The sequence below is a fragment of the Lactuca saligna genome, chromosome 2 (genome assembly GCF_052625555.1).
Source record: "Lactuca saligna cultivar CGN05327 chromosome 2, ASM5262555v1, whole genome shotgun sequence".
NCBI classification, from domain to species: domain Eukaryota; kingdom Viridiplantae; phylum Streptophyta; class Magnoliopsida; order Asterales; family Asteraceae; genus Lactuca; species Lactuca saligna.
In genome coordinates, this window is record NC_136418.1 from 158,930,660 (window position 1) to 158,983,345 (window position 52,686).

Consider the following 52,686-nt stretch of genomic DNA (forward strand, 5'->3'; position numbering starts at 1 on the left):
AAAACCCTAAAATCGAAATCTTAGGGCCAAAGGAAAGGGTTTCGGAAACCCTACCAAAATTTCGAAATCTAGGGTTTAGATACCCTAATTTCGAAAATCAAGCCTCCATGGTTTATTAGCCATAAACCCTAATTGTCATATTCATATATATATATATATATATATATATATATATATATATATATATATATATATATATATATATATATATATGTATCAAATCTAAATGAAAACAAAAACCTAAGGCTCTGATACCACTCATGGGTTTTATACATAGCAAACAATTCTATCTGTGCATGCAACCCTAATTTGAGGATCTATGTTTTTCACTGTTAAACATACAAGCATTGAACACAAAAACTAGAAAACCCTAGGAGGCACATGTAATTTTCAAAATTAACATATAATTAGGGTTAGGATGCATACCTTGATTGTTATATTGTAATAACAATCAAATCCTTGAAGATCTTGAACTTTGGTAGCAAGCACCACAAGTATCTCGCCTCTAATGGTTCACAAATAAACCTAGCAACCAAGGATTACTATGGAGAGAGAAGGGAAGTGGAAAATTCGGCTCTAAGCCTCTCTTGGAGTGCCTTAGACGAAATCCAACCCTATAGGGGTTTATATTGGTGATAAGGAAGGTTTAGGATAAGGCAGGTGTATCTTAGATAACCCTAATCCCTTAATTTCCTCCCTAAGGATTCCAAGGCACCCTTAGAGCCCAAGGAAATCCTAGGACACTCTAGATTTTGTTCCCCACCTCTAAGGGAGGTTCTAGAATGTTTCAATGCTCAACTTTTGAACATTGTCACCTTTAGTCCGTGCAGTTTCAATTAATTCATTTAATCCTAAAATTAATTATAAATTAATTTCTGATTAAATATTAATTAAACAATATGATTTCTAATCAATATATTATATCCATAATACATTAATAAATAATTTATCTTGATTTCAAATTAATTTATTAACCAAGTAATAAATTAATAAATCATTCTTCTCTCTCCGACAATTATCCTATTCCATTGCCAGGTTTGAAGGCAACCCAAAAGGACATTGTTACTATCAATTCAAGTACATACCAATTATAGTTATGGGCTTAGACACCTAATCCAACAAAAATTTGCATTATTCAATGCTTTGTACTAATGAAAGTGCCGATCACCGATATGATGGGCAGAGGTCGTAGATACATAATTGGCCAGAAAAGCATGCAAATGATAAACTAGACATGAAATAGTAGATATAAAGAATGTTGAAAATGGAGATCGTACTCAAAATTTATGCCCTTCTACGAATGCAAATCATTTATATAACTTATCTTTCTGGAAACAAACATTGTATCAATTCGTTAGGATAGCTACACATTTCGTTAAGTGATTTCAAGCACGTTTTTGAACTCGGGCTATATGCTAATATTTGATTTCGTATTCGGAATATTTTTAGCACGAAATTATAACACTTTCGCTAAAACTGTCATAACGAGAAAACTATAAATATAACTGAACTAGAACTTTGAACACATTTTTAACCTAGTTTTGTCAATCCTTTAGAAATTTCTATCACATTTCTAGATTCGGTGCGTTCAGGACAATCGACATGCATGTTCGTAAAAATTATCCGATAACATTTTTGTGCAAGTCGTTCAAGGCAAAACATGTGTTACCACCCATTTGGTGACACATGTTAACATCTAGGTGGACCAAGACTTAAAAATCTTGCCTATAAAAAGAAGAATACCTCACCATTTTTTTCTTGAACTTCTCATCTTTCAGAAATCTTCTCTCTCCTCGGTTTCCCCGTTCCTCCCTCTTGGCTTCTTTTCAGGTGACCGGACCACCTTGCGCACCATCGACATTGTTGTGTTCCACTCCTCTCCACCACCATGCACCTCCCCTACCATCTCCAATAGCCAACATAGCTCCGACAAACTATTAAACAAAAACAATCAATGAGTAAGGTTGTTGCCAATGTCGCTTCCTAGCGACATGTGCTGCCGTAGACGGTGAAGCTCTAGCGGTTTCCGACGAATTTTCCAGTAACCCAGTCAGCCATGAAAAATACTTTTTTAGGTTCCTTACGATCAAATCTAGAAGGCTACGGTTTCGGTTCATTCAAAAAGCCATAAAACATAAACGACACCCGATCTCGTCAATGAAAAACTCTATACTCTTCAATGGTGAGCTCTATGGCCCCTTTTAAGCTTTTTATGTTTTCAGGGAATGATACATGCATAACTCATCTTAACGTTTATATAAAATTTATATTGTTAGTTAAAATTTATATATATATATATATATATATATATATATATATATATATATATATATATATATATATATATATATATATATGATGAGGCTCAATAGAAAATCATAATTAATCAAGGAACCAATGAACCAATCTTTTTTTTTTTTCAGCTTTTAGAACATATTTTTTATCAAAAAAAAAAAAGAGACTAAAAATACAGAAATTCAAAACTTTTTATCTTTTTTCCAATGATATCAAATTCGATTTTTTTACGTCAAATTTACAATGTGAATTTTTGAAAATTCACAACGTGAATCCGAAAAATATTTTTCACATTCACAATCTTAATATATGAATTTAGATATTTTTAGATTTTTTTTTTCGATGAAGAATTAGCTCTAGAAATTGAAAAAAAAAAAATTGGTTCCCTGAAGAATCAATAATTATGGTTTTCTATTGAACTTTTATATATATATATATATATATATATATATATATATATATATATATATATATATATATATATATATATATATATATATATATATATATATATATATATAAACTTAAATCATATATATTTTTATGTTTTAAATAACTAAAAATATATTATATGTTATATTTATAAAAATCAATGATTATTCTCTACTTTATAAACATAAAGTCAAGAAGGTAGTTAAAAGGCGATTTTATTTATAAGTGACATATTTATTGCTTTATGAACTTGTACCTTATTGTAAAATTATCGGTTTTACATTGGGTAAAACCTGGATTATGTCAAAATACAGCCGTTATACTGCCCAAAAACTTAGTAAATCATTTTGTGCTATAACTGTTAATATGTAAGGAGTGAGAATGATTTTGTATAGATCTATATGGGGTGACTTTTCCATCTGTGTTTCTAACTATAAATTAATTATGCCGAGTCAAAAGAGAATAATGCTCACTCTCTAAATCTCTTTCCAGGCATTCATGAAGCATTGGTGATATTTTCAGACACGCCACTTGGAGGGTCATACAAAGATTAAATGGTCATTTATCTCAGTTATAGGCTCATTATACCCTAGAGTATACTATAAAAGAACTCTTATAGATTAAATGCTCACTCTCTAACGAGAATACTTGTACAGAACTAAAATAATATTTATACATAGCCCGAACACTCATATTAGTTGAAATATGACTATATGTAATGCGAACACATGCACTTAGAACGATAGATAAGCGTCAGTATATTATTTAAGTGGAATAAATAATTAATAATATACGACACAAACTTTTATTTTTTATAAACTTAAATTTTACCAGTTATTCGACACAAATAATACCCTCACTTATACATTGTTACAAGTGTTATATCACTTAAGTCAGGTAGAACTACACACTACACACACACTTGTACAAGGTTACAAGCATGTATACACATAGGTAAGCTAAGTACATATACTCTCTATTTTTATACTTTCTAGTTATAAAAGTACACGTTTTATATAATCTGATAAGTAATCTTATTTATATAAAACACACTTTCGGTTATAAAAGTATGCAACGTCAAAACCTGTGGAACTCATTAACATTATTGTTGACGTATTTTAAAACGCATGTATACTCAAGAACTTAAGAGCTACAATGTACACACCGATTAGTATAGAAAACCTATTATGCATCATAGTTCCTTGCTTTTGTTGCAACCTAACTATTCAAACACTTATTTCAATTTAAGTTTACGTTTTGCTGAACTTGTATTGTTTTTAAGGTACTTTTGATATTACAACAATGTAATTAATATTCTCCTTTAATAATAAGAATATTTTCCATACTTACATTTGTTATCTTTGAAAAAACCGCAAGGTCCAAAATCGAAAGGATGCCCCTGAAAAACCACGAGCACTACATCCAACAAAGTCAAGCGAAAAATTTCCCCATATACTCTTTAACAGAAACAAATCAATGGTACCAATACGTGTTTCTTCCATACCAAGAAAAGAAACTCCCATTCTACTACAATGGTACACAAAGAATTTCTCATCTTCTCAATATCACCTTGATTTTTGCCTTATCTTTTACTCACGTAATTTGTTTTAATGCATACCTACCCAACCTTGCATGACCATGCTCATTATCAATGAATAAAGAAATACCCCATTTAGAAGCAACCTTCTTGAAAGTAGAAGGCGTCCATGGACATAACAGGAGTCCAACAACCTCCACTCTTATAACTCTATTATCAAGAATTAAATTCTTTTGCAATGGTCGAATTTCCTTAAACACAGATTTCATTGCCAAAATTTGTTTAAATTTCGTACATATAATCTGTTTTTTTAATTCCCAACCCCATCTCCTCCAAGATATGCTTACATTCAACCCATTAAAACCTTCCTTACAACACACATTATGTAACTTTTTAATTCCTTTTATATCACGTAGCTTTCCTACCACTATAGTTAAAGCATCATGAATCACCAACATTTTTAAAGAGGCACATTTCAGTTCCTATTGTAAAGGATTAGCCCTAGTTTGAGCCTCCTGATGATTTATTGATCGCTTGGCCGCCGAGACATAAGATTTTGTAGGCCCACCTTTTTCTTTGGACGTCTCTTGTTGCTTCTCCATACATTTCTCGCCAGTTACTGTGTCACCCTTATCACCTCTTCCTTCATCTTGAAGATTAAATTGTGCCCAATAAGCAAGAAGATGATGATTTAGGAAACCTAATGAAGGCAGACCATTTTCTAATTTTCGATAATTTTCTAGAAATATACACGTCTGCTACTGCCCCATGCCCTTCACACAAACTCCAAAGGTCATTCAAATTCATTGTTCCCAGAAAATTGGTGACATACGCGTTCACCATCATCTCATCAATCACTCTCTTGAATTTTGATTCCCTTACAGAGGCATATTATGTGGATTTTCAATGCGAATCTGATGCCTCCTAAGTTTCCCCTGTCGATCATCCATCGATTTCATATAACCCAACCGGAGGTAGCTGAAAAAGTGAAATCATCAGTCGGCAGGCTAGGGATTTTTGTCTTTTTTTCCACCAGGCCCGGCCCAATAGGTGCGCAAGTTAGTGACGACCCTGGGCCTCGCGACTTGTTGCCCCGTCACCCAAGGCCTCGCCACTTCTTGAGCCCCAAAATTATATTTGTAATATACTTTTTCTATATATATAAGTTGGGTTCAAATGTCTAGTAACTTCTCGTTGTTTGAGTTGGTTGGGAGGTGTGCTTTTGTTCTTAATTGGTCCAAGGTCGAATTCCCATATATGCTTTTTTTTTTTTTATTTAATTACGTTCAAAAGTTTTTAATGGTTTTGTTCTACAGAGATGCTATATATTAACTCTCCTTTCAAACAATAGGTTTACACATAGTTGTAAAATATCTTGTTTTTTTCTTTGTTTTTAACAAATCTAATTTAGAAATATATATATATATATCCTCCCTAATAAATAAGAATCCTATTGCCACTTGTCAAATTCTTATGCAATTGAACATATGGTATTTTCTTGATTTTTTGATTTACCTATTATTCCACTTGTCAATTTATTAAGATGCCACCTAATCAATACATAATGCTCATATTCTTGACAAACACACGTATATACAATTTTTGATTTTTGATTTGATTTCCTAAATATATGCAAATCATAATTATAATGGCATTTTCTTGATTTCCTAAATTGTAGTCCATATAATTATAGGAAAACTATGCCTATATTTTTGGAACCTGTAATCATGCACCACTAATAATGAATGAAATTTAAATTTCAAATTAATTCAATTTCTATTACCATATATCTGTATACATTATTCTGTGAAAAAAGAATTCAGAAAATCATATGATATATGCTAATATAAATTCCATATATATGTATATTTTACAGTATTTAATCTGTTTTGCATCTCAAAATCGAGATTACTTTGCCGCTTTTGATATAGTTTCTTCTGCAAATTCATCATCACCTACAACTACTGCTAACAAAGGTTATCTCTTATGCTTCATCTGCATACAATTCTGATTTGTCGTATAAAATCATTTGTGCATGACTTCTTTTGTCGTCCGATACAACAAAAATCCACAAACCTTCACAGGACTATTTATGTTTTTTTTTCTCTGTACATGTTATCATCTTCATTTTATTACAAATAATAGCATCTCACATTTTTTATAAAATTGCTGTCAAAATATGTTAAAATGGATCCAAAGTTGGTTGACAATTACCAATATGCAGTTAAAATGATATTTTTACTCCAATGAATTATTTGTTTATCATGATCTTCTCAAGGATTGGTGCAATCAAATTATAAAAGGGTTTTTCGGTCCTTTTATGAATTTTGATGTATTAATGATTTGGTGTAACAAAAATATACTCTTTTTTATTTCAATTTTAATATATATTCCAAGTTAGTGCGGATTATTTTGTTTTGGTGACATGCAGGGGAGAAAAGGAATCGGTTTGTTGTTTTGAAGTTTTTGTGTTATAATATGGAAAAAACGGTAATATGATTTTTTTTGAATAATATCAAACATGACATGTTTATTCTGGTCTGTTTGGGTAGGGACGGTGAAAAGGAGTTGATCCCATGTATTAAATATATATGCAGTAAAAATAGAAAAATGTATTTCGGTTTCTTTTTTGGAATTTAAATGGTATGAAAAATGGTAACAATGAAGGTTTGAAAGAGATAAATACAAAATCACACTGATGTCATCTAAAAAGAGATCAATACAGTTGCCAAGGCTGCAATATAGTTTCACAATGTTGCTACTCCTATGAATACTTTGTTTCTTCTTGCTTAAATCCTCAAAAAAAAAAAAAAAAAAAAAGATCAAGCAACAACAAGGCTCAAAATTGTCAAACCAGTAACATCAGGGACTTATTTATCTCTTTTCGATTACTGTTTATCCAATCTTTGTTCTAATTCCTCCTGTACACCAATGAATTATTTGCTTCATCGCTCTTGACCCATTTTGTATTTTGACATTTATGATTCAAATATAAAATCTTGGAGGAGTTGTGATGAGATATATACCCTCTATTCTTTTTTTAATAGTGAAACTGGTGAGGGAGGTAATGAATCTTTTGGAAATTTTATAATTATTAAACTGGAGTGAGGATATTTTTCATAAAATTACTGTCAAAATATGTAATTTGGGTTCAATTATATACTTACACAATAAAGTGTTACTTATAAGTATTAGTATTGTATTACTTTAATAATTGGTTGATGTTCAAAATTTTATATTAATTTTTTTTAACAAACCCGTGTAATACACGGGTCTAACACCTAGTATATATATAAAATACTAATAAGTTTCTATCTAACATTTTATTGTATCGACTCTTCCGTTCAAACAATATATCTGCCACCTAGTTTTAAAATATCAAATTCGTTTTTTTTATTTAACAAATCTAATTTAAAAAATATATAATACTAATACGTTTCTATTTAACATTTTGTTATTTTAACTCAAACAATGTTATATATAACATTAGTTTTATAAACAAGCAACTGCAATATCGTAGTTGTCAACGAACAATGTAAGATATTTTAATCTTAATTTCTAATATATTTTGTCAATTAAATATATAGTAAAGCATGACGTTTGGATACTATGGTTCGGTTCTATTTTCTGGGTTTTTATATAAACAAAGATCAATCTGAATCTAATTAATGAAATTTGGAGGGTCTTATTTTTGTTTTTGCCATAGTTTTAAATTGGCTTGAACCGATCCTATATACCACTTGAGCTAGAGCCGTAGAGCACCCTTAGGAGGAGTTTTTGAAGCAATCAATTTGTTGGGTTTATTATGGGCTAAAAAGAATGTAATTTAAACGGTTATCATATTATATTTATATACTAAGTCATGAACTAGCCTAATGTTTTCATCTTTACAACAAAGACTATTAAAAAAACACTTTTTTTTAAGTATTGCAGTGAGTTTTTATAATCGATATGTTTTTTAATTTCGTAAACTTGAAGTCAACTTGGTTATTTGGATTCAAAACCCAATCATGATTATTTCTTTGTAATTTTTTCCTAATTTCAAATTTGCTATAAAATTCAGCTGTTAAAAAACATAGCAGAATAATTTTCACTTCCTTTAAATAAATAAATAAATCATATCACTTCGTTGATTCCAGAATCTGTCACGAGACAATATCATCATAGGGATTTGGGACAAGGCCAATCGTTGAGGAAGGGGTAGGACTAAAAGTATGCTGTCAAGGTAGACATTCTCCAAAACTTCCTTTGTAAGCTTTGACGTACTTGCCTATACTCATGTCATGAAGTGTGTGTCATTGTAATAATAATAGTAATAAAAGTATTATAAACATGATAATAATATCTATTTTTTTTAGTAAAATAAACCGGTGCAATAATATCAACAACAATGCATTCACATTTTGTTAGTTAAGCATGTTTTGACAAAAAATATTTTAAGCATGTTTATCGAATTTGTTTTGACATTTTATCTATAACTTATACAAACCATTTTTTTTTTATTTATTATTATGTAACTTACATTTTTACAAATCATATGGAACAATTTCTATTATTCTAACATTTTATCATATTAGCATTTAAAACTTAGAAAAACAATGAACATGATAAGAACCAAGAAATGACCCAATATTATAAAAACAAGATTGCCAAGGAAGCTCTCTCTCTCTCTCTCTCTCTCTCTCTCTCTCTCTCTCCAGCTGAGCTCAGCCATGTCGGAAGAAAATAAAGAAACTTACGCCAAGCTAAAATCCATGGCACAACCTGGTGATCGAAAGGATGATGATGAAGCATCTGAGTCAAAGCACAACGAGTTGGTAGCACCAGAAGAAGACGGTGACTACGACTGTAAAACTCCAACCTCCGATGATCACAAGATCCAGCCACCGCGTTTCTCCTTGCCGCCACCACCACCACGCAAACTCTTGCAGAAGAGAATAAGGAGGTCGTCGGTTGACAGAACACTGACGGAATTCTTCGAACACACCAGGCGCCAAGAGGTAGATGCGTTTATCCAATCATTTACTCTTAGGGTTTCTTCGTCGACCTCTAGGAAAAGGCGAAGTCATAGTGTATGATATACAGGGAACATATATACTGAAACTAAATGTATGAATAATATAGATTTAAGAATAAAACACATTGATTCTGTCATGTTTTTATTATTTCGATAGAAGAAAATATCCCTATATATATCTAGAAGTTTTGAATCTTGTTTATTTACACATATTAATGAAATTTTTTTCTTTCCATATATGAATTCTAATCGCTATACATTTTAGAAGAAACTTTGCAACATCGAAAAACATGCATAGAATATTAAAATTCTAAGCCTAGCTTTAATATTGATCATAATAGTTAATAGTTATTCAATTTGTTATCCTGCACAAACATGAATATTGTTCACGCATATTTGCTTCTATTCTTTTTTTTTTTTTTTCCTTTTGATGGAGTAAAAATTAACAAGCTTAATTACATATATTTTTTTATGAAAGCCATGGAAGTTATTATATATATATGATTCTTTTTGTAATCAAAAGAATTTTTATTGATTTGGAACGGAATACTCTTGAGGTAGCAAGCTTTATCAATTTTTTTTCAATGACATGGAGTTTCGAGAATTCTTCTCGCATTCACATGTGCTACTCGAAATATGCATCAGCAAATGAACTAAGGTTTTAATTTACTTTACACTATTTTCTTATTTTTAATAAGCCAAAAGACAATGAGTGAACACAATCAATGTTGCATTAATGATAAACATCACCAGAGATACAGTTATAATTAAGACATTAAAAACTTTGAACATTACTCCTCCTCGTGACCACTATATATCCTAGACGTAACGGCCCCTACGGAAAGATTTCACAAGAATGCCGACAGCTACCAGATTGTGTGGATATTAGATGACTATTTATAGATTAAGTTTTAAATTCGCGCGAAACGAATTGTAAAAGTAATTTCTAATAGCTCTTAATTTGGTCATTGGAGTCCATGTTGATTAGGATTTTTTGGATTCTTTATTCAATTGTGAAGTAAATAAAATGTGAACTTTACGATGGAACGCATCTATATAGGCTCCAAAAAGCGTTCACATGTGCAAAAGTACTTCCTTCCTTTTAAGAACATACAAGAGGTTCCTGTGTGTTTATATTTGATATCTTTCATTTTATCACAGCACTGGACTATCATCGTTGCAATGCAATTAAGTTCTTGCTTAATTAGATGTTTTCTGCAGGAAGTCGATAATAATATCAACGGAAATATATTAATTTATATGAGATTGAATTGCTTAAGAGGTCTTTATTTTCTTTTAAAATAACAAAAATATTTGATAGATAGATAATTGGTTAATTACATCAAAGTACGACTCTTGATATTTTTGTTATTTTAAAAGAAAATACAGACCTCTTAAGGGTAGTTTGGTAATTTGGAGTTATTATTAGATGCTCGTTGTTTCTTAAGACTTGAGGTGGTGCTCTGCATGAATGAAAACTTAGTTTGAACTGGACTACTCTTAAATGAGCTGGAACCTGACTGGGGGTGATACAAATTAAATCGAGCCGGCTGGGTTGGATTGGGTCCAACTATATATCCATAAACAAAACAAAGCTATGTCTGTGTGAATCTGCGTTATCTAAAAACTAGGATTAAGGATTAAAGGATGTCAGGTTGACGAATTGGATGAGATCATGAGAATTGCAAAGATTCTTAGAAAAGACAAATTGGATTTCTGTTGAGAAAATATATATATATATATATATTAGGGGTGTTCGCGGTGCGGTTTGGTGCGGTTTCGAGTCGAAACCGCAAACCACACCGCATGTGCGGTTTGAAATTTTAGAAAACCGCAAACCGCACCGCGAAGGTTCTAAACCGCGTTATGTGGTGCGGTTTGGTGCGGGCGGTTTGTGCGGTTTTTTGCGGTTTATGCGGTTTGAAAAAGGATATGTATTTTTAATATTATGTACATAAAATTTATACATAAATATATTAGTTATAGAATCAAGATAAGTTGGTTTTGCCAATGTTTTAACAATACTAGTCATTGTTACATTAGACAATCAGATAAATAATCTATCACAAATTTGTTTACAAAAATTGAAATTGGTGATATCAAAATTCATTAGTAATAAAACCAAATTCGTATCTTCTGTGTAATTTTTATGTGTTTGTATTATATATATATATATATATATATATATATATATATATATATATATATATATATATGTATATATATATATATATATATATATATATATATATATATATATATGTATATATATATATATATGCGGTGCGGTTTGAACCGCATTGTTATAATTGGAAACCACAAACCGCACCGCATAATGCGGTTTAACAAAATTTCAAACCGCAAACCGCACCACACTAGTTCTAAACCGCATTAGGCGGTGCGGTTTGGTGCGGTGTGGGCGGTTTATGCGGTTTGTGCGGTTTGGTGCACACCCCTAATATATATATATATATATATATATATATATATATATATATATATATATATATATATATATATATATATATATATATATAGTCAAGATTAAATAAGAAGGAAATTTTCGGTAGAAAGGTAAGAAGTTGTTTTTTTCTACATATTTTTTTCGCGAACAAACAAAATGAATTATTAGATGATTAATTTGTAACATGATTCACAAGAAAAAATTCTCAAAAAAACATCTCCATGATTCATTTATACAATGATTTTGTTGTTATTCACTAAAATTATCATAAAAATGAATTTTTTCTTAATTTACTTAAAAATGAATCATAAAGATGTTTTTTTGAGAATTTTTTCTTATGAATCGTCTTACGAATGAATCATCTACTGATTCATTTATTTTGTTCGTCAAAAAAATATGTAGAAAAAAAAAAATTCTTACCGGATCTATATCTATATAAATGAATCACTAGATGAATCATCTTGTTAATTTTTTCTTGTGAATCATCTTACAAAAAACATCTTTATGATTCATTTATTTTGTTCGTCAAAAAAATATGTAGAAAAAAACTTCTTACTTTTCTACCAAAAAAAATTTCTTACATGATCTATATCTTATATAAATGAATCACTAGATGATTCATTTGTAAGATGATTCACAAGAAAAAATTCCCAAAAAAACATTTTTATGATTCATTTTTAAGTAACTTAAGAAAACATTCATTTTTATGACAATTTTAGTGAATAACAACAAAATTAATGTATAAATGAATCATCAAGATGTTTTTTTGAGAATTTTTTCTTGTGAATCATCTTACAAATGAATCATCTAATGATTCATTTTGTTTGTTCGCGAAAAAAATATGTAGAAAAAAACTTCTTACCTTCCTACCGAAAATTTCTTTCTTATTTGATCTTGACACACACTCTCTCTCTCTCTCTCTCTCTATATATATATATATATATATATATATATATATATATATATATATATATATATATATATATATATATATATATATATATATATATATATATATAGGGTTAGGTTATTTTGTTTTTAGTAACTATTGTGTTCCAAAATGCACAGATCTGGACCATTGGATGGAATATAATCAAAGGTTATAATATGAGGGTCTATAATAGTAGAATAGGATAACATGTACCATATAATCACACAAATTTGAGCATAAGGGCATTCTAGTCAATTAACCTATATTAAAAAAGGAAATTTTCGGATTTTTAGGGATAATTAATTCCTTTATTTTTAAAAATCTAAATATCTTAAATTAATTTAAAATTAAAAATCCGATTTTTATTCTGACAGAATGATAGAATTCTAACCATAAAGTAGTAAACATATTTTTCGATTTTATTCTGTCAGAATGATAGAATGTCAACCATAAACTAGTAAATATATTCTGAAAGAATACACAAAATCGATTTTTGAACTATTAATATACCAAATAATTAAATTGTACGATTGTGATTTATTGAATTATAACAAATATTCAGAATAACAAGTATAATTCTTAAAAAAATAACAACATTCTAGATGTCTTGTGTATCTTTGACCTCTAAGTCAATTCAAAATATGCTAGCATTCTATGAGATTGACATTTTGTGACATTGACATTCTGTCATAATTGTATTGAATGAGAATGATATTATACAAGGAGCCTTTCCCATCAGGTATTCAAGGCATTCTTCAAGCCTTTTCTATCACAAATTCATTGTCAAATACTTTGTAATGATACACTTGTATCAACTGCACATTAAATATATAATTAATTAACTACAAATTCTATAAGAATAAAGCAATAATATTCTTATATAATAAACTATTCTTTTAGAATGGAAATATTATAAAAAGGTAATAGTGTATCTTTCATCATCTGTAGCAATTAAAGCTTGATTAGAATATATAGAATATTCAACACAGAACATAAAACATAAGTAAAAGTAGTTAGAATAACTAGTATACAACATACATTAGAATAAGTAGAATAATTTTGAAACGACCCAAAAATACGACCCAAAAATTTTGTTTTTCAATGTAATCAAAACCATAATCTGAGTATCATAACATAAAAACATACGCGATGTATCCCAAATCATAATAAAATACTGTGCGGAAAAACTGTATCATACTATATCAAATCAAGACAACTAAAACCATCCCCAGGATAAAAGCTAAGTTGTGGTGTGTGCGATGCTATCATCCCGAGCTCTTCCCTTTGCTTGCGGAAGTACCTGAAACCAAAACTGAAACTGTAAGCACGAAGCTTAGTGAGCTCCCCCAAACTACCACATACCATACAGTATCATATAAACACATATTGGGCCTGGCCCACTGCATCGGGCCGAAGCCCGGAAACTGCATCGGACCGAAGTCCGGAACTGACTAGGACCTTGTCCCCTGCATCGGACCGAAGTCCGGAACTAACTGCATCGGACCAAAGTCCGGAACTAACTGCATCGGACCGAAATCCGGAACTATCTGCATCGGACCGAAGTCCGGAACCGACTGGGACCTTGTCCCCTGCATCGGACCGAAGTCCGGAACTGACTGACTGAACATGGCATAGCATAACACATCATCTAGCATGAACACATATACTGCATACTACATCGGGCCGTAGCCCGGAACACATAACACTTAACACATAAAACATAGCATACAAATCCTGTCTGAGCCACGAAGGCATCAAACATACTAGCTACTGCATCGGACCAAAGTCCGGAAACTACTGCTAACTGAACGGGCCGACATTGTGGCCTTAGACCCGTCCCTACTGGAAGGAAACTCACCTCGTAAACTGGCTGCTGAGTGTGTGGCTCTGGAAGCTAACGGCTGCTGCTCCTGTATCTCCCCGGCTACAAGTCCATAAACACACTCAATCAAATACTAAACACTGCACTTGGGTAAAATGACTCTTTTACCCTTGGTCAAAGTTACTCTCACTTGGAGTGACTCGTCGAGTTGGGCCACCCAACTCGCCGAGTCCTACTCTCACTTTTCAATCCTACTCGCTGCTACTCGTCGAGTATGGCATCGACTCGACGAGTACCCTCTTGATCCAAGAACTCAGACAATCTTCATCCGACTCGCCGAGCCGTATGAACATACTCGACGAGTTGTTCTTGATCTTAAGAAGATTGCCTTGGACTCGCCGAGTTGTATGAACAACTCGCCGAGTCCCTCCATTACTGAGTCTACCTTCAACTCGCAGAGTCCACTCTCTAACTCACTGGTTCCACTCAACACTGCTAAAAATGAAGGAATCGGGGACTCGCGACTCAACTCGCCGAGTCGTTCTTCCCGACTCGCTGAGTTGCCGCCATGCAACTGTTTTTCACCCGATTTTGCTTGAATCCAACACATACAAATGATAGATCTGAGTCCAATAAGCTGGTTTACCATGTAAAGTTTCCAACTTTACGTGTACAACACATGAATAAGGGAAAATAAGGCTAAAAGATGCATAAAAGGGATAGATCTAGGGTTAATATGCAAAGTATCCTCATAAAGGCAATAGATCTGGACTATGGGACTTCTCAATGAATAGATCCAAGGTTATCTCGGCTTATTAGGGCGTTCATGAAAGCACAAGGCTTGGAACAAGCATCAACTAGTTCTTAGAAGAGTTCTAATGGAGGTTTAAAGCATAAAACAAGAGGGGAATCCGAAAATACCTCCAAATAACTCAGATTTGCCCTTGGATCTTGCACAACTCTTCTTCTCCTTGCTCATTTCTTCTTCTCCTTCTTCAAGCCTTCACAAATCACACAAAATCACTTAAACTCTCAAGGATGAACTAGGGTTTTTCTCACAGTGTTCTCAGGATGAAGGAGGCAAGAATGGGGCTATAAGGTGACTTAAATAGTGGGCAACCCGGGGATTTAGGGTTTCACCCAGACGGATGGACTCGCCGAGTCCGGGATATGGACTCGCCGAGTCTCCAGCTAACACGTGCTCGAAGTCGCGACCCTACTCGGCGAGTCAGGCTATGAACTCGCCGAATCCCTCTTGCAAATCTTTAAAACAATTACTAATAAATTAACATATCGGGAACGGGTCGTTACAAATTTGAAGTGAACATTTTATCAAACCACCATGCATAGAATAAATAAACGTAAACCCTAATGCTTAAAATATTTAAGGTATACATAACTTACAATATCTAGAGTAAATCAAAAGAAATCATTATCACATAAGAATATGTAGAATGTTTAAAGAAGAATGATGCAATGTTGGCATTATGTCGAACACCTGGTGGGTGGAAGTTACACTTTCACATTACACATAGAAAATTAACATGTCAAGATTAACATCAGATTCAACAACAAGGTAAACATCATGTGTAATTTCAGATAACAATTAGATTCAAGATGGGAAATCAGAAATCAATTTCAAAACCAATCAATCGATACATACTCAATCAGAATCATAAATCAATTTTAACTCAAAGTGAATAAGTCTCGATTCTTCAAAGATGAAACTTCCAACGAATCAGAAATTAAGGTAGAAGAAATCGATTAAGTTGAATAAGAAATAGAGGAAATATAACTAACCTTTTGGCGTCTTAAGAAATAGAATTCGTTTGAATTCGTTGCTACTGGTGCTGGTATTTTGATTATCATTCACTCTCTCAGTCTTGTAACATTTGTTGGTTGTAGCAGGGTTATGGTCGACATGTTCATCAAAACTCAATTGATGCGGCCGAAGGTAAATGGAAGGAGGAGGATGAGATTTTGTGGTTGCCGATGGAAGAGGCAATAGGGAGGATGCATAAGTAGAATACATATGATATGAGAAGCTAGGGTTTAATAGTTGGTCAAAAAGATTTTTATGGTAATTTCCATGAATTAAGTGATTTTATTTTAATTATCATGCTAAAGTTACACAATTACCCTTATTACAATTTTTAATTATTTAATTATTCCTAAATTCCTATTGGTGCATTCATGCACACAATAGTTGCTAGAAACATTTGAACCTATATATATATATATATATATATATATATATATATATATATATATATATATATATATATATATATATATATATAAAACAACTTCTACGGTTCTAGCTTAAAAATATTAGTTTTTGTTCTTTCTCTTTAAGGTCCATGGTTCAAGTCATGTCTGAAAAATAAGATAAAATTAGAAGTAGCTTAGGAGTAGATTAGATTTGTCGTTCCAAGAAAAATCTAACTCGGGCTTGTAGTGCTTGCATACCCCATTCTTTTCCATGTTTATAGCTTTTAGTTGAGGAAGATTTGAATTTTAGTAATAAAATATAAATGATTATTAGCTAAACTTTCATTTTATTAGAGTAAATTACAAAAATTGTCCTTGTGGTTATGTGTTTGTCTTGAATCAAGTTCAAAGTTTTCAATTTGGACACAGATGGTTCATCTGGTTTTTGATTTGTTACGTTATTCATTTTTTACGGACAGAAAAAGACGATTTTTCGCTATTTTATATATTTTTTCTAAATAATTTTCATTATTGGTTATTAAATCATACTCATCCCATCCTCACCCACTTATCCTCTCGATCACAACTGCCTTTATCCATGTCTCCATTCCCTCAACCTCCATCACCCATTGATGGTTTCTTCAAAGAAAAAAAAAACATTTAAGCATGTAGAACCTTTTGTGGTCATCTTCATTCCCTCCTCCTCCAGAAACACTTCATAGATTTATTTCACCGACACAATTTAAGAAAGTAGTAGACAAAAGAGAAAGGCTAGCGAGAAGGTGCGTGGTGGTGTTGTGATAATGGTTGTGTGAGCCCCATGTACGAATCTTTGTAAGTTCAAATTTTAGTTATTGAAATAGGTTTTATAAATGGATTTGTGGTGTTGTGGATTTATTTCTATGTTTATGGTGAAAGAAGTTGTAGAAACCAAATAATATTATTTTGATTTGATGCTATTAGTTTTTTTAACGATAAATGAAAATAATTTTTATCATTGATATGTTGTTAATATATTTTTAGTATCTTTTCTTTTGGGTTTTCAATGATGGTGAGCTGGAAAAGAAAAATGAACGATAACCATGCACAATAAAATCAATTAGGAGTTTTCTTGGGTTTGTAATATGTTGATCTTTAAATAACAAGAGTGTGTTGTAGAGCTAGTAATGGATCAATCTGTGTTGGGTTTGGGTTTGAATATTTCAATTCAACCCAACCCTTTTATTTAAATAGGTGAATATTTTCAACTAAATCCAACCATTTAGATAAATAGGTTGTCATCGAGTTGATCCATTTATGTAATTTCAAACACAACCTATTAAATAAATGGTATAAACCTGGTTTAACTCATAAATAAAAAAAAATGTAAAAAATTAACTACAAATTACACCACTTGAATTAGTTCCAAATTTAAATAAACTTTCAAAGTATGATAAAAGCATAATCTCAATTTACTAATACAAAGCAATTGCTCAAAAAACATTAAGAATATGTAATTTTGATGAGTGACTAGTGTTATCGATGCTAAGAAAAAAGATAGGAATTATGATTGCATTTTTTAAAGTATAAATAATAATACAACATTGATATTTATAAATTAAAACTTAGATTAATACATTGTTATATTTAAATAATTATTAAATTAAATATATGTTAAAGTTAAATAGGCTAGTGGGTTGAAAACGAGTTGATAAATTTTACCCAATCAAACTAATTTAATTAAATGTGTTAGACGGGTTAACTCATTTAACCTAAATGGTTGAAAATTTCAACTCAACCTGCTAATTTTAGGTTAGGTTCGTGTTGGTTGGTGGGTTGTGTCGATTTTTATCATTTCTATTGTGTTGGGAAGTGGCGGCGAGTGAAGGGTTACGTTCTAAAAAGGTGAAGCAACTATTTATTAGTTATAGAGAATGACATATAAGGTCGTCAGAGAATACAGTGGGTCGTTAGAGAATAGTTGAGGTTAATATCGCCGCATAATACAATAGGTTTGTCGAAGATAGGATGGGTGAGTGGTGGGCATTGGGTTGATTGGAGGCTCATTCCATATTTAAATTTATAGAGCACCAAGTATAAGACTCATATATTACATGAGTTTATTTAAAAGAAAAAGATAAATATAAAATTCTAAACATTTGAGAAGTTTTGGATTTATAAGAAAAATATGAAAATATTGAATTATAAAAATTAAAGAGTTTTTTTTTCTAAATTTAAACAAATAATTAAGATAACTAAATAAAGACAATTAGTAAAGCTTTAATATAATAATTTTTAGAAAAAACATCATAAATGGTCATTATGGTTTCCAAAAATCTGAAGTATAGTCCATGTGGTTTAAAAACTTCATAGATGGTCTCTGTGCTTTCAAAACTTTTGACGATTGGTCCTTATTGCTAACTCCGTTAAAATTGTCCGTTAACTAAAGGACATTTTCGTCTTTTCACGATCACAGGGACCATTTATGAAGTTTTCCTCTTATTTATAAAGGTCTCTCTCTCTCTCTCTCTCTCTCTCTCTCTCTCTCTCTTTGACGCCTGCTTCCCCCTTCTTTGTTTCCCTCTTTCACACGGTGTACAAAAAGTTAAAGCTTTCACGGTGCCATGATTCATCGGCTACCGACTGCACCCATGGTGGTAAATCAAACACCCCTCCGTACCCAGCCCACCATGCTCAACAACTGTTGGGCTCAACAACTACTAGATCGATGTTGATTTCTCCTTCTCCGGAAAATTTGAGCCGCCAACCCTTTTCCATTCAGCTGACTTCCAATCGTCAACCCCTTTCAAATCTGTTCATCGTCGGTGTGGGTCCGGTGGTGCTTGGGCTTTCTTTAATAGGCAACTCCGATAAGGGTTAGATCGACAAAATCGGACCTTGAAACACTGACAAGGGTTAGATCGATGAGGTTTCACATCAACGGTGAGAGGGATAATCAGAGAAGGACGACTGGCGGTGGTTGATTCCATTAAACATACCAGAGAGAGACAACCAAGAAACTAAAAATAGTATCAAACTAGAAATCGAAACCCCCCCCCCCCCTTCGATTCATAGAATCTGATCGACAAACACAGTCACCCAACGTCGCATCCTCCTTCTCCTTCTTTTAATCTCGATCACTATTCTCTTTTTTTCTCCTTTCCGAATAGACTAGCCTCTTCTTTTATCTTTTATTTTTTACATTTTCAGCTATTAGGTATAATGATAATGGAGGAATATGGGAGGTCTTTGGTGATTGAAGGTGACGTTGGGTAGTAATGTTTGTGTGGGTGGTGTAGGGGATGAAGAAGAGAGAAGAAGTTAATGAAGGTAAGTGAATGGAGACTGGAATTAGAAACCTGTGAAGGTTTGTTTGAAGGTCAATTGTTATGGGTTTATGGAGTAGGACTGTAGGGTAAGGTGGCTGGAAGTTTTGAGGAAATAAGGGTGGGTGGTGGTTTTGGTGATGAAATGGTGAAGGTGGGTCTTGGTGAAGCGGTGGCTGGAATGGAGATTATGGAGCTGGGAACGGTGTTCGGTGATGGTGAATGGAGGAATAAGGTGATTCATGATGGTAGAAGGTGGTGATGGTTGTGTGGATCTTGGGAGGTTGATGGTGGTCACAGAGAGAGAGATAGAGAGAGAGGGGGGGGGGAGAGAGAGAGAGAGAGAGTTAATATTAAACAATAATAATAATAATAATAATAATAATAACAATAACAATAATAATAATAATTGTTTAATATTAAATAAGAGAAACTTTAAAAATAATAATAATAATAATAATAATAATAATGATAATAATAATAATAATAATAATAATAATAATAATAATAATAATAATAATAATAATAATAATAATAATAATAATAAGAGAACAACTTCATAAATGGTCTCTGTGATTGTGAAAAGACGAAAATGTCATTTAGTTAACGGACAAATTTAACGGAGTTAGCAATAAGGACCAATTGTCAAAAGTTTTGAAAGCACAGGGACCATCTATGACGTTTTAAAACCATAGGGACCGAACTTCAGATTTTGGGAAACCACAGGAACCATTTAAGATGTTTTTTTTTCTAATTTTTAAATTAAAAGGAAAGTTAATTAAGGAAATTAATATTCATTTATTATTGCATTTAAATACTATATGGAATTAATAAAATAGAAAAAACCATAAAATGGCATGTGGAATAAAAATTAATTCAAAATAACCACAAAATGACATTAAATTGAATGAGAGTATGACAAATGATAAAAAAAAAAAAAAACATTCATTTATTAGAGTAAATAATTACAAAATAACAGATAAATAAATAGAAGCAAGTTGTTTTCTATTTAAAACTACTATCTACCCTTAACTACCATCTACCCTTAAGTGTCTTTCCTGGTTTCGCTCCAGATCAATTATCAATTCATAATTTTTTCCCCGACAAATAGCAAACAATCTTGACATTGTTTTTTCTTATTTCTTATAACCGTAAATATAAATAACAATATATATATTTTTTTCAAATTAAACAAATTTTATTATACTTTTATAATCTTGAAAAAAAAAATCTGATTATAACAAATACTATATTTATAAATATGTTGGATTGCAATATATTAAGTGAAATGGTTGTATTATATATGTCGATAAGATGTATAACATTTTTAGTAAGGTCTACCTCACTTTTTTTCTACCATCAAACCATATTAATATATATAATTTTTTTTAAGAAATGTATTTTTACATCAATATTAAAAAGCTTATATTATAGATTTATAACCAAACTAGAAATATTTTATCATAAATAAAATTGATTAAAAATAATGATTTGGTCTTTTTTTATAGCATATTCTTAATTTTACATATATTTCTTTAAGACCAGATTTGAGCTATCAATTATTTGGATAGAAACACCTCTCCTACACTTTAATACCTTTAACCCAAAGTACTTTTGGTATAATGTTTTCTCCTATTTAGCAATAAACTTATAAATAAGACCCGTATGAAGCTCAACTGGTTCCAAGTTTTCTTATGGGTTTTGGCAAACAACCTCATATTTGAGTTCAACAATGCCACTTCTAAGGTTGCTGAAATACTCATCCTTTTGGCTAGCTTCAAATAAAGGATATTGACAACCAATGCTCGAAATTTCTTGGGCCTTCGGTCCAAGATAAAACTCAAACTACTCAAAAGGCCCATTAATCATTAATCAATGTTTTATAAGCAAAAATTATTAATTTACAAAGTTAAATGTTTTATTTGTGACTTTATACCGATGAGTTCAAATTGACATGTAAATTGGTTTGAATATCCCAACGATTTTATTTATGTGTAGACATCACGATCGACAAAAAAAAAATACCGTTAATAATTAAAAATTTTAATCATTAATCAATGATTTGCAAAAAATTATTAATTTACAAAGTTAAATGTTTTATTTGTAACTTTATAATGATAAATTGACATGTAAATTGGTTTGAATATCCCAACGAATTTATTTATGTGTAGATATTTGCTAAATAACAACCGACTTTGTAAAGTTAATTTAGAATAACAAACTTTATAGAATTAAGCTATGATACTTGTTTCATTATTTTTGACATTTTTTTTTCCAGAATTGATTCTTTTATGATAAAGAATTTTACGATAAAAAACAACCACCATTGTAAAGTTAATATATATAGTATCTTCCTATTAGTTTTTATTTCATACATAAATATTAATTAAGAGTTTAGTTAAGTTTAAAGCACCAATTTTTCTTTTTTTAATAACTGGAACATTCTACATTTTATTACTGTGCATCTAACCTTGATCTTGTGTTGGCCTCTCACCATGTTTTGATTTTTTTTTTTTTTTTTTCTATTGTTCATGAATTTTAATATGCTATTAAAAGAATGGTACATATTAGAAACTAAGCATATTACCGATTAGAAATGAAGCATATGGTTGGTCATATCAACTCTTAGTATGCTTTACTTTCTTGTTCAAAATTGTGAGTACCCTTGGCTTTTAAAGTGACAAGAAAAATACTCAAGTAAATAAGGCACAAATGGAGCTTCGAAATACATTTGTTCCATACAAATCTATACACACGATTCTTATGAAGTCAAGTACTTGATTTATCAACTTCGGCAGGATACAAATTACTTATCCACTTTAAAAATTACAATTTTTTTTTCAAACTCGTGGTAAACACGTGTGAATTTCAAATTGGTTATACAACATCCACATGTACAATCAAGAAATGGGATCAAGTAGAAGCATAACATGCTAAATCTGAGTGGCAAAGGAGGGAAGCTGACACACTGACTTCATGATCATGTAACAGTAAGTACCTTCTAGATGTAGCATCAATTCCAATAAATACTACCAGATAGTTGATAAATATATGCATTTTTATGTTCCAATAACTACAAATGACATTTCCTTGGAGGCATATATGTTTTCAGCATTTGTGGAGTCTACTTCAGTTTAGGAAGCTAATCCAAAAGAGCTACTTTACTGTAGCTATAACATAAAACTGATGCAATACTATCCCAAGGAAAAACATCAACCACATAATACACACCAAGGAAAGATCATTATAAATATAAGATGACTTAATTTTAAGAGATGACTAAAAAATCTTCATATAACTAAAGAAGGGAAGAACACGAATCAAGAGAAATTTTAGTTGTTGATTGTTTTCCTTAATAGAATTGGAGTTTGAAAATCCACCACTCATTACGGTGTTTCCTTCAAGAATAGCTCCGTAAGCAAAAACTTGTGAACATTTCTTCCTCCTTGAAGAACATATAAATCAACCAATAAATCGAACTAAAAGAAGAAATACTTTTTTCATCAAAGCTTCAGTTAGAATTACAGAGAAATCAACTAAACAATGAAAGCCTGAGGCTTCTTGAAGTTACATATAAGAACGAACACACAAATGTTAGACAAGAGGAAGCAAGGCTTCTCTTGTAAGGCGCCCACATTTAGATTACCACACACACACAAAACAACACAAAAATAATTACCTAATGGCATGAATCTTCAAATCTCGTAGAACAATGAATATTGAAATCGATGCTAGAAATTAAATGCACGTTGGATGCTAGAAGTTGAATGCAGACGAATGTTCAAATCATGAGATTACCGAGGCATATAAGAAGCGGAGTAATTGGGTCATCGGTTAATTTTTTTTGAAAAGATAAGGCTTGGCGGTTTATTGCCTAATATTTGGCAAATTTATTGGAATAACAGACTAATTTTTGATTTAAATATTGATTTCCAGCAACGTTTTTAGATGAAGAAAATAAGCAGGAAATTAAGTCAAGGGCTTAGGAGAAGATGACACGTGGCATGAGATAATGCTTAAAAGAGGACACATGGCTAGTTGAAGAGTCTTTTATTAGAGATAGAAATTTATGCCTATAAACGTTAATATTGTCCCCTGAACAAAGATTTATTAATAAACATTTAATAAAATTCTGGAAATAGAATTGCGAATTATTACAACCGGTCACTTGATACCATTTTAATAATAATACTTAAAAATATATAACAAATTAAAAGAAAATGTCATTATAACACAATGAAGTTAAGTGTATTTATTCTATTTGCTAATTTTTTATGCAATAGGCCATAATATATATTGTACATGTCATTTAAGTCACTTTTGTTAGTTTTTTAATAGATTATCCGTTAATTAATTATTCTAAATTACACGAATGGTCCTTATGATTTGAGTTTCTTTTGTGCTTGCTCCTTCCTTCTGAAACAATTGAAGCACGTGATCTCCAACCACCATTTGTCAATGCCAATCATCACCTACCATCATTAGAAGCCTGCCAGCCACCGAAAACCACCATTGATGACAGCCGGCTAGCCACCACCTACAAATTCCAACCTTGAACCACCATCCTGAGCCTTCCCACCATTGTATTAATCAAGAATTCAACCTAGAATTCAAATTCTAATTGTCAAAACAGAGAAAAGTGGAACAAATCAAATTTTAAAATTCTAAATCAAATTGCGGAAGATAAGTTCCCTACATTACATCAATCAAGAATTAAATGAGAAGAAACTTTGAAATTGTGTGATTTATTGAACCACGATTTCCAACTGCCTAAGTTCTACCTCGTTATTCCCACTACCGTTGACTTTCCATCGCCACCCTCATGCACCGCCTGAGGCTTCTTGCACAGCATGAAGTTTCTAACCCCAAACGATCCAATAGTCTTCAGTGTACTCAAAGCTATAACCAAATTATCAGAAAGAATCACTTGTATCTAAAAAAAAACAAATTGAAATATCATATGGTAAATTGACGATAATACCTTCAGTTCTAGTGATTGGGCAATAGAGAACGAAATCATGTGTAACGTCCGAAAAAATACCAATAATAATTTTCATTTAAAACCATTAAGTCATATAACCATTTATTCCAAAACCAAACATGATAAAACATATTTCTCAAATATCATTGTAAATCAAAACTAATAATGCGGAAAAATCCATCAGGGGATGTTATGTAGGCAAGTCGAACCCTTACATTTGGAACTGGAAGTACCAGAAAATGTTAAACCACAAATCGTAAGCACAAAGCTTAGTGACTTCACCAAAATATCACATACCATACATATAGTTGCCATGGGCTACCCCTGTGGTATTTTCCCTAAAATGTCATGGGCTACCCCCAGGGTCTTACAACCAAGTTTTTGTTGGATTAGTGTCTAAGTCCATAACTATTTTGGTATGTACTTGACCCGATTATAAGCATGGTCCTTTTGGGTTGCCTTCACTATAGCAACTTGTAGGAAGACTTAAGGAGAGAGAGGATTAATTATGATTTATTAATATATTATGAGAATAATATATTAAAGGAGAAATCATATTGTTTAATTAATATTAGTCAAAGAATTAATTAAGAATTATTGTTGTGGCTAAAAGAGATTAATTAAATATAGGGGATTGGAATGCAATTATTGGATAATTGAGTTATTGGGCTGAGGAATGCTAAAGGAACAAGGGGTGAACGAAATTATGAGGGGAATCCATCATATTTTCGTCCATAGCCTTATTCCAAAAGGTTCCATGGCCTGCTTAGAGTTTAAGCTGTCCATTAGGGTTTAGACTGAAACCCTAGCAGCCCACATAAGTATATAAAGACCCCAGGGCTCCAAAAATGGGGCTAACACTTCTAAGAGAACCCTATACGTTTTTGGAGCCTCTTTCCTCTTCTCCTCTTCATCCTTATTGCTCTTGGTGTTTGTGACTCTATTAGAGGTGCAACACTTGAGGCACTAAGCTTTCTGAAGCCAAGGAATAGATTGTTATTGTTACATAACAATCAAAGGTATTCTCCAAACCCTAATTTAATTTATAATATGTTAGATCTAGGGTTTACAGCTTTGGATATTTAATTGCATGTTCATTAGACAAACTAGATCCAAAGCATTGAGGTTTGCATGTACACCATAGGATTGATGTAGTGCTCAAAACTCATCAGTAGTATCAAAGCCTAAGGTTGTTTGTTAATGAATTTGATGCTTATTTGATCGAATATTGCCTGAAAATTGAAAATTTTGACTTTTTGGGCTGGAATCGCCGAGTCCATGACTGAACTTGCCGAGTTCACTGGGTACTCGACGAGTCCAGTGCAGACTCGACGAGTCAACGAGTCTACCAGCTGATTTTCGCGATTTTCTTGCTGTACTGGCTTAGAATAATTACCAAAAACATGTTTAATTGATAAAATCCGATTTTTTTTTTTTAATTTTGGGTGATTATCCTTACCAAAATAGAAGATAATTGTCAAAAATTTAGATAATCATTTGTTTTATTAGATAAAGATTGATTATTTGTAGTTTAGATTTGAATTATCTTGTGAAAAAATAAAATCAAAGATCAAACTAGATAATCATAAATTAATTGTTTAATTTTTAAAATTATTTGCAATTTGATCTTATGTTTTTTGAAAAGTTTCAAAACTTGCCATTAAGTTTTGGAATTTAAAATTCGATTAAAAGTTTAATTTGAAAATATTAAATTCTAAAACCCTAGTATTTTGAAAAGTTCGAACTACATCCTTATGGTCTTATTAAGTTAATTAAATGTATAATTAAAAGAGAGTTAATAATTCCATTAGGTTTTGGTTTATATTTAACTAAGTTAAAAGTTTAATTTATTAAATTAGACCACCTAGTATTTTAAAAGTATAAAATACACCCTTATATTATATGTAACATTAAAAGTCTAATATTATATATGTATGAGTAAAGAGTCATTCTTACCGTTAGTAGGCCTCATTCACAAAGCTAGTCTATAAGGGGTGTTTAAGGAAATTGCCTATAAAATGGCGATTGAATGGGTATCCACTCTTACCCACCGCACTCTTGACTAGTGGAGGGTCGTTAGCCGAACGGGTAGGATAAGACACAATCTTCCATTATAAGTATAATGAAATACAAAGTAACTAAATGCTTTTACAAATTCCCAAATCATAGTTACTTTAGGCAAAATGTGAAATTGTATGCTAATCCATGAAATTACACTTCATACTCTTGTCAAACGTTAGCGGAGCGTGTGTAGTTAACCGGCACACTAATTTGGGGTTGACATTGGTAGTGAAGGGTGGATAGATCTTTATCATAGATCAATGGAGCGTGTGTGGCTAACCAGCACCTTGATTAGGTGATAGTAGCATTGGGTGCACCACATGATTCGCATGGTTATTCACACCTTGTTTGTGATCCTCAGCATCTCAGTTGCAAAACTGAAGGGCATAATTGAGATTTAAACATGCCATTGAAAAGTTCAATGAATCTTAAAAGATCTAGGAGTTTCAATTCATTTAAAACTTAAACTTCATTTTCGTTTTTCATGGTGGAAATTGGTAAATCGTCGTTTACCTACCTTTAAATATTCTGCAACTAGATTACGGTATCCCTCTTCTAGGTTGTAGAGTATTGTGTTAGATCCTAGCCTTAATAACTCATTTGGGTGTTTTATTAAGGACTCAATCCACTTGACTTGAATTTCTCCTGTTTTGTAGATGTTTGGTTCTAACAATCATGGTCTTCCTAAATCCTTTGAAGATGATATTCCACGATATGATCGAGGAACAAGAAATCATGCTTCACTTCCTCCACCTCCTCCAATTGTTCTCCCTAACCCACAAGTTCAAAGGATTGAAAAGTTCAAGCTCACTCAAGCCCTTTTGGCAAGTAAACACGAAGATAGGAAACCTGTATGTGCACACGTCTTAGAGATGAAGTCACACATTAATAGGTTAAGGATGTTGGGTGTCGAGATTTCAGGTGAGTTGGCTGTTGGATGGGTTCTTCAGTCGCTTCCTGAATCATATAGTGAGTTCGTAAGAGAGTATTATTGATGGGTTTTGGTCATAAGACATCCTATGTGCTCATACAAACCCTAAGCTTGGATCTAGGTTTCTCTATTGTACATGCTTTGAATCCAAGACTATAAACCCTAATTCTAACATATGGAAATCGACATTAACATATAATTAGGTTTAAGAACATACCTTGATTGTTATATAGCAATAACAATCACAACTCCACCTTGGATTGACTTTGGAATGCTTAGAGTCACAAGTGTCACTCCTCTAATGGCTCACAAACACCATAAGCAAATGGAGAAGGTATAAAGAGAGAGGTGAGAGGTTAGAATTCGTCCTTAGGACTCCTTGGGAAGGGATACACGAATTCATGACCCTAGGGGTGTTTATATAGGTGTAGAGATAGGGTTTCAGTCATTATCCTTATCTAGTTGATTATCCATTAAGCAACCAATAAGATAATCCTTGAATCCTTATCATACTCGAATTCTAAGGCTTTCCAACCTTAAATTCGTCCACCATATAAATAAGATAATCCTTACCTTATTTTGTAACTATCACATAATTACAAATCAGCCCCTCTAGTTTAATTAATTACACTTGATCACAAAATTAATTCCTAATTAATTATTGACCAATATTAATTAAACAAATGTGATTTCTCCTTTAATATATTATTCTTATAACATATTAATAAATCATAATATCATCTCTCTCTTTATTTATTTCTCCAATCAAGTTGCTTTGGTGAAGGCAACCCAAAAGGACCATGCACCATCGGGTCAAGTACATACCAAAATAGTTATGGACTTAGACACTAATCCAACAGTCTCCCACTTGGATAAGTCTAATAACTATTATGCGTATGACTTCAGATCCTGATCTGCAATCGTAGCTTTCCAAAGTCGCTGTCAACTCTGATCCTATCAGATACACGTGTCCTTAGATAAGGGATCATATATTCCTCCATTCTAGATATCATATGAGATATGATTTCAAATCATTCTCTTTGTACTATATCTCGATTTCCGATTTATGACGACTGACTAATTGAACAAATCAAATTAGCCCTAGCCCGGCCGAGCATTTACGTTTGTCATCACTAAACCATCGAGGGGCCCAAAAGATATCGCTTTTATCCTTCTTTGAATAAAAGGAACGGATAAACTTTGATACAATGCTTGCTTGCACTCACTAACCAAATCACACACAACAATATGTTTTATAACACCAAGTTACTAGTGCGTTTACATATTATCAATGTGCAACCGATTAGCAAGATACAACTCACACATCTAGGTTTCAAGAATATAAGATGTTATCATCTCACTAATCACTCGAGATAGTGATCCAAGTGAGTGTGGGTTTAATCCAATGCTTAAATCATATTCATAAGCACTCATGAACGTTGCAGCAAACATTTGCTTATGTCTAATACTCTTTTAGACAATCCACACACCAATTCACGACAGTCTTCATTCATACCTACTTCCAACATATGAATGACTATGGCCCGTTCGAATAATTCGATTATTCTTAATAAACTCAATTATTCTGGAAGTCAAAACATGCAAAGTGAAACACAAGAATAATACTAATCTCATATGGCCTCAAACCTTTGAGTATAAACAAAACACGTTTTATTTATCACCATATCGATTACTCATTATCTGTCGTTTCGGGTAATCAACTTCTTACTTGAATTCCAACACTTGTCCCATGCTTCTAGCATGCACACAATGTTTATCTATGGTTCTTACTTTTGTGAAATAGATAAATTGAACACGTTTCCAATCCTTCTCATTTTACAACTCCAAATCCATTTTCTTAAGTGTAAGAATATCAAATTCTTGCTACTTATAGAATATGCTAGATTCTAACACTTTATGCAACGATCCTTTCGTAATGTCACTGCACCAAAGTCACAAAGACTATTGCTAATGATGTTACAAAATCTTCTATCGGAGATTGTTACAAGACAATTCCTTAGATATGATGTCTCTCACTCAAAGTACATTCCTTCGAACATCCTTTTGCACAAAAGTCTCTAATCTAGACATAGATTTTCAATATTCAATTCCTAATATGGACACGCTTCCATATTTTCCATATAACAACTCATTCTTAATAGAATCTTATCTATTCATAATAATGTCAATATGGTCCATCCAATACCATGCTTCCAACCACTCACAAGCAACCAATCCTCGTCAAACTTTGGATTGTCCTTTGATAGTTGTTAATTATTTAAGTCAAAACTGATTCTAGTCCCTTTTCCCTCTAAATGCGCTAGACATTTGGAAAATTTTAGAATGGTCAAACATTAAAGCATTTGCAATCGATCCTATACCCGAAGCGTATGGGACACGACGCATAATGTTTTATTTGCTATGTTCTCAAAATTCGAATTGTGAAGAGGAATGCCGTAATCATAATCGAAATTTTAAGAACACACTATGTTTCTTTGACTAAGTTATTAACATTCCACAATCTAAGCCTTTAGATTTGGAACGAAGCATAATATTCTCTCCCTTAATTATAGCAAAACAACTATTCCATTCTTACGACTTTTGCAAAGAATGACTCTTGTTTTCTATAATTAATATTGCAAACTTGCAATACTTGCCTTAATAATCATACAATCATAACATTTATGCTCCCACTATCATGATGATTACTATAAAAACATAACACTTATGCTCCCACTAGCTTCGACATGTATTCAAAACATCTTAACTTCCAGAAAAAACAATACCTATTGAATTTCTTACGTCCATGTTTCTAATACTTAATGCTTTGATAATCTTTTATCAAGGCTTCTTGAACTTATACACCTTTGCCTTAGATAGTTCATATGTGTGTCTTAACAATTAAGACTAATTACCAAACCTCACAATTCAAATTATGGAAAGGGATACCGTAACCATAATCGAATTCGAGAATGCAATTTTATAATCACTATCTTCTTAAATCTTTCTTAGTGAAAGCATTTCCTCACAATCATTTTCATGAAGGAGGAAATCTTATGACACTTAGATTTTAATGGTGTATATGTTCCTATCCATGTGAATTTGTTAAAAACAAAATTTATGACAAATTCAAACTCATATGGACCGAACTTTCTTAATCTTGGTTTCTTGCCTTATGGTAGCACAGTTGCCCACCACGTCTTCCAAGTAGTTAAGCAACTCACCTTTTCCTATCAATGTACCTTTCATTGATTAAGGTGTCTTGCCTTTTATGCGTTCAAAATGAGAACTCATAGGACTCACGTGCATAATTAACTCAATTGGAACAGCACAGAATCAAAATATTGTCAACACGATAGGCTGTAAACCTTAACTCGTGTGCTAGTGATGATCGATAAAGTTTATTTGATTTGTTCTTGAAACCTTTCAAGACCATTAAGACTCCCACTGACTCCTTGACATATAAGATTCTCTTGTCAATAAACATTTGTTGACAACCAAATATTCAAGAGTTAGTGTAGCTTTTATCAAAACACTTCATAAATTGGTCCTAGTTGGCCTTTGTCTTATCCAAGACATCACAACTTTCCACATTTGATGAATGTTATAAACCTTTAATACTTTTCACTCATTGTCACAATCTTAACTTTAAGACTTGTTATTGGAACGAAGTATGATAGACTTCTTGATCTAACCATTTCTTCAATCCTTGATTCCTCTTCTTAAACATACAATTGTACTAAGACTCACTTAGAGGATCAATTGAGATATGGTTCTTAATCATTAAGACCTATCATAAAGCATAAAAGGTACTCTCCCTTCTTCTTAGAATGGAGAAACTTTTATCTTTCTGCCTACTTGACTCTTCTTATTCGTTCTGCTATTGATTTAAACATTTTCAATCAATTCAGGATTACACTTAATCTTATAAGCATAATCATATTTACTAAACCTTTAGTAAATCATGACGAATGTCTTTGTTACTCTTATGGTGGACTTTGATCAACACGCAACTTTGTGTACTTGATCTCCTAGTCCTTCATTTGACACTTTGTCAATGAATTAGTCTAATTTCCAAAATATGAAATTTCTCATTCATCGTGCAACCAAGTTGCGTGATTCCAAATTTCAGTCCAATTGAAATTTGGGCGATGAGAAACTCTCCCTGTTTGGTAAATTCTCGACATTTTCATAAATAACATAACTAAGAATCATATCCATTCGTTGTAGAAATATGCAAACATCAATTTTCATAACGATTTCATTGCAAGGAAGTAAATAAATAAGTCAAACAAAATTTATTTTATTTATAAAAGCAGCGGAAAAACATTTATCCTTACAATGCAAAATCTATTGAAAACTACGTAAAAGGAAAATTTCTAACAACTTTATCATAACTATCTAAGCTCAAAATCCAATCTTCAAGTCCATGCAATCGAGATCCATCTCTTGTGATTAGATTCATCTTGCTCTCTTATCAAGTTTCCTTTCTTTTCACCGATCCTGCAAAACATTCAAATGCAATCTTATCACATCATGTATCAAGAATCAATGAATAGGAACTTAACGGAGTTAGATAGTGGATTTTTACCTGAAGCGTAGTCATACTTTTGACTCTCCCATCTCTTAGATCTCTTAGGTAAATAGGGTAACTTCATCTCCAATGCCCCTTCTCTTGGCAATAAAAGCAAATTGATTCTTTTGGAACAACACATGGAACTACTTCAGACATCGCCTTTCTCTTGTGATCAAATTTTTCGATCATTGCATGTCTTTCATTGCCATTGTCTATATCCATAGAGGTCTTGAAGGAAGATTCACCAATCAACTTTGCTTTTCTATTGCGCCAAACCATTGCTGATTCAGCAGCAATAAGCATATAGGTGAGATCAATAAGGGTCACGTCGTGGTTCATCATATAGTACTCTCTTACGAACTCACTATACGAGTTAGGAAGTGACTGAAGAACCCAATCAACAGCCATCTCTTCACCGACAACGGATCCCATCATTCTTAACCTATCAATGTGTGACTTCATCCCTAAGACGTGTGCACACACCGACTTTCCTTCTTTATGTTTACTTGCCAAAAGGGCTTGAGTGACATTGAACCTTTCAATTTTACAATCTTGTGGGTTAGGGAGAATAATTGGAGGAGGAGGAGGAAGTGAAGCATGATTTCTTGTTCCTCGATCGAATCGCGGAATATCATCTTCATGTGGAATGCTTGTTCCACGGGATTTGGGAAGACCATAGTTGTCAAACTTTGACATCTACAAAACGGGAGAAAACAAATTCAAGTTAGTTGATCGATTGAGTCCTTAGTAAATCACCCAAATGAGATACCAAGGCTAGGACCCAACACAATACTCTACAACCTAGAAAAGGGATGCCGTAATCTAGTTGCAGAATATTTGAAGGTAAGTGAATGACAATTCACTAATTTCCACCATGAAAAATGAAAAAGAAATTTAAGTTTTAAATCTATGAAAACTCCTAGATCCTTTGAGATTCATTGAACTTTCAATGGCATGTTTAAATCTCGATATGCCCCTCTTGTTTGTGACTGGGATGTCGAGGATCACAAAGCGGGTGTGAATAACCATGCAAACTTACACGGTGCCCTCACATGTTGCAGTTACCTATTCGATGTGCCGGTAAACCACACACGCTCCACCGAACTATGACAAACATTGAGTCACCCTTTGCTACCTTTTCTTAGAACCATTTAGTGTGCCGGTTAACCACACACGCTCCACTAACGTCTTCGCAAGGGCACAAAGTGTAATTTCATGGAATTGCATCAATTCACTTTTCCTAAGTAACTAAGATTGGGAATTTGAAAAACATTTAGTTACTTTGTATTTCATTATACTTATAATGGAAGGTTTCGTCCTATCCTACCCGTTCGGCTAACGACCCTCCACTAGTCAAGAGTGCGGTGGGTAAGAGTGGATACCCATTCAATCGCCATTTTATAGGCAATCTCCTTAAACACCCCTTATAGACCAGCTTCGTGAATGAGGCCTACTAACGGTAAGACTGACTTTTACTCATACATATATATAATGTTAGACTTTTAATGTTATATATAGTATTGGGTGTATTTTATACTTTTAAAATACTATATGATTAACTTTAACAATTACACTTTTAATTCAATTAAAAAGTTAACCTAAACTTTTATGGATTTATTAAACCTCTTTTAATTATACTCCTTAATTAATTAATAAAACCATAAGGGTGTGATTTGAACTTTTCAAAACATTACTAGGGTTTTAGAATTTAACATTTCTAATTAAACCTTTAATCAACTTTTAAATTCCAAAACTTGAGGGCAAGTTTTGAAACCTTTTTCAAAACATTAGGGTTTTAACTATTTAAATTTCAAAACTCCAAAACTTTTGGGTTCAAATTTAAACTATAAAACCTAAAGGGGAAATTATGAAACTTTTCATAACAACAAGGATCAAATAACAAATAATCTAAAGTAACATTTAATTACATAATTATCCATATTTGATTTGTTTAACGATTTCTTGCAAAACAATTTATCAATTTACTCAAAATAATTAATCAATTATCTTATAAGGAAACAATTATCTTGTTAATTGATAATTATCTTTAATTAGATCAAGAACATAGTCATATATATCATAAAATCGGATTTATATTGATCTAACATGATAAGGTAACTATCCTAATGCAAAAACAGCAAGAAATCCCGAGATAAGCATCATCTGACGAGTTGACTCGTCGAGTCAGGCATGGACTCGTCGAGTCTGCATGGACTCGGCGAGTTCAGCCATGGACTCGGCGAGTCCAGCCTCCACAATCCAAAAAATCAAAATTTTCAGTTATACAATGCATCAATACAATTGAAACCAATCTAGGCTCTGATACCACTGATGGGTTTTGGTCATAAGACATCCTATGTGCTCATACAAACCCTAATGCTTGGATCTAGGTTTCTCTATTGTACATGCTTTGAATCCAAGACTATAAACCCTAATTCTAACATATGGAAATCGACATTAACATATAATTAGGTTTAAGAACATACCTTGATTGTTATATAGCAATAACAATCACAACTCCACCTTGGATTGACTTTGGAATGCTTAGAGTCACAAGTGTCACTCCTCTAATGGCTCACAAACACCATAAGCAAATGGAGAAGGTATAAAGAGAGAGGTGAGAGGTTAGAATTCGTCCTTAGGACTCCTTGGGAAGGGATACACGAATTCATGACCCTAGGGGTGTTTATATAGGTGTAGAGATAGGGTTTCAGTCATTATCCTTATCTAGTTGATTATCCATTAAGCAACCAATAAGATAATCCTTGAATCCTTATCATACTCGAATTCTAAGGCTTTCCAACCTTAAATTCGTCCACCATATAAATAAGATAATCCTTACCTTATTTTGTAACTATCACATAATTACAAATCAGCCCCTCTAGTTTAATTAATTACACTTGATCACAAAATTAATTCCTAATTAATTATTGACCAATATTAATTAAACAAATGTGATTTCTCCTTTAATATATTATTCTTATAACATATTAATAAATCATAATATCATCTCTCTCTTTATTTATTTCTCCAATCAAGTTGCTTTGGTGAAGGCAACCCAAAAGGACCATGCACCATCGGGTCAAGTACATACCAAAATAGTTATGGACTTAGACACTAATCCAACAATTATATGATGGACCACGAAGTGACCCTCATTGATCTCACCTATTTACTTATAGTTGTTGATTCATCAATGATTTGGGGTGCTGATCAAGCAAACTTGTCTGGTGAATCAAACTCCCAAAATTCAATAGACACTAGCAACATTGGAAGTACAGAAAGGACTAAGTATGAGATAGTTCCTTGTGCCATTCCAAAAAGGTCCATTTGTTTCTATTGCCAAGAGAATGGGCATTGGAGATGAAGCTGCCCTATTTACCTGAGAGATCTAAGAGATGGAAGAGTCAAGACGTATGGCTCTACTTCAGGTAAAGTCCATTAAATAACTCTATAAGTTCCTATTTTTTGATTCTTAATACATGATATGATAAGATTACATTTTGATGTTTTGGAGGATCGAAGAAAAGAAAGGAAGCATAAGGAAGAAGTGTGTTGAATCTGATCATGAAGAAATGGATTTCGATCGCATGGATTCAAACATCAGATTTTTGAGCTGCCACTTTAGAGTTAAAATAGATTGCTTAGAGATATGTAATAGCATATTTTTCATTTGAATTGGATTGTAAGGACAATTTTTTCCGCAATAAAATAAATTTTGAGTTTTATCTTATTTATTTATCCTTGCAATGGCATGTGTGAAAATGGATGTTTGTGTATTTCTAATTTTAGCAATGTTGAATTGGATTTGATTCTTAGTTAGGTTATTTGTGGAAATGTCGAGAATTTACCAAATAGGGAGAGTTTCTCATCGCCCAAGTTTCAATTGGACAGAAACCTGGAATCATGCAACCTGCATTGTGTGACGAATGAAAACCTTTCATATTTGGAAATTAGACTAATTCATTGACAAAGAGTCAAGTGAAGGACTAGGGATTAGGTACACTTGGTAGTGCACTGGTCAAGTCCACCACAAAGAGAGATTAAATATTCGTCATGATTTACTAAAGTTTAGTAAATATGATTATACTTATAAGATTAAGTATAATTTTGAGTTGATTGAAAATGTTTCAATAAATGGCAAAACGAATAAGAAGAATCAAGAAGGCAGAAAGATAAAAGTTTCTCTATTCTAAGAAAAAGGGAGATTACCTTTTATTGTGTTTTATGATAAGTCTTAATGATTAAGAAACATTCCTCAATTGATCCTCTAAGTGAGTCTTAGTGCATTTGTATGTCTAAGAAGAGGAATCAAGAATTGTGGAAATGGTTAAATCAAGAAGTCAATCATACTTCGTTCCAATATCGAGTCTTAGAGTAATACTCCAAGATTGTAATTTGAGTGACATGTTTTTAGTAGGTTTATAATACTTATCAAATGTGGAGTTTGAAAGTTTCTTATTCTTGTACATTTGAAATTGGTAAGTTGTGATGTCTTGGATAAGACAATGACCAACTAGAACCAATTATGTAAAGTGTTTTGTCTTGATAAGAACTACACTAACTCTTGAATATTAGTTTTGTCAAGGAATGTTTCTTGACAAGAGAATCTTATATGTTAAGAGGTCAGTGGGAGTTTTTAATGATCTTGAAAAAGGTGTCAAGAACAAATCAAGAATAAACCTTATCAATCATCACTAGCACATGACTTGAGGTTTACAACCTATAGTGTTGACATAATTTTGTTTTTGTGCCATTCCAGTTTGGTCAACTATGCATGTGAGTTCTATGAGTTCTCAATTGAATGCATAAAGGCAAGATACCCTGATCAATGGAAAGTACATTGATAGGTAAGGGTGAGCTGCTTAACAACCTGGAAGCAATGGTGGGCACTCGTACTGCCATGAGGCAAGAAATTAAGATTGAACAAGTTCAGTCCATATGAGTTGGATTTGTCACAAACATTGTATTATGATTGTTGTTATGACAAATTTACATGGATATGAACACATATACTATAAAATCTAAGTGTCATAAGGTTTCTCTCCTTCATGAAAATGATTGCGAGGAAATGCTTTCACTAAGAGAGATTTTAAGAAGATATCAATTGTGACAATTGTATTCTCAAATTCGAATTGTGAGATTTGGCAATTAGTCTGAACATTTGGGACTTAGTAACATAAGTTTTGAATTTCTTTAGACACACATGTGAGTCTTCCAAGGCAAAGGTGTATGAGTTTAAGAAGCTTAGATAAAGGCTTATCAAAGCATCATGTATTAGAAATATGAACTTAAGGAATTCAATAAGCATTGTTTTCTGGAAGTTCAGCTGTTTTCTGAATACATGTCAAAGCTAGTGGGAGTATAAGTGTTATGCTAGTAAGAAAATAATCATCATGTTAGTGGGAACATGATCATTATGGTAAGTATTGCGAGTTAGAAATATTAATTATAGAAAACAAAGATTCACTTTGCAAAGTTGTAGGGGTTGAAAAGTTGTTTTGCTATAATTAAGGGAGAGAATATTATACTTCGTTTCAAAAATCTAAAGCTTAGATCAAGAAATGTTAATAAATTTAGTTAAGGATACATAGTGCATTCTCAAAATTCGATTATGATTACGACATCCCTCTTCATAGTTCGAATTGTGAGAACGCAACACATAAAATGTTATGGCAGAAGATTGATAAAGTATCATATCTTTATGTAAGACATTATGCATCGTGTCCCATACGCTTCCGGTATAGGATCGATTGCATATGCTATAATATTTGACCATTCTTAAATTTTCCAAATGCCTAGTACATTAAGAGGGAAAAGGGACTAGAATCGGTTTTGACTAAAATAATTAAACAATTACCAAAGGACAATCCAAAGTTCGTTGAGGATTGGTCGCTTGTGAGTAGTTTGAAGTATAGTATTGGATGAACCATATCGATATTAATATGAATAGATAAGATTCTATTTAGAATGAGTTGTCATATGAAAAATATGAAAATGTTTCCATAATGGGAGTTGGATATTAAGAATCTATGTCTAGATTAGAAACTTTTATGCAAGAAGGATGTTCAAAGGAATGTACTTTGAATGAGAGACTTCACGACTATGGAATTGTCTTGTAACAATTTCTAATAAAGAACCCTGTGATTTCATTGGCCGAGTCTTGGTGACTTTGTGTTGTGACTTTACGAAAGGATCGTTGCATAAAATGTTAGAATCTAGCATATTCTGATAGTGGCAAGAATTTGGTATTCTTACACTTATGATAAGGATTAGGAACTGTGAAATGAGCATCATTAGAAAAGTTTTTCAATTGATCTATTTCACAAAGTAAGGATCATAGGAAACATAGTGTGTATGCTTGGTGCACGGGACAACTATTGTTATAATTTGAGTGTTAAGTTGATTATCCGAAACATTATACAATCAATAATGAGTAATCAATACGGTGACTAAATAAGAGGTGTTTTATTTATACTCAAAAGTTTGAGGACATATAGGATTAACTATTATTATTATGTTTCACCTTGCATGTTTCAACTTCCAGAATAATTGGGTTATTCAAACCTCCACAGTCGGTGGCAGCTGCTATGGTAGCCGACATGGCACAAATCATCAGTAACAGTACGGATAGAAATGGCAATGGAAGTGGAGACGGGACTAGCAGTTTCAACCCAGGAGAAAACCAAGGGGCACCTAAGAATGTACTTTTACAAAGGATTCATGAACTGCAAACCCAGAACCTATCATGGCGATGGCGGTGTCATCACTTTGATAAGATGGTGTGAGAAAATCGAGTCTGTGTTCAAAATTTGTGCATGCCCGAATGAATACAAAGTCATATATGCAACATGCACATTCGTGGATTTAGCCTTGACTTGATGGAAGGGCGCGTTAAAACTCAGACCCTAGCTATGGCCAACACCATGTGTTTGGAGGACCTGAAAGTGATGATGCTCGAGGAATACAACCCATGCAGCGAGGTGCACAAACTGGAACAAGAACTGTGGGATCACACCATGAAGGGCTTCGGTATTGCCACCTACACTGTCCGATTTAGTGAACTAACAACTCTGTGCCCTGGAATGGTCACCCTAGAGTCCAAGAAATTAAAGCGTTACATTTGGGGAATATCCCCACAAATCTAGGGAATGGTCATATCTGCCAACCCGAGCACCTTCGATAGTGCTAAGTGTCTAGCACAAACTCTTGTCGACTAGGGAGTTCGTCAAGGCATTATAACCCCCGTTCCCGAAAAATATAAGGAGGGGAGACAACAAACGGAAGTTCGAGAATAATAAGAGGGACCAACCCGCTCAATACCCAGTTAAGAAACAACAAACAGTGGTCGTCTACGCCATTACTGCCCCTACTACCTGTAACGCCCGTAGATCCGGGCTAGTCAATTTAGAGGCAACAGGGATCGAAAACGACTTTTCGAAAAAAGATTATTAAGAATAAATAATATCAACCAAGTTTTAGTATATGTTACAAGGTTTCCGTACATATAAAGAGCATCGAAATCCGAGTTATAACGAAGAAGTTATGGCTCTTCGAAGTTTTACAGTAAAACCGACACGGCACCGGGAGACATAAATAGTGAATTTATGATAGAGCTTCTTTTAGCCTTAGTAATCTAAATGAAAGTCGTAGAATATATTAACCTGAGAGCGTCCATAAAAAGAACGCCCAAATCTGACTTCTTATGAGGAAGTTATGATTTTTTGAAGTTTCGGCTTAGCGGTGTATAGCCCGAAGTTCGCGTATTAGATCGAGCCGACACCACCTAAACGAGAATAAAAGATCTCGTTATTAGTAGCGTAACGATAAAAAGATAGACGAAAATGAACATCGGATAAAGAAGTTATGAGATTTTAACGGAGCAATCATATCCCGGCCTGTTAAAAATATAACTTTAAAAATAAATTCAAAATTAGCCGACGGAGTCTAAACGAAAGTTGTAGAGTACGTCTCCACCTACGCGTAGATATAAATAACGTCAAAAACGGAGTTCGTATGAACGAGTTACAAATTATAATAGCATATTTACGTATTAAAATAAAGTATAAATCATATATACGTACACATATATATACATATGTATATACCATTAGAAAGGTATCGACGATGCGGTCATTATAAGACTAATGTTGAGTTCTTTCAATATTAGTTTAGTGCAAATATCGTTAAATCTATTTAAAATAGTATTATGAAGGGATATTTAGTTTTTTATATAACTATAAGGTCATTAAGTAATTATGGAGGGTAGTTTTTGTAAATTCAATTACTATAAATAAGAGGCTTGGACTCTCATATTTCTTACACCATTCTCTTGATTCAAGAGTCTTTCTCTCCTTATCCTCCGAGCATTTCGGTCCCTCGTGATTCGACTTCTCTTTCTGTAGTTTTAGTATAGTAAGGTGAGCGCTGAAGCGCTGCACGAATCTTTCTTAGAAAGAATCAGCGACGAAGTTTTGCCCCTGCAGAGCCCGAGTCCTAGCTAAAATCCCCTTATAAGTAAGTTATGCTTACCCTATTTTAAATATAGTTTATATTTAAAATTAGTATTGTTATTATAAATTTATAATAAATATTTGAGCTATTATTATGACTTATATAAGTGTCGTTATAATATCTTTTTAACTACTCACGGTACGGGGAATCTGTTTTAAAGGGCCGCATAGGGTTCTTGGATTTCAGAAGTGCTATACGCCAAAATGGTCCTGCCCTCCGATGTTTTATGTATGATCCCTGTCTGTACATAGTGGTTGGAAAGTATTGTGTAAATGCTTATATAATAATAATAATAATAATAATAATAATAATAATAATAATAATAATAATAATAATAATAATAATAATAATAATAATAATAATAATTAGTCACGGTAATATTAGACTAAAATCTAGTGGTGATAATACTAGGTTTCGTCGAAGGAAATTATTTTAAAGTAAACGAAGCGCTGTCCGAGTACCGAGTCACCACCTTCTCAGGTGAGTGCATAGTTACTTTCAGCTTACACATAGATATGAAGTATTTTATATAAATTACCTGCTATGTGTGCATATTATCTGAATACTTGCTATCTATGTTGGATGAACGTTTTATACATGTTTTCAATGATTTAAATTGTATATGTATTTTATATCTACAAAATGTGTTGGGTAAAACATGGGTAGATGTAATAGTTGTTGTGTGACAAGATAAAATAATGAGAGGCATCGTTATAGATGTTATTGATGATCCAGTCATCTAGCGGAGTATAGATGACGACCACGGACTATTCTAGACAGTCCAGTGGAACACTAGCAGGCTCGCAACCTGTAGGTGTTTATTTGAACTGTGTGCTCACCAGATGTACTCCATCCCCCACATGGTTGCCTTAAGGACATTTACGGCTGAGGAATCCCCTTAGCAGTAGTGTCCATCCCGATGATAGTCCTTAGACTAGGTTCCTTGTGTTAGATGTCTTATGGACGTAAAGTGAGGATAACGGGAATGCGTAATCGGGTTTATTTGGTTTGATAAAGTTAATAAACTTATTTATTGTGGGTTGAAAACCCTATGTGCTCACCAGGCTCCCAAGTCTGACCCACTCAGTTTCTTGTATTACAGGTAGTGGCGCATGAGCATAGATGTGATGTTTTAGATGAGGGATTACGGATATAGGCCTGTAGATATGAAATAATGTAGTAAGGCCTATGTTGTATTGTTTATACTTATGTACTGTATCGAACATGACATCCCGAGTCTTTTTAATGAAATACATTTATAAGGAAATGCTTTTTATAAATCTTTATCATAATATTGTTTTGGGACAAATTCCGCAACTCTTTTATTAAAAGATTACTTTGATTTTGAAATAAAGTATAAACAAAACCGGTCTTTTCTAGCCGTGATTTTGGGGATGTCACACTACCCCTACCACAACCAAAGAATATGTTGGGACTCTTCCGAAATGCAATAAGTGCAACTACAATCACCATGGAGCCTACCGAGAACTAAAATGCAATAATTGCAACAAGAAGGGGCATACCACCTGTTTTTGTAAAATGCCAACACAACAACCCACCCAAGTCCCTAATGTTGGGGTGAGTCGGGCATGCTACGGATGCGGTGAAACAAGGAATTTGAAGAGAGACTGCCCAAAAGCAAATAATAGAAATGGCGGAGGTGTGGGAAGGGTTTTAGCAATGAGGCATGAGGAAGCCATGAGGGATTCCACCATGATTACTGGTACATTTCTCCTCGATAACTCATACGCATGCATACTCTTCGATAGCGGTGTGGAGAAAAGTTTCGTGAGCCACCAGTTTAAACACTTACTTAAACAGAAACCCCAATCGCTAAATGAAACATTCGCTGTAAAAATGGAAAATGGTAAAACAGAAAACACTAAAGATATATACATAGGATGCACTTTAACTCTAAACAATCATTCCTTACAAATCGACCTAATGTCAGTCACAATAAGAAGTTTCAATGTTATCATTAGCATGGATTGGTTAAGTCCTCACCATGCCAATATCCTGTGTTACGAAAAGGTCGTTCGCCTTAACATACCAAATAGCAAAATTCTCATCATTTATGGTGACAAACTTGGCATGAATCTACAAACCACTTCTTACATCAAGGATCAAAAGTACATACACAAGGAACACCACATCTCCTTAGCCGATGTTGTTGATGGGAACATGAGGCAAAAGACATCAAGAACATTCTAGAACTTTGTAACTTTCCTAATGTGTTCCCAGAAGACCTTCCGGGAATACCACCTATATGCCAGGTCGAGTTCCGAATCGACTTGATCCCCAGAGCCACCCCCGTAGCCAAATCTTTATACCGTTTAGCACCGGCAGAGATGCAGGAGTTGTCCAGCCAACTACACGAACTGCTGAGCAAGGGATTTATTAGACTGAGCTTCTCACCTTAGGGAGCACCGATATTGTTCGTGAAAAAGAAGGACGGATCTTTCCGCATGTGCATAGATTATCGAGAACTGAACAAACTCACTATCAAGAACCGTTATTCCCTACCCCGAATCGATGAACTTTTTGACCAACTGCAAGGATCGAGCTACTTCTCAAAGAGCGAACTAAGGTCAGGTTACCATCAACTTCGAGTCCAAGAGGGAGATATTCATAAAACGGCCTTTAAAATCCGCTACGGTCACTACGAGTTTGTGGTGATGCCTTTCGGGCAGACTAATGCACCCGTGGTCTTTATGGACCTAATGAATCATGTGTGCCGACCTTACCTGGATAAATTCTTGATAGTATTTATCGATCACATATTGATCTATTCACAAAGTGAGGAAGAACATAGTCAACATCTGCGATAAGTCTTGAAAGCTTTAAGAGCCGAGAAGTTGTATGAAAAATTTTTGAAATGTAAATTTTGGATCCGAAGCATGGATTTCTTAGGATACGTGGTCAGCAAAGAAGGGATACACGTGGACCCTTCCAAAGTCAAGGTGATTGAAAATTAGGTAACACCCAGAACACCGATTGATATACGCCAGTTTTTGTGCCTGGCTGGTTACTACTAAAGGTTTATACAAAATTTCTCCAAAAACGCAATGACACTCACTACCTTGACTCAGAAGGGAGTGACTTTCAGCTGGGAGGATAAACAAGAAACTGCCTTCCAAATGCTTAAACAAACCCTTTTTAGTGCTCCAACCTTATCTCTCCCAGAAGGGACTGGAGACTTTATGGTCTATTGCGATGCATCCAAGCAGGGTCTAGGATGCATGCTTATGCAAAGAGGGAAGGTCATTACCTATGCCTCAAGACAACTCAAGACTCATGCAATCACTTACACCACACATGACCTCAAATTAGGAGCATCGATGTTTTCCCTGAAGATCTAAAGACACTACCTTTACGGCACAAAATGCACCATCTTCACTGATCATAAGAGTCTTCAACACATTCTCAATCAAAAGGAGCTCATCATGATCAACTAAGATGGGTGAAATTGCTAAATAACTACAAATGTGAAATTCGTTATCATCCAGGCAAGGCCAACGTAGTAGCAGATGTCCTAAGTCGAAAAGAATACTCAAGTTGTTGAGTAAAATCATTGACCATGGCCATCCATTCACACCTGTCCACACAAATTAAGGAAGTGCAACTAGAAGCGTTGAAACTCGAGAACATCATAGATGAGGCCTTGCAGGGAATGGAAAAAAAACATTAAAGTCAAGAATGACAGAGCTCGTTACATCATGGATCGAATCTGCACACCGAGATTCGGTAGGTGTTGGGTCAAAAATATGGTTTATACTCTGCTTTTCTAAGCATTTATTGTATTTATTATTTGGGCAGAAAATAGTATTAGATTACTTTTATTTTGGGCTTGGCCTTAGGTCCATATATATATATATATATATATATATATATATATATATATATATATATATATATATATATATATATATATATATATATATAGGGTGAGGAGTGCATGTAAATGTTAGATTACGCCTCTCAGCCACACCATTCAGCTGCGGTGTCCTAGGCGGTATCAATTGTAAAACAATTCCACAGTCCTTGAGATAGTCATGAAACTTGATACTAAGATACTCACCACCTCGATCAGATCGGAGCATCTTTATCTTCCTACCCAATTGATTTTCTACTTCTTGCTTAAACTCTTTGAACTTTGCAAAAGTTTCTGACTTATGCTTGATTAAGTAGATATACTCATATCTGTTATAATCATCGGTAAAAGTCACATAAAAGCGGGTTGCATCCCTTGTGGTGGATCTAAAGGGTCCACACATATCCGTATGTATGATATCCAATATTCCCTCACCCTTTTCACAAGAACCAGTGAAGGGTGGCTTAGTTCTTTCCAAGCAAACAAAACTTGCACATGTCATCTGACCTAAGGTCAAACGACTCCAACACTCCATCCTTTTGGAGTTGGGCTATGCATTTCTTGTTAACATGTCCAAGGCGACAATGCCACAAGCATGCTTTGTCCAAACCATTGGACGAATCGATATGCAACATATTATTTCCTAAGTTGCCTACAACCATCACAATTTCATATGCTTCATCACAAGGCAATGCTTCAAAATTAAGAGTACCATTATAGATAACATTTATAGAACCAATTTCATTGTTAAACCAAAATCTAAAACCTTGTCAGTACAAACCATGAAAGGAAATAATATACCTCATCATCTCTGATAAGTAGCAACAATTATTCTACTCTAATCCTAACCCAATACTAAGCACTAAAGAATAAACTCCAATCTTGGTGACAGGAGACACTTTCCTATTCCCTATGATCAAGTTCATCTTCCCATGCTCCATATCCCTACTTCTTCTTAGACCATACAAATCAGAACAAATATGAAAACCACTTCCTGTATCAAGGACACAAGAACTAGCATGTGATGAGTTATTAGATTGAATAGTGTAAATACCTACGAAAGTGGGCTTGATCTTCCCATCCTTGATATCCTATAGATACTTCGAGCAACTTCGTTTCCAATGCCCTTTTTCATGACAATGGAAGCCCTCTACATCCTTCGGATTAGAAGAGGGAGAAGCAAAACCACCTTTGGATCCACTCGAAGAAGAACCATCATGGGATTTTTCCCTTGTGGCTCTTAGAGGGAGCTTTCCTCTTCTTCCCCTTCCCATGTCCAATTGTCAAGACCGGGGCAACAGCAGTAGGAGTGGGTACAATAGACTTGCCTTTTAAACCACTTTCAGCAATTCTCAATAGGCCTTGAAGTTTTCTTAGAGTGACTTTCTCTTTTTTTTATGTGATAAGTCATTCTGAACTAATCATAACAAGGAGGCAAAGAGTGCAGGATAATATCAATAGCCAACTCTTTGTTAAAGTTGACATCCAACTTCAGCAAGCGATCCACATACCTTTCTATCCTTTACAAGTGGATCGTGATGGACTGTCCATCCTTTATTTTTGTTGCTATCATGGAGACAATGATTTCGTATCTTTCTTGTTGAGCACTTTGATGGTACCTTTCCATCAAGTCTTGGTGCATCTCGAAAGGCTAGAAGTCCTCATAGGACATTTGAAGTTCAGGAGTCATAGTTGCAATCATGATACACGACACCTTTGTCGCGTCCATCGCATGAGACCTATACTCAGCCAATTGCTCAGGAGTAGCAGTTTCTTCATCAATTTTCTTCAGCTCTTTGTCAAGGACATATTATTTGTCCTCGTATCGAAGGGACATGCGTATGTTACGAATCTAATCGTTGAAGTTGGACCCATCGAAGATTACCCTCCCACATAAGGTCATGAGGGAGAAAGAGTCAGAAGAGTTGGAGGTAGACATCTGAAAAAGAAGAACAAGTTTAATTAGATAGAAAATCCTTAATATGACACCCAAGTGAAATATTAAGGCTAGGACCCTAACACAATAATTCACAATTCAGAAAAGGAATGTTGTAATCTAATTACAAATTATTTGAAGGGAGGTAAATGACGATTTACCAATTTCACCACCAAAAAACAAAAATTTGAAATAATTAAGTTTTATGAAATTCCTAGTTCTTTGAGATTCATTGAACTTTTCAATGGCATGTTTCAATCTCGATTACGCCCTCCAAGTTTGTGACTGGGATACCGAGGATCACAAATAAGATATGAATAACCATGCAAATATGTGTGGTCCTCTTGATGTTGTTTACCACCTAATCAACGTGCTGATTAGCCACACACGCTCCATTGATCGCTGATAATTCTTGAGCTACCCTTCTCCACCCTTGTTAGTCCCAAATTAATGTGTCGGTTAGCCATACACGCTCTACTAACGACTTGGCAAGGTGCAAAGTGCAATTTCATGGAATAACATCATTTTCACATTTTTCCTAAAGTAACTAAGATTGGGAATTTATGAAAACATTTAGTTAATTTATAATATCATTATACTTATTAATGGGGAATTAGTTTGTCCTATCCTATCCGTTCAGCTAACGATCCTCCACCAATCAAGAAAGTGGTGGGTGAGAGTGGACGCCCATTCAACCACCATTTTATAGGCAGTTTCCTTATACCCCTTATAAATTGGCTTCATGAATGACGTCTACTAACAGTAAGACTAACTTGTCTTATACATACATACATATATATATATATATATATATATATTATAATAGTATAATGGTTGAATTTTAAACTTTTAAAACTCTAGGGTTTCGAATTTAAATATTTCAAAATCAAAACTTTTTAATCAATAATTTGAATTCCAAAACTTGAGGGAAAATTTTGAAACTTTTCAAAACCTTTTAGATCAAATTTGAAAACAATTAAATAATCATATAATTAATATTTATCATAAAATTTGAACTAATATACTTATATGGCAAGATAATTCAAATTAAATAATACAAATAATTAGTTTATCATGTAATCTAGTAATTATCTTAAAATTTAACAATTATCTTTTAATTGGATGAGGATAAACATTACCATATCAGAAATTTTGAATTTTATTGGTCCAAACAGTTTTTGGTAATGATCCGAATCCACTTCTGGTCAAAATCACAAAAAATCTGCCAACAGACGAGCCGACTCGTCGAGTCAGGCAATGGACTCATCGAGTCCTACAATGGACTCATCAAGTTCATCAGGCAGCATGCAGATTTCGATTTGCTTCATCTTTGAACAGTTAACCAATGCATCAATATAATAGAAAACACCCTAAGCTCTCTGATATCATTGATGTGTTTTGAGCACTACAACAATCCGATGGTGCATATGCAACCCTACTGCTTTGGATCTAGGTTTTCTTAAGTTATACATGAAATATTGAATTATCCAAAGCATGAACCCTAACTAGCATACAATTTTTGAGATTTACAACATAAAACAAGTTAGATGAATACCTCTTTGTTGTAGCTTGTAATCCTTGGTCTTCAAGAGATTAGTACCTTATATGCAATACCTCTAATAAGTCACAAACAACAAAAACAAGTTGGAAGAATATGAGAGAGGTTGGGAGGCACTCAAAATCGGCTAGAGTTTCTCTTAGAAGCATAGGGTCGATTTTGTGAGTGCTAGGGGTTGTATTTATAGTGTAGGCTCCTTAGGGTTTCAATCTTGGAAACCCTAATTTACTTGCTTAGGCCTTAAGCAATCCAATAATCCTTATGATAGGCCCTTGGACGAAATCTTCATGGACCCCAAATAGATTTCGTCCATCCCTAATCAATATGGATCATTAGCTCAAACTATAAGTATTACTGATCTACCTAATCAGTCCCTATTAATTTAATCAGTCTCTTTTGATCACTAAATTAATTACAAATTAATTCTTGATTAATACTAATTAAATAATATGATTTCTCAATTAATATATTATTTTTATAATATATTAATACATCACAATTAACCTCTTTCTCAATTATCCATCCTATCAAATTGCTATGGTGAAGGCAATCAAAAAGGACCATGCTACTATCGGGTCAAATACAAACCAATTATAGTTATGAGCTTAGGCACTTAATCCAACAGATTATTCATCGAATTTTCGATAATTAATCTTAGTTTTCTTTCTTTTTTGGACATTCTCTATCATTTTCAAATAACATTTTCTTGTGACATTCTCACACGTGCCAATATGTTCATGTGTAACCCATGTAGCACTCATACTGACACAAAATGAAAACTATCATTTAAACTTGTTCTTGATCTGACTCTTTATCGTAGCCTCGTTGGGGCTCTATAGTACCTTACTTTTATGCATCTTTATATAACTTGTGACGTCCATCAAGCCTATATTTATATGTACGACCCATAATAATCTTTATGCATGCGTTAAAAACATATCATTATCTATCTTCAAAATTCGCTCTCCCATAGCCTTTAACTTTTTTCATGTTATAGTGAACAAATTAGTCTTGTACACTAACACAGACTTAGCGAGATATCCATAAACTTATCACTCCATTTCAAGTTAATTTTTCTTTCTAAGTGATAATCTTGTCTCTTTTTCATCTAAATGATAACATGTTGTGTCTCATTCGAGTGTGGAAGTTGAGTACTACATATGGCTAATGTCATTGAGGCCGCTTGGCTTCATAACCTTCTTCTTGAACTCTATTGTCCCTTATCTCATGTTATTGTTGTCTTTTATGATAATGTATCATTTACCTTGATTCAAAATTATGTAAAAATATCGAAGCACAAAGCATGTTGAAATAAATATACACTTTATAAGGAGCATGTTGCTCTCGGTTATATCCTTATATCCATGTGCTACATGTTCCATCTTCGCACAAGTTTATGACATCTTTACGAAGTTTTTACCCTCACATTTATTTTTTGTGCATCTTTAATCATTATTTAAACTAATGCATCACACACACTAATGCATCACACACCAGAAATCCACAAATCCTTGTGGGGTTATCATATTTTCTCTACAATGAACAGTCACGAGTAAAGCTCCATTGTTTACTATCTAATAAAGTTGTATTTCAATGAATGTATGATATTTTAAAATCAAAATGAAGCTTGATTAAGTTTTTTTTTTATGTTAAATTAGGCCCAAACCATGCCAAAATTTGCTTGTATTTGTGTGGTGCAAAACCAAAAATAGACGAACCTAATCCACCACTTTTGGATGTGGTGCTCCTTGTGCCAAACCCTACTCATTCACATCTTGTCTTTCTCAATACACTTGCTCGACTCCATGCTTCACACAACTTGGACAGTTAATCGTCCTAAATCAAGAAAGTTAGTCTATGTGCTTTTTAGTTTAGCCTAATAAAACAAGTAAATTAGGCTTTTGGACACTAAAATAGCAACTCATCCATGTGTCCACACCATTTCAAGACTTTAGAATCGTGTAAAGTATAGATACTTGTCAACTATATATAAAAGTTTGGTTAAAATTTGTTTTGAAACCGACTTTTGTCTTTATTTTTAAATATTGTAAGAAATGAAAAGATGCCGATTTTATGTACGACTCACTTTTTGGTGAATGAAATAGAAAGACAAGGCATGACATGCATTACATTATGGTTTCAACACTCACCACTTACTCAAAGTATTCCACACTCACTACACCATTTCAAGTTTTCAACGACAAAAATATTATTATTAGTTATACTTGATAAGTAAATGAGTTGTTTAATTAAATAAAATTGTATGTTTAATTCTTCACATTAATCAATTCTTAACAAACTATAATTATATCTGGAAAAATAAAATTGTAACTGTAAAAATGTTTCGGATTAACCTCAATATGGTAAGTATAGAGCTCTTCGTTTGCTTCTTGTTCAGTAATGGCAATCTACCAGAGCTTGGACGGAGAAGACAAGAGGTTGTTTTGGAGAATTTGCAGTGTACTGAAAGTTTGAATGGATGTCGTCAACGACCTCCGGTGCGGGAAGGTTTAGATCTAAGGATAGCACCGGCGCCGCCGGCGACCTCGTAGGGGAATGATTAGCCCTCGTAGTCGTATCGTCCATATTCGATGATACAGCGATTTGACTGTTAGTAACCGGAGGTGGACGGTGTCTTCTCATGTGACCCCCGAGAGCTTGTCCTGATAAGAACTCCGATCCACATATGGAGCATTCATGAACTTTTCCCTTACTGTTCTTGTGTCCTGTTAATGGCCGAGGAGATTTGTTTTGGTTTGTAATAATTTTACTTTCAACTTCTGGTTGATCTTCTGCGGTTGATTCCGTTTTAACGGAAACGGATTTCCGATCTTCAACGCTAAGCTTAGGTTTCTTGTGGCTGGCTCTGTGTCCACCTAGGGCTTGGAACGACGGAAAAATACGGTTACAGGTTTTACACTCGTAGTAATTTTGGAAATCGGATTTTGCTCCGGCGGTGGTAGTTGCGGCCATCTCCGTTAACTTCCGATTCTTCAATTTCTCGTTCTTCTGGCAATGGAGATCTGATTTATTTTCCTTGGCCGGAGAAACACTGTGAGCCAACATAATCAAGCAATTCGCCATATCCTCTTCTTCTTCTTCGTCCGATGACACCGTCGGTGAACTACCAGTTGTGTAGTAACTGAACATACAACCAGCACCGCCGTTATAGGAGCTAGAAGTTGTCTCAGGCGCCATACCAAGAGATGAACAAGGCCTCTGGTGCTCCGTACGCTTTCCTGTGATGATTTGGTGGGCTCGATCATGACTTGTCTTCGCCGTGGATTTTTGCATAAAGTTCATTCGCCTGGTGACTGGTGTGGTGTGTGAAGGTTTTAGAGAGAGAAGGTTGGTAGTGGTTATGAAAAGAGTGAATTGAATGAGTGAAAGGGCATTAGTTGTGTATATGTAACTTGCTGAAAAGTTTAACGTGAAAGGTGGTGATTTTTGGTAAAAATAAGTTGGCATATATTATGATTCTATCATTAATTATACGCAAACTGTAAGGACAGAAGGTTGGTTTCAGTAAATAAAAATTGCAGCAATTTTTTTTATAGAAATTTATGTTATAAAATGAGGTCATTTCAAGATTCAAACTTATATAATTATAACCGATATTTTTAAAATTTGATTATATATATATATATATATATATATATATATATATATATATATATATATATGCGGAGTGATTCAAATGAGAACCACAAAAGATTAAGAACCCTAAGAACCCTCATTAGTTAGTAAATATTTACATGATATTTTTAAGGTAAATTATACCAATCGTCCCTCGTGCAGGTGACACCAAGCATGCTCAGTCTTTATTTTCAAAAATTAACTCGGACCGTCCCTCGTTTGGTTAAAAGTTGCATGATTCATCCCTTTGGACATAAAAAGACCATTTTGCCCTTATTTATTTATTTTTCTATTTGTTTGTAATTAATAATTACTTATTTATTAAAAAAAAAACTTTTAAAAAGAATAGGGGCCCTAAGCAGACGTTCATAACTTGTCCCCCAACCCCTTTCTTCTTCGACACACCTCCTATCCCCCATCACCATCCACAGTGGCGACTCTACCGACACCGACACTCCGACGACACCTTCGGCCGTCTTCGATACTCTGGGAACATCTTCGGGCGACTCCACCAAGCCACCCCCTTCCCTTTCCCCAATGTTCTTTCTTCTTCTTCTTTGAATTTGAGCGACCATCTCCGCTATTCTCTCTCTTTCTCTCTCTCTCTC

At 33.5% G+C, this 52,686-nt stretch overlaps 2 protein-coding genes and 1 long non-coding RNA gene across 4 annotated transcripts; 2 read left to right on the forward strand and 1 right to left on the reverse strand.

Moving 5' to 3' along the window:
- The first annotated feature begins 17,255 nt into the window (after window positions 1–17,255).
- LOC145032381 (uncharacterized) lies at window positions 17,256–36,291 on the forward strand. Its single transcript, XR_013677121.1, has 3 exons — window positions 17,256–17,543; window positions 35,746–35,994; window positions 36,081–36,291. It is a non-coding gene; the product is annotated as an uncharacterized LOC145032381 (long non-coding RNA).
- Window positions 36,292–42,616: 6,325 nt separating this feature from the next.
- Window positions 42,617–43,288, forward strand: LOC145030296 (uncharacterized). Its single transcript, XM_078978686.1, has one exon. The coding sequence runs from the start codon at window positions 42,617–42,619 to the stop codon at window positions 43,286–43,288; it is 672 nt and encodes a 223-aa protein (XP_078834812.1).
- A 3,411-nt stretch (window positions 43,289–46,699) lies between these two features.
- Window positions 46,700–51,837, reverse strand: LOC145032382 (zinc finger protein ZAT5-like). Of its 2 annotated transcripts, none has more exons than XM_078981164.1 (2): window positions 50,797–51,837; window positions 46,700–46,887 (listed from the first exon to the last, which is right to left on the reverse strand). In XM_078981164.1, the coding sequence occupies exon 1, from the start codon at window positions 51,743–51,745 to the stop codon at window positions 50,837–50,839; it is 909 nt and encodes a 302-aa protein (XP_078837290.1). In that variant the 5' UTR covers window positions 51,746–51,837; the 3' UTR covers window positions 46,700–46,887; window positions 50,797–50,836. The 2 variants fall into 2 exon arrangements, with proteins under 2 accessions (XP_078837290.1, XP_078837288.1); XM_078981162.1 differs by lacking the exon at window positions 46,700–46,887 and adding an exon at window positions 49,749–50,278.
- Window positions 51,838–52,686: the final 849 nt, after the last annotated feature.

Coding starts and splice junctions, on each gene's coding strand:
- LOC145030296 (XM_078978686.1), top strand. CDS start 42,617: ATGCCAACACAACAACCCACCCAAGTCCCTAATGTTGGGGTGAGTCGG.
- LOC145032382 (XM_078981164.1), bottom strand. CDS start 51,745: ATGAACTTTATGCAAAAATCCACGGCGAAGACAAGTCATGATCGAGCC.